At 37.0% G+C, this 72,089-nt stretch overlaps 2 protein-coding genes across 4 annotated transcripts in view; one reads left to right on the top strand and one right to left on the bottom strand.

The window, feature by feature from the left end:
• Positions 1 to 16,009: 16,009 nt before the first annotated feature.
• LOC129872401 (dihydroceramide fatty acyl 2-hydroxylase FAH1-like) lies at positions 16,010 to 45,498 on the bottom strand. 2 transcript variants are annotated; one of them, XM_055947390.1, is made up of 8 exons: positions 45,381 to 45,498; positions 41,821 to 41,913; positions 41,324 to 41,520; positions 41,100 to 41,205; positions 39,944 to 40,090; positions 30,018 to 30,071; positions 17,083 to 17,145; positions 16,010 to 16,289 (listed from the first exon to the last, which is right to left on the bottom strand). In XM_055947390.1, the coding sequence occupies exons 1-7, from the start codon at positions 45,411 to 45,413 to the stop codon at positions 17,140 to 17,142; spliced, it is 636 nt and encodes a 211-aa protein (XP_055803365.1). In that variant the 5' UTR covers positions 45,414 to 45,498; the 3' UTR covers positions 16,010 to 16,289; positions 17,083 to 17,139. The 2 variants fall into 2 exon arrangements, with proteins under 2 accessions (XP_055803365.1, XP_055803366.1); XM_055947391.1 differs by lacking the exons at positions 16,010 to 16,289; positions 17,083 to 17,145; positions 30,018 to 30,071 and adding an exon at positions 38,099 to 38,398 and having other exon boundaries at positions 45,381 to 45,496.
• Positions 45,499 to 70,671: 25,173 nt separating this feature from the next.
• Positions 70,672 to 72,089, top strand: part of LOC129872017 (uncharacterized) — a 12,354-nt gene continuing 10,936 nt past the window's right edge. For both annotated transcript variants that reach the window (XM_055946852.1, XM_055946851.1), the window contains exons 1-3: positions 70,672 to 70,991; positions 71,065 to 71,200; positions 71,780 to 72,089. The exon at positions 71,780 to 72,089 is cut by the window's right edge and continues 988 nt beyond it. In XM_055946852.1, coding sequence (XP_055802827.1) covers positions 70,920 to 70,991; positions 71,065 to 71,200; positions 71,780 to 72,089 — 518 coding nt within the window. In that variant the 5' untranslated portion in view covers positions 70,672 to 70,919. The remainder of the gene's footprint in view (positions 70,992 to 71,064; positions 71,201 to 71,779) is intronic.

The raw sequence follows: 72,089 nt of genomic DNA, 5'->3' as shown, positions 1-72,089 counted from the left end.
TGTTTGCATTACTATCCATCATGCATGATTTTCAGAGTTTTCAATAATTTAAAGTATTTTGCATTATCATCGAGACTGAGTTTAAATGGAACATAAATGGTTCCAAATGCATTATTTTGCAGTACTATTTCGAGAAGAGCATTGATAGTTTTCAAAAAGTAATTCAGTAAAGTAATGTAAAGCAAAGTTCAGTTCAAAGAAAGTATTTTGAGCAGAGGCTCTAAGTATCAGATTTTTAGATTTTTTATAAAGAGGGCTTTTTGAGTTGAGTATTGTCTCAACACAAATGTTATATGATCACTATTATTATTGCATTATTTTTTTCAGAGTAGTATTGAGCACCAATTTGGGTAAAAGTTTATATAACTCAAAGTCCTATAAACTACATAGCCAGCATAGGATAGGATCGTACCACAATTTGGGCGACTCGTCACTTGCCTCTGAGAAGGCCTATTAGATGGATCCATAAGTTAAAGTTGTTGCTCTATGCCCTAGAAAGGTATAGGATGGCTCTGCCAATGTGTGCATGATGTTGTATCATCACTGGTCTCATCAGTGATGATTTTCGATTAGAGAAACTCCCCAATAAAGTAAAGTATATTATTTAATATTTTGCTTTCATTGCATATTTTATTGTCGAGAGTAAATAATTTTTACTTCATGTCTATGCCTTATTTTAGTTGATTTATGTTTAGTCTTTCAGTTCAGGTATTTGTTCCATTTAGCTTGATTACATATTGTCACACCCCAAGCAAGACCTTAGAAGTGACACGATAATCGAGAATCCGAAGGATTCAAACCAAGCCTCTTAGCATTACATTGCATTCCAAAGGTCAAGTAAAACATAATGAAACAAGACAAAGAACAATCTCAATCATAGAAGTCTAGAGATGAAAATGAGAAATTAAATCATATGTCCAAGATCGGACTACATCAACTCTATGTCTAAGCATGCCTCTATTTAACTAGACGGAAGCTTAGGACAAGCTCCTATCTCACCTTAAAATGAAGACAGTCAAAAGTGACAACTACAAGAAAAGTATAGTCCTCGATGAATGAGGACTCACCCAAACACTCTAGAGGTAGCAGTAAGCTCTAGCCACGAATAAGATGCATAGCGTAATCATCCGTCCCTACATTATGATACAATGTAGGAAAAATATGTGTTAGTACATAGAAGGTACTACGTATGTGAGATATCCATGAACAATGAAGTAAATCATGCGCAATATGGACATAGCATGGATGACCATTGTAATGAAAGCATAGACAAGACTTAAAAGCATTGGAAATCATATTGAAAGCTTGTGGTCAATGCATCGTAAACATCATAGTAAAACTTAAATAATTTCATATTAATTGTGTAGGATAAGACCTTTAACTGACATCTAAGACCATGCGACTATAATATGGAATCCAATGTAACTCCCACATCGAGAAGAGAGAGGCTAGTTGCCAAGTAGACTCCGTGAGAGAATATTTAATATCACGAGCTATATGTAAATCCACTAGCTAGGCCATAAAGGCAACCTATGGGGGCAACGCAGTTTGGAACTTTAGGTTGCTACACGGATTTCCATAGGTAACAAAACTTTGGTAACCGGATTGAAACCCGCCTAAAATTCATACCGCTGCTTAGTCAATATTCCAACGGAATTCATTAAAACATTAATACTTTATCAATAACATCATCATGAAAAATAATCATAAGAGTAGCTCATTAACTTAGTGATTCATAAGAATCCATGAATTTAGTGAGAATTGCCCTTATCACCTCTTTACCATGAATTTAGTGAAAATTGTCCTTATCACACTATAAGAAACTTCTTGAACATCATTGAAACATCAGCTATAACTTTCATCCACCATTTATAAGTCTTAAACACTATTCATAAAGCCTTCATTAAAAATCCTTGAAAATTGATCATAGTTCATGGAAATCATCATTGAAAATAGCATTATGCATGAGCACTTGTAAAACACATTAAAATCGTGTGTTTTATGCCTAATATAATTATTGAAGACAAGTAAAAACATAATTGAAATAGCCCAATACAATATCATCAATCTAGGGTTAATTAACAATTGAAATTAAGGAAAGTTTTGAGGAAAACTTTGGAACTCCATGGGTGAAAGGAACCCATGGATTAAATCCCACATACCTTAATGAATTCTAATCTGGAATTGAATAGAAGACTTGTGTTTTTTAAACCCTAGCTTGACTTGTAGAAGAAGACTTTGAGAGAAACTTCCTTGAATGCCTTAGAAAAATTTAGGGGATGAATAGGAATAGGAGAAAATTTAAAGGGTTGGGGTATTTATAGGTTCTGAACTTTCCCCCAAAAGTGTCTAGATTTATTGAACATAAAACGTGAATGGAAAAAATTACCCTTCATTAAATTTACCCGGAAGACCCTGTTACTGGACCTTATGAGTCATAGAGGACTTCACGAGTCGTCAACATGAGTCGTAGAACTCAAGTTCCAAAAATAGTTGTCACGACCCAATCCCGTGGGCTGCGACTGGGGTCTGACCTAGGCCCCCATATACATATTTGTCAACTGTAGTCAAATTGAACTATGAGCAAGCGACACTACTCACAATAACCCCAATGAGATAAAACTTTTTTGTGTACTTGTGGCCTCTTTCATTCATATCGTATCATGAAAGAGAATGTAAGCCGACAAGGCTGCCATAACGTAAAAACATTTACAACGTGTCGTATAGGCACAGCCGAAATAAACTCATGAACAACCCACACATACATGTCTACAGACCTTTAAGAATAGGAACAACAATATATGGCGGGACAGGGCCCCCTCCTTACCCCTGCATAAACAAATATATACATCGCAGGACCAGTACCCAAAAGCTAGGCCCCGAAATAGTGGAGCACTTCCAACATAGCTGAGCGGAAATCCTGCACTGGCGGATCACCGAAATGAACATCTGTACCTGCGGGCATGAAACGCAGCCCCCCAAAGAAAGGGGGGTCAGTACGATACATGTACTGAGTATATAAGCATAACATAACTGAGATAACAATTGAAACAGGGATGCAGGAAATCAAGTATAACATTTAATAGGGTACTGTACCTGCACCTTACAAAATAAAGTCATGTACACCACTCTCACATACCGTATCCGGCCCGCTCGGGGACTCGGTGTTACAAACACATCATCTATCATGGTAGGTATATATATGCCATTAACGTTGTGGAACATACAGTCCGATCCCTGTATATAAAAAGTACATACCGAGGAATGACGGCCCGATCCATGTATCATATAATAATGCCGAGGAACGACGGCCCAATCCGTATATCGTATAACAATGCCGAGGTACGACGGCCCGATCCATATAATGCATAATAATTCCGAGGTATGACGGCCCAATCCGTATAATGCATAATATTGCCGAGGTACGATGGCCTGATCCGTATAATGCATAATCTGTCGTGGAACGTACGACCCAATCCTTACATAGCAAAACGTGTTGAGGTACGTTCGACCCGATCCATATATAGAAAAATGTGTCGAGGTACGTTCGACCCGATCCATATATATATCATAATGCATATACATGTACGCAAAACTCTATAACATATCAAACATCCCTTAGATATCACCATACAGCATGTTCAAGAGCCCCTAGGTATAGGAGCTTACACATTCCAATATTATTCAACCTATAGAAGGCTTAAGGGTCGTAGTTCAACTACTTCAAGGTCCTTATCATTCAAAAGTGGGTACAAGTCACGAGTTACATCCAGAGTTTATAAATGGGGCTATATCCAAATCCATGTCCTATAGTACCTTTAGTCTAGTCTTTCTAGAAGTAGGAAAAGACAAGCTTTACATGTACTACCTTTTTATCAATTCAGTAGGTAGTGGACAAAACTCTTAACTCATACTCAGATTTTTAGAATGGAACAGTTACCAATTTCACATACATAATTCTTACTTCTAAGACATGTCAAAAAGAAGAAAGGGTAGCTTCACATACCTTGTATGGACTTCTCTTAATCACGTCCACATCATTGTCCTCGAAACTTATTTAACATGGAAGTAATGTAAGTATTAATAACCTTGGACTTTTCAGCAACTTAGACTACCCACGAGTATTCATAACATTCATCCCTTTGCTCGCCTTCTCGACTAGTTCCTTAACTAGTTAAGATGTTAACAAAAATCGGGCAGCACCTCCCCTATAATGTGCCCTATCCGAATTCCCAACCATGTCCTTAGCACCTGCAGCCAACCAACAATGCAACCAGAAGCCCATACATATACATATTACGACCAAAATTACACAATATAAACCCCCGACAATTAACTCGAAACTAAGATACCAAAACTAGAGTTTTTAATCTTTCTTTCGCGAATTCTTTAATTGCAAAGCGGAGGGTCATGTGGCTGCAACCAGAAGCTCCCACACCTCTTTTAGAGAACTTTTAGACCCTGCAACACGCCACAACACAACCAGCAGCAGCCCCCACGCGCACAACACCTTATTTCGACAACAACCTAACTATAGCGATTCCAAATTCGTTAATTTCGAACGCCGAACTTTTCAACCCTTTTCCCTAACTTCCAGCAGCCCCTAAGGTGTGTAATACACCCTAATTTAACATCATAAACTTCAAATTAGAGGGGAAGAACTTACCTTTCCCGAAATTGGCTAGAACTCGCCAAAACCGCGCCTCGGAAGTTTTTTTCAGCGTGCTGTAACGTCGTGGCAGCTTGCTGTCCGTTTTGTGCTGCACCAAACTCTAATTTTATACTACTAATACTTCCATATCATCGTGGTATACGCTAATTAATTAATTTACGGAACGAAAACAGGACTTACCTATTTTTCTCCCAAAGCCGTCGCAATTTTCTCTCCTTAGCTTTAGGGTTTTTTTTTGTTCACATTGCTGCTGGAAATTTTGATGAACAAGCTGAAGTTTGAGATATATATCATTCATATGGGTGGTCCCAAGGGATGACACGTGTCGGCCCCTAAGGATGACACGTGTCAAGCCATGATTGGCCACCGTGTCATGCTGCCAATTAGGGGCTGCCACATGGCAGCGGGGTCCACCTCCCCCAAGCAGCTGCATCACCTACTTGACCCTAAGTAGGTGCATCACCTGCTTGCTTGAGGTGCTGCCACGTGTCGCTCCTCCATTGGCTGCCACGCGTCGTCTTTTTCCCTTCCTCGTGGGTTCGTAATCTCATCTTACTTTAAGAGCTCATGTAATCCGCACTACGTAAGCTTGGTATATCCTTAAGAAACTTAAGTGTATAATACTCTTAACTTAGTGGCTTACGTAGGTAAATCGAGTACTACGACTCATTTCTTAGCCTCCAACTCTTTCCGGATTCTTATGACTCTATCTCCAACCTCCCTTCTTGCGAGGTATCACAATCTTCTTTCCTTAGAGTTGTTTGATAGTGTCGTAGCTTATCCGGCTCACATGATAGTGTCTAAGGAACTTAAGAATACGTTCCGAGCTCAAGAGTGCGGGGTGTAACAATAGTAGTCATTGGAATATGACCATCGGCCCTACGACTCAAGTCTACGAGTCGTCAAAATATCTATGGGCCGTAGGACCCATTCGTCCTGTAACTATGAAAACCTTGCAAAATCCTGAGTCTCTGAAGTTTCTCTACAAGTATTTCCTATGACTCATAAACTTTTCTACAACTCGTCATGTTGAGTCATAGAAAAAGTCTTAAGGCTTGTATTTTTAGAAGTTAGACACTACCCCTACGACTCATTTCTCATAGATTTTCTTATGGGTCATAAACCCAGTTCTAAACTTAATTAAATTCCTTGCCTCAATATCATTCTTACAAGTCTCTTCTATGACTCATAAAGGTGCCTATGACTCATAGGTCGATTCATAAACTATGAAAAAGTCAAATTTTCTTGAAATTTCCATCTATTTCGACTCTGCAATTTTCGAGGTATTACAATATATCCCTCTTGGGATCATTCATCCTTGAATGAGATTCAACTAGCATATAAGGATAGAGAAAGAGGACTAGCAATCCAACATAAATGCAATGATACATCAAAAATAAATAAACTATGAGAGTTTCAAACTTAGCGTAAAACATGACTTTAAAAATCTACTTCATGAATCATGCATGCATATGAAAGACATGAGAAAATATGAAACAAAGGAATTTAGGCGATTTCAGCAAGAGAAACCTAATACCTTAAGCTTGGGAGGAAGGAAAGAGATATAGATATCGCTTCATCATATCCGCTTCCTCTTTCCATGTAGCACTCTCTGCTTGTTGATTCCTCCATAATACCTTGACGGACGCAACCTCTTTTTTTCTTAACCTCTATACTTGCCGGTCTAGAATTTCCACCAGAACCTCCTCATAAGTCAAGTTTTCATCAACACTCATACACTTCCTCAACATCGACACATAGAACATTAGATGAACCATAGCCAACTCCATTGGCAAGTCTAACTCATATGCCACCTTGCCAATACGTTTCAAGATTTTATAGGGCCCCACATACCTAGAGCTCAATTTCCCCTTTTTACAAAAATGCATTACACCCTTCATGGGTGAAACCTTCAAATAGACCCAATCATCCACATCAAATTCAAGGTCTTTTTTTCTAATGTCCAAAGAGGAATTTTGGCGACTTTGAGCCATCTTGAACCTCTCTCTTATGAGCCTCACCTTCTCCATAGTATCCAACACTAAATCGGGACCAATCAATGACATCTCACCTATTTCAAACCATCCCATTGAAGACCTACACCTTCTCCCATACAAAACTTCAAAAAGAGCCATTTGGATGCTAGAATGATAACTATTGCTGTAGGGAAACTCAATCAATGGTAGATGCTCTTCCCAACTTCCTTTGAAATCAATGACACATTCCCTCAACATATCCTCCAATGTTTGAATCGTTCTTTCACCTTGACTATCGATTTGAGTGTGAAAAGTGGTACTTAACTTGACTCTTATACTAAGACCCTTTTGAAACGACTTCTAAAACTGTGAGGTGAATTGAGTACTTCAATTCGATATAATAGACAAGGGGACACCATGAAGCGCTACCAACTCACGAATATACAACTTAGCATAATCTTAGGAACTATAAGAAGTCTTAATTGGTAGAAAATGTTCCAACTTAGTCATTCAATCCACAATAACCAAAATAGAATCATGTTGTCTCTTAGTATGAGGCAAACCTGTAAGAAAGACCATATTCACATCTTCCCACTTCTAAGTAGGAATCTCAATGTCTTAAGCTAAACCTCCCAATTTTTTATGCCCAACTTTCAGTTGTTGACAATTAGGACACCTTGCCACAAATTCTGCTATGGCCTTCTTCAAGCCTCTCCACCAATACACTTCCCTCAAGTTGTGATACATCTTGGTAGATCCTAGATAAATAGAATACTGAGAATTATGAGCCTCATACAAGATCAATTCCCTTAGACCATCAACATTAGGTACACATAACTGACCTTGATAACGAAGCACACTATTTCCCCCTTAGGAGAAAGCCTCAATGGCATTTTCAGCAATCGACGTCTTTAATTCAAACAACACCAGATCATTACCTTGGTTAGCCTTAACATCTGCCACAAGAGATGATTCCGAAATGTTTTGAACAAGAACATCACCATCATTAGAATCCACCAAATGAACACCTAAACAGGACAATATATGCACATCCTTAACCAACTCTTTCTTACCTTCTTCAACATGGGCAATACTATTCATGAAAAACCTAATAAGTGCATCGGCAACCATATTAGCTTTGCCCGAATGGTACAATACACTTATATCATAATTTTTCAAGAATTCAAGTCATCTCCTTTGTCGAAAGTTCAAGTCTTTTTCTTAAACACATATTGCAAGCTCTTATGATCGGTAAACACATCCATATAGACACCATAAAGATAGTGTCTTCAAATCTTCAAAGTGAACACAACCGCCGCTAACTCCAAGTAGTGAGTCGGCACGTAACATATCCTTAATTTACAAACCCAACACACATGCACATAATATATCCTTAATTATCTGAATAGTACACTCTGTTTGTCCATCAGTTTGTGGATGAAAAGTAGTGCTTAGATTTACTTGAGTGCCTATACCCTTTTGAAAAGATCTCTAAAAATCTATTGTAAATTGAGCCCCTCGATAATAGATATTGGAACTCCACAAAGGGGCATAATATCTCGACTGTAGATCTTGGCATAATCCGCGGCTGAATATGTCATCTTGAGTGGGAAGAAATCAATAGATTTTGTCAGCCTATCAATAACTACCCAAATAGAATCATACCTTTGTGGTGTGCGATGCAAACCAGTGATGAAGTCCATATTTATCATGTCCCATTTCCATAATGGTAGCTCAATATACTGATTTAGGCCTTCAAGCATTCGATGTTTAGCTTTAACTTGCTGACAGTTGGGACATTGGGCTATACGATATCTTTTTTCATGTTATTCCACCAATAGATCTGTCGAAGGTCCCAGAACATCTTCGTCGCTCAAGGGTGAGCTGCATATCTAGAATAATGGGCCTCTAAAAGAATCTTAGCGTGGAGCTATATGACTGTTGGTACACATGAATGACCCTGGTATCTAAGTACTCCATCTTCAGTTAGCTCAAATAAAGGTTGTCACTACTATGGAATACTTTCCCTCAGTTTCATAAGCTTACGATCCTCGTGTTATCGCTCTTTCACTTTAGTAACAAAGGAGGATTTTTTTGTATTTTGAACGACAATACATCCACCCTCTACATCTACCAATCTCACTTGCAACTTAGCTAGCTGGCATAGATCTTTGGTTATTTTGACCTTATCATCTTCAACATGGCTTAGACTGCCCATGGATTTTTGGCTAACTGCATCAGCAACCACATTAGCAATGCTGGGATGATATAAAATGTCAACATCATAGTCCTTTAGTAATTCTAGAAACCTTCTTTGTCGTAGTTCATCTCCCTCTGTTTAAATCTATACTTAAGACTTTGGTGGTCAGTGAAAACATCAATATGCACTCCGTATAGATAATGCCACCAAATATTTAAGGCAAAGACAATTGCGGCTAACTTAAGATCAAGCATAGGATAGTTATATTCATGTTTTCGCAATTGTTTTGAGGCGTATGCAATAACCTTACTATGTTGCATAGGAACATAACCTAGACTGATTATTGAGGCATCACAATATACAGTATAACCTCGGTGCCATCCGGAGGAGTCAAAATAGGTATCATGGTAAGCCGTTACTTTAGTTCCTGAAAACTATGTTCGCATGCCTCAGTCTCCATAAACTTTCAATAATACCCTGCCAAGCCTAAAAGCTAGGAACCTCCATCGGATTCAAAGGCCTCGACCAAGTTATCATAGCTTCAATCTTTTGGCCATCAACCTTGATACCATTGTTGGTAGTAAAATGACTAAGAAAAGCTATAGAAGTTAGCAAAAATTCACATTTAGAGAATTTAGCATATAACTCGTAGTCATGGAGAGTCTGTAATACATCTCGCAAGTGGTCCGCATGCTCTTCTTTCGACCATGAATATATTCGGATGTCGTCAATAAACATAATCACAAATTCATCTAAGAATGGTTTGAATACCCAATTTATAAGGCTGTTCGGGTATTTATAAGCCTGAAAGACATAACGAGGAATTCAAAATGGCCATACCTCACCCTAAATATTGCTTTTTAGATATCAATATCCCTGACCGACAGCTGGTGATAACCAGATCGCAAGTCAATCTTTGAAAAACATTTGGCACCATGCAACTGGTCAAACAAGTCATCAATCCATGGAAGAGGATATTTATTATTAATAGTGACTTTATTTAGTCTCCTGTAGTCAATATATATCCGCAAGGAAAAATCTTTCTTTTGAATAAAGAGCACCGGAGCACACCATGGGGATGTGCTTGGACTGATGAAACCTTTATCAAGAAAGTCCTTTAGTTGCTCCTTAAATTCCCTTAGCTCAAGAGGAGTCATTATATAAGGAAGAATAGATATAAGATGCGTATCAAGAAGCAAATCTATAGCAAAATCAATTTCCCTTTGAGGGGGAATTCATGGAAGCTTTTCAGGGAATACCATTGGGAATTCATACATAATATGAACTGACAGAATAGTCGTTGTCTCCTTATCTATATCCCTGACATAAACCAGATGGTATATACAACCTTTAGCAATAAACTTCTAGGCCCTAAGGTATGAAATAAACTTACCCTTGGGTGTGGCTGTATTACCTTTCTATTCAAGGATAGGCTTGCATGGAAAATAAAATCAAATTAGCTTTGCATGACAATCAATATAAGCATAACAAGCTTCCAACCAATCCATACCCATAATGACATCGAAGTGTAGCATAATCAATTCAACTAAATCAACGGAGGTTGGAGAGTCATTAATTAACACCGTATAACCTCGATAGACATGACTAGCTATAATATAGTCGCCAACCGGCATAAGCGTACCAACTAACTATGGAAATAATACAGATCTATCAATGCACAAACAATATGAAAATATATCATCAATATACCTGTGACAACATCTTGGGATACCTCTGAATCCTATCGGCCTGCGAGTGTATAAAAGTGGTTTTGGCCACCACTAGAACCTGAGGTGTCTCCTCCATCTCTCCCCCTATCACGACCCTGAGTAGACTGTGGACCTAGTTTGGGAGCATGGATTGAGGGTGAAGAGGCTGTTATGGATCCTGAAGACTAAGCTGGTACACCTCTCGTAACCTTGGGGACTGGCTAATAAAATGTCCTATTTTCCCATAATGATAACATACATCTGAACCCTTTCTACATTGAATAATGTGAGGCTTATCGCACTGTGTACATAGAGGAGTAGATTGTTTGATTTGTGTGAAATACTCCTACCGACGTCCCTCAGGTTGGCCTAAGCTCTTCCCCAGTCTAGAATGACTATAAAGATCAAACCATTGACCCTGCATCTGTGGCTAGACACTACCTGCCGATCGAGGTGGATATCAATGTGGTGGGGATATAAAATCACCTCATGGCTCCCTATAAGACCCTATAGTACGGGGCCCTCTTAGTCTACTTCCTGTCCTTGTGGGTATCACTAATTCGGTGAGAAATATCCTCTGTATTCTATGTGAAAGCCTGTATGCTGGAAATATCTACATCATCTAATAGAGATGCTACCCTACACTCTCTGATCATATAATCCCCTAAACCATCAATATAACAATGAACTTTGTCCCTAATAATACGTATCATATATGGTGCATACCTCGCGAAAAAATTAAACCTATGGATATAATCCCTCACAGTCATATCCCCCTTCTTCAGGATAAGAAATTGGTCAAGACGGGCCTCACAAACCTCCCGTGGAAAATAATGGGTTAGAAAGGCCTCAGAGAAGTCCTCCCACTCTGCTGGAGGGAGAATTAGGTCCTCTGAATCTCTCCCATGCCTCATACCATAAGACGACTATATCATGTAGCTGAAAAGAAGCCATCCACAGCCTCAGTGATGGATATATGTGTCACCCTTAATACTCTATAAAAATGGTCTATAAGTCCTGGGGATCCACAGTGTAACTGTATCCCGTAAATAATAGAGGGACCAGATGAAGAAACTCTTGAACCTTCGAGCTTTCTTTCCGATCTCTCTAAGCATCTTCTCCTGACTCTAACTGTCTCTTATGCATACATCCTAGTCAGCAACTAAAATTCCTCCTCATGCCCTGTAGCCAGTCTCTAGTGGGCGAACAATTGGTGCTACAGTTCATGTGTCTCTAGCTGCCTTAGGTACCTATGGAACTGGTGAGGCTGGGGGTACTACATCTCCCCGGGGTTTAATAAGTACTAGGGAAGCTGGTACTAGAGGTAGTGGAGACTCACGGTGTGCTTCCAAGGGAAATATATCCCTTTGACTTGGTGGAGAATGACTGGTACCTTCCCTTGGATCCATACCTGTCTCTCGATGTATCATCTCCTAAGTGTAGGTATCCTATTAGATAAAATACATAAATCACAATTTAGATTTAAAATGTTCTTATAGCTTCGCTCTATAGTACAATCTATTAATTAAAAAAAATGTAACCATTCCTAACTGACTCATAGCCTTCTGATTATAAATGTGGTTCACAATACACCCATAAGCATGACTCTACTAGACACATCTTGTGGACTCCCTAGGATATGACTTGCTATGATATCAAGTTTGTCACACCCTAAAATAGGGGAGGTGTGACTAGCACTAGATACCATATTCGATTAAGTTAGCCACTGAACATACTAGCTAACTAAAATGGGGGCCTAAAATATCGGGCAGCACACAATCTGAAATATTAAGCCTGCATTGTTAAGGTCATGATCTGAATAACAATAAATTATATAAACAAAGGTAGATAAGCCAAAATAATAAAGTACTAGCTAGACGACAAGGCTGCAACTTAAGATATACATGCATACACACACATATATATATACATGTCAAGACTATGGGCTGGAGACTGAAACCTGCAAAAAGGAAACCCATAATACTATGTCCACAATAGCCTCTAAGAGTGTCAAAAATACTATCAGGACAAGGCCCTGGCTATACCCTGACTGTACAACAAAAGTAAACATCCTATGAAAGCTCCAGGAAGAGGTGGATCTTACCAACTCACAGCTGAACCCTGAATCCTAGTAGAGGGGTCGATCTGAATCCCTACCTTGACCTATATGCACAAAATAAAAATGCAGCATCAGTAAGCAATAGGACCTCAGTACAAGTAAAAATATATTGGTATGTAAGGCAGAAAGTAGATTCATAAATAGTTGATGTAAAGAGGGTAATAGAGATACCACCTGAAACTAAAACTCAAATAACCTCCATGGACGACATTTGACATATATGTATATATATATATATGTATATATATATATATATATATGCATGACATATCCAACCAAATGATAGCAATGGCGGTCTTTTAGTAGCTAACCGGCATCATATTGCCAACCTGTGGCCATCTGTACAATATATAGTCTTCTAGGCAAATGTGCATGCATAATATGCCATTTATGATATGAAAATTGAATGCACATATAAGGTCATAACAACAACTTAGCCAATCTTGTCTCATTAGTAGTCTTATTCTCATAATCTCATAATCACTTTCGAATCACATACAAATGTCTCGAGGAACTTATATGTTTTTCAAATAAGCTTGAAAAATTAACTCAACTTTTTAGCAAGATAACTTAACCTTGAAGATGTTCATAAGGATATTAAGGTGCTTCACTTAGTTCTTATGCCTGATTCATTGATAATTAGTAAAAGAAAGTATTTTAAAAAATCAAGTGATTTAATAGTTTAAACATAAAAGTTATATTTGAGATTTTTGAAAATTGACATCTTACTTTGAAGTTTCTAAGATACACTTTAACAAGGAAGAAGGACAGATTGCAAATAATAAATTCCTTTCATAATATTTTAAAGTCACACCACCCAAAGATGAATAAAAATTCATACATATGGACATATGGTCAAGAAACTGACAAAATGACATATATAGATGTTGAATATCCTATTTAACCGAACGAGTGAAATATCAACCTAATAGCATCATGAAAATACTTCAGTTGCGATCCCAATTCCTTTCACAGAAATTGTTTCTTCTAATAGAATAGTAAAATATCACATTTGGCATTTTAGGAATTTCCTAGAATTTGTGCTAAAATGAAGGAAGAAGCTTAGCCTTAAATACCTTTCCAAAGAACATTCGAATGCCCGTAGTTCCTCACGAAAGTTGTTCCTTATGTCCTAAGCTCTAGATATATATGAACCTATAAATAGTTTATAATTGAGCTTAAATCAGCAGATTTTCCATAGGATTATAACTTGGAGAAACGTCTGTAGAACTTCGTAAAAACAATCATAAAAGAGTCCTGAGATGATTAACGTAGCAAAATAAGTGCAAATATTATAAAAACACCAAAAACTAAAAAGTTCTATCTTCAAAAAATAGTTCCAAACTCAGCTAATGGAAGGGGAAAATGATTTCCACGAGTAGAGATCGCGTTTCTAGGCATGGGGGCAAACTTTAACGGTCAAAATTATTAAAAACACACATTAATCACTCAAAGAACACCATGGAACCTTCTCTTCTGCTTGCTCACTATTTTTGAGCTGAAATAAAATATTTTGATGACTTAAAACTTTCAAATGCCGACTTAACCAAATTTTGACCTGACCCAATTCACGATCCAGTTTCAGCTCAAATAGTCTACGGTAAAACTGTCATAATATTTTACTCCAATATCGGTTTGACATGCCCTTTTTTTAGTTGCAAACTAGACTCGTTGATCTTCGATTTGATAGGTTGTAGGCCCAATAAATATTAATATATTGGAAGAAATAATTTGAGACATTTGACCCAAAGTTTAAAAAAATAATAAGAGAACAATAACTTTTGCCGACCTTTATTTTGAAACTAACATCACTTCAAAACATAACATACGACCATTGTGATCGTATAATACCTCATAGATAATTATTATTTGCATGATAAATACGCTTAGTCTTATCCCAAAGGTACAAGTTAATTTATCCCTTCCGGACGGATGAGGAGCTACCCATACCATTTCTCTAACCCCAAACCATTGTTTAAGAGATTCCTTTGACCTAAAACTTTAGTTTCTTGACATTACAACACATTTGTAGTTTCATTATCCCGATGTACTATACCAAGTCATATACACCTTATATAACCATGCTACGCTATGTATATTATGCAAGAAAAAAATATGGGGTTTCACACTATCTATAAGAGCAATTTGGGGCTTTGAAATAATTGCTACATAATCTCAACACTTTATTACAAATACATGTCTCTGCACTATTATGTGCATTCATGGTTTATAAAATTCCAAACTTTAGGCAAAATGAGAAAAACTAATTGTCTTTCTTTTCTCACTTGTACTAACCATTAGCGGTGAGAAAAACTTTCATAATACCATACTATGAATTCTAATACAATCCCTCAATTTATGTTTACCTTTGTCAAATAGAATAGCTGATTAACCATGCTTATTTCTATGAATCTCCTCATATTCCTATTGTTTGGCACATTCTATTTTAAATTACTGCCGTAGTGTAAAATCCTAATATATCATGTATACAACAAACATTGTAGGCATCGTATGAAGACTATTACACCTGACTTGTATATTGGAGGAATAATATAAAATGGCACAACAAGAATGACAGATTGGTCAAGCATCTCCCACCATCTTAAATTTAGCATATATTAGTAATTAATTACTGTATGCTAGAAAGAAAAACTATTAAAGTAAATAGAGTTACAATCATAATTAGTTTATGAGCTTTACGCACATCCAACCTTTCGGGTGTTCAAAATGTCGGCAAAATAACCTATCATATTTGGTCATGCATCCACGTTTGACCCTTCATAATTTATCACTAATAGGATTCCTTTGATGAATTCAACATATCAAGAACATAGAAAACTAATCCTGCAGATCAAATGACTAGGTACATATTTCACCAATATTTTTAAGAATTAAACGACTTTGTGGTTTACCCCCTTAATTTTGTTTGTCGATTTTCAAACAGTCATTAAACAACCAGCAGAACCTAGAGATTGGACGCACACAGACATCTACCAACTGAGGATTCAATTTATGAAGAAAAGATAGGAACAAAAGAGATTCGAAATTCATACAGGAGCAATGCAAGATCCACAATATGGATAATGAATGCCATTGTGCAAATATATTGATTTATGCATTAATATTATGCTATAATGTGTATGACATTTGGATTACAATTTCCCCCTTTGTAATTGTCACTCCCTGATCCTACACCCTAGAGGTGGCCGACACTCGAAAACCATTATTTGTCTCAAGCGAATCACTTGGCCTGGCTAACTAACTCAGTGGAAGACTTTAATTCATAAATACACTCTAAGCACAATGAATAATGCAACTTAATACTCTTTAACATAATCATGAAAATCAAATATATAAAATGTATGAGACTTATCTCAATGTTTCAAAACATACTCAGGGAATTAAATTAAACACTATTTACTAGTCTATGAAGCCTCTAGAATACTAACTCTGAAATAGGTATCAGGACAGATCCACGTCTATCTCAAACTAATAATTAATAACAAAAGAGTAAAGACTCAAGAGTTCCTCTGAATGCTAAGAGGTCTCACCAAAAGTTGGGTAGAAACTGATGTTCAACGGTGCACTAGTTGAGGATCTCGATCACCTGTATCTACAACATAAAATGATGCAGGTCAAATGACGGCAGTACATGGAATGTAAGAGTATGTAAAATGGCAAAATAAAACTTACTCAAGATACTCAACTCAAGAAATCAACTGTGAAAATAGCTCAACTCAAATAAGCATGAATATAATAAGAGATGATGCTTTAAAAGATAGTAGTGTAGTTCAATGTACAAAATATAATAACTTTCTTCTTGGAGAGTTTCTTTAATCTACAACCATCACTTATAAGATATGTAATGATATAATGAACTACTATCGTTGCCACAACCGTCCAATACCATTTCATAGTAAGGGACGCAAACTTATCTCTGGATCTAATAAAAGTCCACTTTTAGAACAATGAGGAGTCGCCCGAATAAATGATACGATCCTATCCTACGCTATCTACATAGCTAATTTTCACACCTCGAGAGGGTATTCTAGGAGTGGACAGCATTAGAGACTATTGCTAGTCCCCAAGCGAACCACTTGGCATATTCACACATTCATTCAATCAACATTTTATCAGTGGAAGACTGAACTCATCAAGATGATTAAATAGATAACTTATAGAATAAGTCCAAAGGTCAACAATCTGTGTAATCCAATCAACAAGACCCATATGAATGAAACTAATCAAAAGACAATACCTAATCAACAATCTAATCTATGAAGCCTCTATCAATTGTCTAAGTGGTGCCAAGTTCATGGCTACCTTAACCAAAATAAAAGTAAAAGTCTAAACCCTAAAGCTAGATGACAAAAGAGTGGTATCCTTTGAAAGCATGGAGGACTCACCAATCAGCTAGAGTGTGAACAGATCCTCAACGGTGCGCCTGTTATGATTTTTAGAACCTATCTCTGCAGCATAAAATGATGCAGGCCCAAATAGACGTCAGTATATGGAATATACGAGTATGTAATATGGCATAATGAAACATGCATCAAGGTAGAATAGTACCAATTCACATATCTCAAATAAGAAAGATGAGAAAGTCAATCGGGATGTCATAAGTCTAAAGCAAGATTAAGATTTAGACAGAGACCAATCATATATAATCCAAATCAATCCAATCCAATTAGAGTACTATCAAGACCTATATGAGAGTTTCTCTTATCCGACAACAGTCACTTATGAGCCAGTGATAGTACAACAAGATCGTTGTTGTTCCACAACCGTCTAATACTTTGCTAGGGTTAAGGACGAATCAACCAATCGGGGATCCAACAATCAATCAAGTCCTATTTTTTCAAGACAATAAAATAGAGACATATCTGACTTAACGGTCAATCCTCACCTATGTTTGGCGACGTAGTTATTGAGTTCGAGTTATTACTTACTTTTACCCAATTTGATACTCCTCCCAAGACTCAATGCTCATAAGACAATCAACCCCAATCACACCAATCAACAAGTCTCATATGGACTTCTATTAGTTCATCAGTTCTATCCAATCACTCTTTTCAACCAATCAATTATCCAATCATTCCCATTTATGACAACATTCAGTTGAGACCATTCAATTGATTTCAATTATGAAGATATAAAGGAATATCAAGTTTCATCAAGACTATCATCATGCTCACATCCTAATCATAATTATGCATTCACAAGTTCAAGGCTCTAGACTCAATTCTTAGTCATATACATCCAATATTAGTCAAAATACTATTAGAGTTTATGAAATAAGTAGTTTAAATCATTTGATCAAGAAACAAGCTCATGAAAAATATCAATTACGCGAAATTATGTAAAATATATTAAATTTAAAGCAATTCTCAAGAAATACAATCATGGGGACTCAATGCATTCATAAATCAATCTATCAAAATCATAGGACACATGTAAGAACAATGTCCATGCTTTAGTTTATCCTTACATACCTAAAAATCGAAGGAACGGTCAAGACTTTGAAGGAATGGCTTTAAAACCTTAAACCTTAGCTTTCTTTCTTCTCTTCAATTCTCTTCTCTCAACATTCGAAGTGTTAAATGGGAGAAAATACCCTTAGGGTATTTATAAGGGATGAATTTTACTCCCAAAACACTTGGGTTAAGTTTGGGAAAGGTGGGAAAAGTTCGGAATGCCCTTCAATAAGAAAAATCTGACAAATAGGGCTGGAGCACTACCCTAGGCCCTAAACTGCTGAGGCTTGTTTCGGGTGCACTACTAGCGCACCACTCAGGCCCTAAACTGTTGTAGTCAGTTTTGGGCGAATTGGTGGCGCGCTGCTCCAGGACCTAAACTACTGCAACACTAGTTTTTAGTAAAACGGTCATAACGTTTTACTCCAAACTCGAAATGAGGAAAACTTGGTGGCATTAGAAAGAAACCTCAAAGAAATTTAATTTTATAGATCATGGGCCACCTAACTCGTAATATTCTAAAAGTTATGGTCATTTTAAGTTGGCCCTTAAATAATCTTATATGAAAACTCAATTGGTAAGGGATCTTTGAACTCGACTTAGTACTACAGGTTCTTCATGACCCTAATTCACCTCTAATATACTTCAAATACTTATGAATTAATCCTAAAACATATATACAATTAGAAGTCATCGGGCTCGGGCCTTATACGTGTAAGAAGAATTATTCAGGTCTTAGCTAAAAAAAATTATGTATAATATTTATGGGGTTCGAGTTTTTCTATACTCATACCCAAATCAGTGCTCATACAACTCCCAAAATATAAATTACTATGATCATAACTCAAATGAATGTATTTACTCAATTAGTTCATTTAGTCTTTTTTGGACTTAGCTCAAAACTTAACTCTTCTCAACTCATCTCTTATCTTTAAAATAGACATAAACTCAACTCAATTAATGCATTTAAAAGAAACATTTGACTTCTCAACTCAGAGCCCGTTTGGATGGGCTTAAAAAAGTAACTTTTATGTATTAAGTGCTTTTAGAATTTTGAAGTGCTGAAAGTTATTTTCATAAATAAGCAGTTGAGTGTTTGGATAAAAGTGTTTATGTTGAAAATAAGTGTTTGATGGTCAAACAAAATGGCTTAAAAAGGATAGTTTGGGAATTTAGTTAAAATATAAGGAATATAAAAGTAATTTTCATGGTCAAACAAAATGGCTTTAAGCACTTAGAAAAAAGTTAGAAATCCTAACTTTTCATTTTTGACTGACTTTAAGAATTTTATGGCTTAAAGTTAGCATTAGACAAACACGTTCAAAAGCTAAAAGAGGGCTTATAAGTTGGTTTGACCAACTTAAAGCCCATCCAAATGGGCTCTCAATCTCAGAATGGTGTTTAAAAAGGCTCACATCTTTTATATTCAATAATTCTCATGCTCAAAATAGTGATTTAGAGACTTCTTAACTCATTCTCAAAATGATACATAAAATACTTCTCAATCTCAAACTAATAAATGAAAGGCTTCTCAATTTCAACTCATGCTCAAGCTCAAGCTATTTGTCAATCAAATGATGAAAGTAATTAATCATTCTTTAAATCAAACAGTTATAAAATAATCAATGCAAAATTCAAATAGGGTTCATGTGAGTGAAACCATGAATCTCAAATCTCAATACTAATTAGATTCAGCTAAAAAATGCTCCCAACGGTAACCAAATATTTCATACACACTATTCATCATCTTAGGTCTACCGAAATGGCCGCATCACCGCCGATGGAGCTCTGCAGGCCACCAGATCGTAAAAGGAATATAGCATATCAAGCACTATCCTCTAATCCAACTAATAGTACTTTGAATCTGCAAAAAAAATACTGAAAATGCAGTAGCAATTTCAAGTGAATCTGGATTACCTCAAATACAGTCAACCAGGCAAGACTCCATTGGATTGATTCAATTGAAACGAAATGAAGGAGCCGAATCAGCATCGCAAGGACTACATATGATCCAAAAATCATAGCATTTGAGTGCTCAAATTGAGAGCAATCATCAGGCGATTTCTGCGAGAAGCGCCTCAGAATCGCCTGAGATGCGTCTCCAACTCAAGCAACTTCCATCAAGATTCCTTAAATGGAAACCCCTGGATATTGTTCTCTAGGTCAAGATGAATCGATGGGTGTATTTTCAGCCAATTCCATCAGAGGAATCATCGGTGGCAAAGAAGTCGATGGCGGCGCAGGAACTCCAACGACCCAAATTGAACAATATTTACACCAAAATGTTCATCACTTGGATGAGCTTCTCCCACACTATGAGTGCCACTTAGAATCACCTTCAATGGATTCGAATATCCACTGGACCTCTGAGAACTGTAACAACTAAGAACCTACAGGTTCAGCAGCAAAAGATTTGAATTTGCAGGACCAAGTAGAGCAACAAATGCATGGAATACAAGTAAGGGATCGACATGATTAGGATTCAATTCAAATTCGAAGCATTCAAGGGAATGATAAGTAATGTAACAGTAAGTCGTCAATGGAAACTCGAAGTTATAAAGCTGTGGAGTATGCTGATATGAAAGATCAAACTTTGTATGATTCAAATTGCCAAGGTCATTTACACCAACAAAGTGATGAAATACAAGTAATTAATTGTGCTAAGGAGAATGATCATGGATCAAAGGCTATTAAAACTTGTATTGGAACTGATCAGCAATGTAACAATCTAGTTGTTGAAGAACCCCTAGTTGAACCAAATGTTGTGAATGTTATTTCCACAAGTCTGCAAATTGGTAATGTTCCTACTACTAGAACTAATAACCTGCAACTAGATGTGATTAATAAAAATAAAAAAGTCCAGGTTGGTGGTGATCATGTTGAATTAGTAGCTAATCAAAAAGATCAGGGGAACAGTCAATCTCATAGGGATGTGCAGAATAACAACAGAATAAATCAACAACCTGCTCATCGGTTTAAGGGGTCCAATGTATTCCAACAACCTGCATAAAAGCCTTATATTCCTAATAGCAACCCTATGAAAATGTCCAGTAATTTTGAGACATTCACTCTCACCAATCTAGCTACCTCTGTGGATAATAGAAATAATGCAACCTCCAAACATCCAAACCAAAATCGAGCTCCTAATCCAAATATTCCTAATCCTCCAAATCCTATAGTGCCCCATGCTCTAGTGATTGGATTAAGAGCTCAAGAGGCTGTGCAAAATGCTCCAAGTGATATACCCCCCCCCCTCCAAGATCACTACTAAGCAAGGCTACCCTACTGTAGCTTCCAAAAAAAAGACTTTATGATTAAATTGGCTGCTAGACGTAAATACACTCTCATTGGGAAATTTACCAATACTATACCTCAAAAATAGAGGTTATAAGGAAGGAATTTATACTGCAAACTGAACTGAGAAGAGGGGTGAAGCTTACTCATTTCAACTCTAGACACTTATATATTGATCTTGACAATGAGTTTGATCACTCAATAGTATGGTCAAAAGGGAAAATGTTCATAGCAGGTCAACTTATGAGAATACAGATTTGGACTCCGATATTCAAACCTGAAGTGGAAACTCATTTGGCCCCTATATGGGCCATTCTACCTGAATTACCTTGGTATTGTTATTGTATGGAAGTGGTAACCCCTTTACTACCTCCTATTGGTAAGGTTTTATTCTTAGATTTGGCTACTAGTAAGAAAATAAGGGGTAGTGTAGCTAAAGTCGTGATTCAAATTGATCTCACCAAGGAAAGACCTCAGCATGTTTGGATGAGATTTGATGAAGATGAGAATGATAAAGGCAGGTGGCAACCTATTCAGTATGAAGGAGTGCCAGAGTACTATGAATATTGCAAACATCAGGTCCATCTCTCTAGAGTCTGTACTGTGAAGAGAAGAGATGAGGAGAACAGAACAAGAAAAGAACAGGAGAAAGTTGAGAAGACCAAAAACAAAGCAAACAATGATAGGAACAAAGAGTTACAAATTCAAGAAGTTGCAAGTAACACAGATCAACCAAGTGTTCTCCACACTGATGGTAAGGATAAGGGTTAAGACCATGAGGAATGGCAAGTAAAAAGGAATGGAAAGAAGATCATTCAACAAGACAATGCACAAAAGAAACAACCATAGGAAATGCAACAAGGAGAGTACCCAAGCTTCAGTCAGCCACCTGCAACAAGACACTAGTCAGGGCAACAACTTCAGCAAACAAGTATAAATACCAACTTTCAGGAAAATGCTCCCTATGAATGTAATGTTGATTCTAGAGTCCAAAATCAGCACCCCCATCCCAATTTGAATGTAAGTCCCAATCCTTCGAGCCCCTTAAAACAGTTAATCACTTTGAAGATTAGGAGGACCCTGGTCAGAAGGAACAAACTCATGATGACGATGAGCAAACTAGTGCCCATCTATTGAAGGCATTTGGTTCTACCATAGATACTACACTTCAGGATAAAGTGCTGCAGGTTTCTGACAAGAATGGTTTATCACCTAAGGATGAACAGGAAAAGAAGAAAAGGAGGAAACAAGAAATTGCCACCAGTTCAGATAATGCTATTTGTAAGAGTAGCATCAACACAAGGTCTAAATCCCAGAAATCTTGATGATTAGCACAATATGCTAGAATGCAAGGAGTATTGATACTCAACCTGCCTTGGAAAGACTCTAAAAACTGAAGGATTACCACAACCTTTCTATGTTGGCAATTCTTGAACCCTTCTCTAATCAATCTCAGGTCAACTATTACAGAAATTAGCTTAGAATGGATAGTGCAAGTCATAATTCTAATAACAAGATTTGGTTTTTCTGGAATCAAGATGTGGATTGCTCTATTATAGATCAAGATGAACAATAGATTACTTGTGAAATCAAACATGTGTCTAGTCCTATTGCTCACATTATTACATTTGTTTATGCCAAGTATAAAGATTACATGAGAAGAAGTCTATGGGAGAAGATGCTGCAATTTACTGGTATAGACAAGCCTTAGTGCACTATTGGAGACTTTAATGTGATCACTGATGTTGAGGAAAAGCTAGTAGGGATACCTTACAATATAAACAAAAGTTTTGAGTTCATAAGTGTAATTGAAGCATGTGGCCTCACTGATTTGGGCTTTCATGGTCAAAACTTTGCATGGTGTAACAACAGGGACAAGGATGTTAAAATATGGAAGAAGCTGGACAGGGTCATGGTGAATGATAGGTGGTTAGAGATAATGCTTGTGACTACTGTGTCTCATCTTGCTTCTACAGGTTTAGATCATCGCCCCCTTTTACTTGAATGTAAAGATATTCACAGTAACACCATCAAATATTTCAAGTTCCTTCATTGCTGGGTGGAGAATAAAACTTTCCTAGACACTGTTAAAGCTTGCTAGGAAAGACCTATGGAAGGTAATCCTATGAGAATATTTCATCTAAAGCTTAAGAGGGTGTCTAACACTCTTAGCAGGTGGTCAAGACAACAATATGGTGACATATATGAAACAATCAAAGAATTAGAAGAATAGGTAAAGCAAGCAGAAGATGTTATCATTCATGACAATTCTGAGGGTAATAGGACCAAGCTTAATCAAGTGAATGCTCAGTATATCATATACTTGAAGACAGAGCAGTCCATCCTTAAAAAAACTCAACTTCAGTGGTTTAAGTATGGAGATGCCAACTCCAAATGCTTTCATGCTATCATCAGAGTAAGGAGAAAAAGATTATGTATCCATAAAGTCACTGATGACCAAAGCAATACCATTCAGGGTGATCAGAATATTGCCACTGTTGCTTGTGATCATTTTGAGAAGATCTTCACTAGGAAAAAAGAGTTGATCAATGAAGATATCCTAAATTGTATCCCCAACACAATCACAGATCAACAAAACAGACTCTTAATTTTATGCCTACAAAGGAGGAGCTGAAAGAAGCTGTTTTTTCAATGAGTTATGTTTTTGTTGTAGGTCTTGATGGAATTAATGGAAAGTTCTTTCATACTTGCTGGGATATCATTAGTGGAGACTTATTAAACTTAGTGAAATACTTTGTCTGTGGGCATTCTATTCCCAAGTCCATCTCTCATGCTTGTTTGGTCCTACTCCCAAAAGTAGACCATTCTAATAAGTTGTCAGATTCCAGGCCCATATCTCTCAGTAACTTTACCAATAAAGTCATTTATAAGGTATTATGCCTCAGACTAGCTCCCATTCTTCCTCATTTAATCTCTGAAAACCAGTCAGGATTTGTCAAAGAAAGAAGTATATCAGAAAATATCATGTTGGCACAAGAAATCATTCATAGCATCAAAAAACCCAAGCTGGGAGATAATGTTGTTGTCAAACTAGACATGGCCAAAGCCTATGACAGGGTGTCTTGGTCATTCATATGTCTAGTGATGAGAAGAATGAGGTTTGGAGAATTATTTATTAATATGGTTTGGAGGTTAATGGCCAATAACTGGTACTCAGTTATTGTGAATGATAGTAGCTATGGTTTCTTCCATTCTACAAAAGGTCTCAAACAGGGAGATCCATTGTCTCCTGCTCTCTTTATAATAGGTGTTGAGGTGCTTTCCAGGTTGCTCAACAATCTTCATCAATACTACCTGTACAGAGGTTTATACATGGAGAAGAAGGGCCCCTTGATTAATCATCTGAGTTTTGCTGATGATATAATTATATTCACTTCAACCTGCAAATATTCTCTCAAGTTGATCATGAAGACACTGCAGGTGTATGAACAAACCTCAGGCAAGCTTATTAACACAGAAAAAAGTCAGTGCATGATCCCTTTGAATACTAATCTTGAGATTATTGCAAGGGTCACTACCACCACTGGCTTCAAGTCAACTCATGGTCCTATTACCTATTTGGGATGTCCTCTATACATTGGGCGTCAAAGGATTATCTACTTTACTAATATGGTGTCCAAAGTGATCTCTAGAATTAAAGGGTGGCAAACTAAGATCTTAAGTTATGGGGGAAGAGCTACTCTAGTCAAATCTGTGCTGCAGTCTCTTCCAATTCATCTTCTTTCTGTTATCATCCCTACTTGTACTACTCTCAAACAAATTAAATCCTTTATGGCAGACTTCTTTTGGGGATGGGACAAAGAAAAGAGAAAATACCACTGGGCATCTTTGAAGACTCTCAGCTATCCTGTTGAAGAAGGGGGTATTGGTATGAAAAATCTACATGATGTGTGCTTAGCCTTGCAGTACAAACAGTGGTGGATCTTCAGGTCCAAGAAGACAATATGGGGAGACTTTCTTAAGGCCAAGTACTACCAAAGGGCACAACCAGTGATCAAGAAATGGAATAAAGGTCAATCACTTATGTGGAAGTATATGATGACAAATAAAACTAATATTGAGCCTCATATACAATGGCACATCAACTCATGTACCTACAGCTTCTGGTGGGATGATTGGATAGGAATTGGACCCTTAGCTAATCACAATACATATCTTCCTAAGCTTAATAATATTATAATGTCTAAATTCTTGACTAATGGTGTATGGAATGAAGAAAAGGTGAGACAGCATGCCTCTTAGCACCTGGTACAGAAGATCCTCAATAGCTCCTTCAAATATCAACCTAGCATCCCAGATATAGCATGCTGGAAGCTAAACTCACATGGGAACTTCACTTGTGCATCAGCTTAGAACCAGGTCAGGCAAAATAGAAACAAAACCATGACTGACACCACTATATGGAACAATAATATACCTTTCAAGGTATCCTTTCTGGTCTAGAGGTCCATCAAAAACAAATTACCTACAAATGAGAGTATTGTCTCCTTTGGTCATGAACCTGTCAAGTGCTCTTGTTGTTACAGACCAGGGTAGGACAATATAGATCACAATTTATCTCAGTCCACTTTGCTAGGCACATTTGGAGGTATTTTACACAGTGCTGGGGTATGAAACATACCAGCAGATCCATGAGAAGTGTGTTGATGAAATGGTGGTTGTCCAAAACAAACAATGAGGTGCACAAACCCATGCTTCATGCTACTCCTATATTTATTTGTTGGCATCTTTGGAAGAATAAATGTACTAGTAAGTATGGAGGAAAGAAATCTAATAGCACTAGAGTTAAATTTTCAACTATTAAGGATCTCTACATGCTGATCATTAAAGCTTTTCCTTATATCAATTGGACTAATGACTGGAAGGAGTTACCATCCCTGGTTGAAAGTTGCAGTCATGTTATGAAGATTATTCAAGTCAAATGGCATAAACCCCCTGCACTATAGTGAAATTAAACACTGATGGGAGTGCATTAGATAACCCAAGAAGAATAGGGGTTGGGGGTATCTTAAGGGATCACAAAGGGAAGCTCATCTATGTTTTTGCTGCACCACTTGGCTTTGGTTCTAACAACCAAGCTGAGGTGCAACCTGTAGTATTAGGGATCACATGGTGCATTCAACATGGATATAGAAGGATTCTGCTGGAAGTAGACTCCCAGCTGCTAATTAAATGGCTAAGACAAGAGGCCAAAACACCCTAGACTATTAGAGATAACTTTGCTGAACCATTTCCAATGCAATCACATTTTCAGGGAAGCAAACTTTGTTGCAAACACTCTTTCTAAGCATAGTCACAAGGTGGATAGAACACACCGCATCTTGAATTCTCAACAGCTACCTAAGGAGACAAGAGGGTACTACATATCAGACAAACTAGACATGCGAAACTTCAAAAGACAAAAGCTGAAAAGGATTAAAGAACACCATAGATGGTTGGAAGGAGCTATTCTTTTAGGACAGGTTCCCTCTTGTTCTTTTTTTGTGATATTCTTCTTCCTTTAAGCTATATTCATTATGTACAGCTTCTAGGAAGGAGTTTGTTTTAGTTTACATAGACTCTTTCTTTATATTATGTAAGGGGGGAGTCTCCCTTATTTACGCTTTTTTAGATTTAAATGTATCGAGAGGAGTCCTCTCTTAGGTGCTTATTTCTAAGTCTGTCTTATAGTAAATGGGGATGAGTTAACCGGCTTTAATAAGCTAGTCAACTCATGTGCCAACATAGGATTGGAGGTAAGGTCTATGTCCCCCTCTATGTACTTTTGCTATTTTATATATATGTTAAGGCTTAGGGTGAAAAAACAATCTCAATACTCAACTCAATAAACTCATCAAGATACATTTAATATACACAAGAACACAATGAAATTTATATAGAAAACTCAGGAATTCGCATTATTGGAATTAAAAAAATCAATCTTGAAACTCAACTTGACTATATAGAGATGTAAGGCATGAGGAAGAACTTAGTCCAACGTTATGATGGTCTTACATACCTAGAATAAAGATAGCTTAAGCAAAAATTGAAGATTAATTTTGAAATCCTTGAACCCTAGCTTCTCCTCTTGTTTTTAGTTCTTGCCCTCACAAGTTTTGGGTGTTTAATGAGGGAAAAACCCATTTGGGTACGGATAAGGAGAAATTTTTTTCCCAAAACGTAGTGGATTAAGTTTGGGTAAGGTGGAGAAAAGACAAGTTTGTCCCTCATTAAAAATGGTGATGGGCAAAATTTATCTCCTAGGTCCGCAATACGGACCTAGTCCCTAAATTCAATTTAAAATTTTATTTTCCTCTGCGATGTAGACACATCGTGGACTCTACTATCACAAAATTTATTCGAAGCAAAAATACCTTTTCAGGTCTGCGACGTGGTCCTGGTCCCCAATTTCATTTTTCACAAAAAAAATTCTCTTAGACAAAGACCTGGTCCCCAGATTCATTCTTTTCTTAATTTTCCTCTTGGTTCTCGGAATAATCTAACTTAGAATAGTATGGGTGATACGATATCTCCCCCTTGAGATCATTTGTACTTGAATGATGAGCTTGCTTAAAATATACTCAAGGTGCAAATAAAATGCAAGAAGTTTAAAACATCAACTCAAGAATAACCCACGCAATTTCATCAAACTCAAGAAGGTAATAACTCATAGGTGGGAATAGAAATATTACCTTCAACATCGACACTAGGAGGAACGAATAAATGTGGGTACTTGGCTTTCATATCCCCTTCGACTTCCCATGTAGCCTTCTAAATAAATTGATTTTGCCATAAAACTTTCACTGAAGAAACCTCTTTGGCCCTCAATTTATGTACTTGATGCTTTATCTGGATAAGAATCTCCTCATAGGACAAGCTACCTTTCACTCTAATATTTTTTGTACGAATAATGAGTGAAGGATCTCCCAAGTATTTCTTAAGCATGGATATATGGAACACAGGATGAACAGCATCTAAGTCTGAAGGAAGCTCTAATGCATAAGCGATGTTGGCCACTCTCTTATAATCTTGTAGGGACCAATGTAATGCGGACTCAACTTCCCTTTCTTTCCAAACCTCATAACTCCCTTCATGGGCAAAATTTTCAAATACACCCAATAATTTACCTCACTCTAAGTCACTTCTTGTCACAATCTGAATCCGGGTGTATGGCACTTATCTTTTCTCACCGGATAAGTCAACCAAAAATCCAATATTTGTGGAATATAAAGAGGAAACAGTTTAAATAGATAGATAAACATTCAGAAATAGAAGTCTTTGTCAACAAAAATACCCCCAAAGGACTGATTGTCACATGTACAAGCCTTTAATACAAGAAAATAAAAGTAAGTATAAGTCTCAATGTCTTTGTTTCTCAAAAAAAATAAAACATAAATAAAAGGAATAAGGAAGATCGTCGGCATCAAACAACTACCTCTCAAGTCTCCTCTAAAACCCTCAGATGAAGGAAATGAAAGCAAAATTGTCTGAGCTCACGATCTACACAAGTGTATATAGCAAGGAATGAGTACCAAACAACATGGTACTCAGCAAGCCAACTAAAAAAACCAGGTAAATCTAACACTAGAACTCCTTTCCTCTCAACCAAACCTCCTCAACAACAACTTGCACAGAAATCAGCCAAGTCTACTCTACAATATTCAAATAGCACAAAGATCAATAGTAGCTCAACAATATCACTGAATAAGTCATAGCAGTCTGAAATAGATTAATCTCAAAACATAAAGGGCATATACACAATTTCACAATGATAGATAAGATGCAATGCAATGTGATGTGATGTCACGTAGGATGATGTATGTTTGTCCTAATGATATACATCCACTGTATAACAGACCAAAACCCATGAGAGTTGCACAAGGACCATGTATCCTCCATGGACGTATGGCCTAATCCCATCTTTCTCATCAATAACTTCGCCACGGATGTGTGGCCCGATCCCTATTTTCCACTCAATAAGAATTCACAGGAACCATTTCCCATCGGCATATGTATTAGTCCAATGGAACCATTTCCCATAGGTATAAGTATCAAACGAGTCTCATCACAGTGTTCCAGAACCAATACAAATAATCATGTTCACATAAATAAGGAGAGTATGATAGTGTTTATGGTCACAATGCAAATCATATCAATTTGAATCACGTCATACTATCATTAATATAACAAGATCAACAAGTATATCATATACATCATATAAGTCATTATGTCTCCATTTCATTTCCCCTTTTATCACATTTAGCATCAAATGGTGATCAAGTATGTCCAAGTCAATTCTCTTAATTAGTGATGAGCAAATGACAAATTCATTAATTTCATAGTCACATTTAGTCTATCATAACATTTCATCTAGTTCACATCAAGTTCAAGTCAAAGAGATCGCACTTCCGATCAAATCATAGCACACATAGTCTTTTTTACTACCCCAATATTTCATTAGGCACAAATCATATGATTATATCCTAAACCTTATTCCCAATTCACACCAACACATATTCGAAAGCAAGTTCAAGTCATCTACAAGATTTATGGGGTTTTAGAAGTTCACTTACCTTAACCAATATCCAGTCAATCAAGTATTTGAGCCTCTTCCTTCCAAATCGAATCTGAAACACCACATTCTTTCCAAGCAGTGATTCATAATCAAATTACGAAGCTAACAACAAAAAAATTATGAAATTTGGGTAAAAGGATCAAAATGGCTCAAAAAACGAATTTTGAAAATAGAGTTTAAATCCGGGAATATTTGGATGAAAATGATCCTGACAGCATTTGGAATCAATTAGAGAAACCATTTCAAAAATAAATTTCAAAACAGTCTATAGTCACTATTTTAAGAAATTCAAAGTTCTTAAAGAAATCCTCAAATTTGGGGTCCAAAATCCTTAATTTGAAGTTAAAATCATATTATAATGGATGGGTAATGTAGATTTTAGGTTAAAAACACTTACTCAATCAATTAACCTCGAAAAATCACTTCACAAATTACCTAATCGAGTTTCCCAAGTTTGAAAATGGAGAATGAGGCTAAAACCCCGACTATAAACCCCTCAAGTGTCGCAATCGCGACCCTCGTGAAAGTTATACCTGGTCGTGAAAATGACTCCCACAAAAAGAGCGGGCTTCGCGAAAATGAAGGGCTCATCCCAAAAAAGACCCCGCTATCCCGATCGCGATGCCTGCACTATATATCAGCAACTAAAAAATTCCCACTTTTCAAACTACCAAATAGACCCTCGGGATCAATTTGGAATCCCATTTACACAAATCATATATGCTACCATACTAAATTCGATGTTCTTAACTCAATGGAACCATCAAAATTTGAATGCAAGGCCTCCTTGAACGGAAATTCAATAAGTCGCAACCAAGCTAACTCTAAGCCTCAAAGAGACCAAAATGCCCTTAAAACTTCCGAAAAATACACAGAAACTCTTCCTAGACCTAAAGTCATCCCCCGAATCCAACGAAGTTATCAGAATTCAATTTTGAGCATCCGAACTCTGAATGTTAATAAAAATTAACACTAGGCTCAAAAACTCAATCATGTCCAACTTAGGACCTAAAATCCTCAATATGACCCAAAACTGATTTGGTCAACTCTCCTAATCATGTCCAACTTAGGACCTAAAATCCTCAATATGACCCGAAACTGATTTGGTCAACTCTCCTACACCAATTCCACATTCTAGAGTTGATGAAATCAATGAAATTCCATTCTGTGACTCAAAACTCCAAATGACACCGAAAATCACTATTTCTTAAATAAAGCCTTCAAAACTCAAATCTTTCCAAGAACCTTAAATTTTAATAGAATTTCAAAAAACCAACTCTGAATACTGACCAAACATGAATCGGGGCAACTACCGCGAAGGGTAAGATGGTCATTTTGCAAAAATTATCAAAAATGACCCTTAGGGTCATTACATCATCCACCACTAAAAATCATGTTCGACCACAAACTTAAAGTAAAAAAAGTACCTAAAACCTCAAAAAGACGGGGATATCAGGCACGCATGTCATCCTCCAACTCCCAAGTCACTTCTCTAACTGAACGAGGCTTCCACTATACCTTACTAAAGAAATCTCCTTGGCCTTAAGTGTAAATGGCTAGGGGCTCCTCCTCAAATGTCAAATCTGGACCCAACTCTACCGAATCAAGGGAGATCACATGGGACTCATCCGGAACATACTTTTGGAGCATGAAAACATGAAAAAATAGAAACCGGATGTACCGTTGATAATCTAGGTGGAAAGGTCAATCTATAAGCCACCTCTCCCACTCGCCCCAAAATCTCAAATGGGCCAATAAACCAAGTGTTAAGCTCGCCCTTTTTCCCTAATCGCATCATGCCCTTCATAAGCGACACTCAGAACTAAAGATGATCACCCTCCATGAACTCCAAAGGTCAAACTCTCCTATCTACATAGCTCTTCTGCCTACTCTGGGCTGTCAAGAGTCTTCACTAAATCATGGGAGCATGCTCTATGGCATCTCTAAGTAAGTCTGTGTCTAAAGAGTCCATCTCAGCTAAATCAAACCACCTAATAGAAGATCTACACCATCAACCATACAACGCCTCGAATAGGGCCATCAAAATAATAGAGTGATAACTGTTGTTGTAGGCAAACTCTGCTAAGGGAAAATGTTGATCCCACCTGGAACCAAAATCAATAATAAAGGCTAGAAGCATATCCTCAAACACCTGAATCATCCGCATGTACTGTCCATCGGTCTGTGGGTAAAAATTTGTACTCATATCAAGCCTAGTACCCAAACCATGTTGTAATACCCTTCAGAAGTGCAATGGGACATGAAGCCCAGTCAAAAACAATAGATACATGCAACCCACGAAGCCGAATAATCTGATTGATATACAATTGGGCCAGCTTCCCTTTCTTATAATTCACCCAAACTGCAATGAAATGGGTAGACTTAGTCAGTTTTTCAACAACTACCCAAATGAAATCATAACCACCCATGGTGGTAGGCAAGCTCACCAAAAAGTCCATAGTTATCTGCTCCCACTTCCAAGTAGGAATTGGCATCCTCTGAGTCAAACCTCCAAGCCGTTGTTGACATGTCAAACACTTAGACAAACTCTGAGATGTCCCTCTTCATCTCACATCGCCAGTAGTGCCAGCTAAGGTCATGATACATCTTTGCCGCACCTAAATGAATAGAATATCAAGAACAATGAGCCTTCTCTAGAATCAATCTGATCAAGTCACCCACCATGGGCACACAAATTGTCCTTAATCCTCAAAACACCATCGGAATCAAGTCTAGCCTCCTTGGCTTCACCTCTCAACACCTTATGTCGAATGAGACATAACTTCTCATCATCAATCTATTGCTCCCGAATTTGCTCAACTAATGAAAAGCGAGCCTTAATAAAAGTAACTAAACCTCCACTCTCCTCAAAAACTCGCAATCGAACGAAGTTATTAGCTAACCTCTAAACATTTATAGCTAAGGGCCTCCTGTCAACACTAATCGCTGCGAGACTCCCCATACTAGGGGCCTTCCTGCATAAAGCATAGACCATCACATTGGTCTTCCATGGATGATACAAGATAGTCATGTCATAGTCCTTCAATAGCTCAAGCCATCTACACTACCTCAAGTTCAGATCCCTGTGACTGAAGATGAACTGAAGACTCTAGTGATCAGTGAATACCTCACAATGCATATCACATAAGTAATGACAACATAGCTTCAACACAAACACCACCACCGCTACCTCCAAGTCATGGGTAGGGTAGTTTCTCTCATGAGCCTCCAACCATCTAGAAGCATAAGAGACCATCTTCCCTTTCTATATCAAAACTCCACCTAAACCAACTCTAAAAGCATCACAATACATGGTGAAGTCCACACCCACCTCGGGTAAAGTCAAAATAGGAGTTGTAGTTAATAAAACCTTGAGCTTTTGGAAGCTCGCTTCACACTCATCAAACCAATAAAAGACTACTATCTTCTGAGTCTGTATAGTCAATAGAGCCATAATAGTAGAGAATCATTGCATGAAGCGTTTGTAATAAATAGTCAAACCCTATCAGGATTGAGAGGAATGCACCAGATATCAACAACTCAAATATTTCCACTTTTCAAACTTTTGAATAGACCCTTGAAATTCATTCGGAATCTCATGCACACAAACCATAAATGCTACTATACTAAATTTTACATTTCTGACTCAATAGAACTGTCGAAATTCAAATTCAAAGACTTGGAATCCAACAAGTCCCAACCAAATTAACTCTAAGCCTCAAAAAGACAAAAATTCCCTCAGAGCTTCCGAAAGATACACAAGAACTCTCCCTAGGCCTAAAATCATTTCTCAAATTGAACGGAGTTGTCGGAATTCAATTTCGAGCATTCAAACTCTAAATGTTGACCAAAGTCAACTCTAAGCTCAAAAACTTAATCATTTCCAACTTAGGACCTCAAATCCTTGATATGACCCCAAAACTAAGTCCGTAAACTTTTCTAGAAAAAATTCCACATTTTGGAGCGATGGAATCAACAAAATTTATTTTCAAGACTCGAATACTACTATTTCTCAACTTAAGCCTTCAAAACTCAAATCTTTCCAAAAACCTTAACTTTTCACAAAATTTCATAAGACCAACTCTGAATACTGATCAAACATGACTTAGGACAACTATCGGAAGGGGTAAAATTGTCATTTTGTAAAAATTATAAAAAATGACCTATGGGGTCATTACACTTCTCCTAACATCAGTGTAGGATTTCTGACGACTTTGCATAGTTTTCAACCTTTCTTGAATAATCTTGAATAATCTTGACTTTCTCCATAGCTTGATAAGCTAAGTTTGTTCCAATCAACTCAGTCTGACCAACCTCAAACCAACCAATTGGCGATCTACATCTCCTCCCATAAAGAGTCTCATATGAAGCCATTTGAATGCTCGAATGAAAGTTGTTATGGTAAGAAAACTCAATAAGCGGTAAGTGGTCATCCCAATTACCCTTGAAATTGATAACACAGGCTCTCAGCATATCCTCAAGAGTCTAGATAGTACGCTCTGCCTGACCATCTATTTGTGGGTGGAAAGCAGTGCTAATATTCACCTTCGAACTCAAACCTTTCTAGAAGGACTTTCAAAATTGAGCAGTAAATTGAATACCTCCATTTGAGATGATGAACAAGGAAACTCCATGCAGTCTGACTATCTCTCAAATGTACAACCTTGCATAATTCTCTACTGAATCTGTAGCCTTCAAGGGCAAGAAGTAGGCTGATGTAATCATCCTATCTATAATTATCCAAATCAAATCATGTTATCTACGAGATCGCAGTAAGTCTATAATGAAATCCATGTTGATCATCTCCCATTTCCATTCTAGCAACTCTATATTCTGAACTACGCCACAAGGCCTTTGATGCTCAACTTTGACATGTAGGCAGTTCAGGTAATTGGATACAAACTCCGCTATGTCTCCCTTCATACCATTCCACCTATAGACCTCTCTCAAGTTGTGGTATATCTTTGTAGAACCTGGATGGATGGAATACCTGTAATTATGGGCCTCTACCATTATTCTGTCTCAGATACCGTTAACATTTGAAACACATAACCTGCCTTGATATCTCAACACTTTATCTCCCTCTTTGGAGAAAGCCATTACTTTCTGCTTATGAACATAGTCTTTCAAATGGAGGAGAATAGGATCTTGATCTTGCTTTTCTTTTACCTCAACAACTAATGAAAAAACAACCCCATTTTAGATAATAACACCTCCCTCATAAGAATCTACAAGACGAACTTCCAACCGTGCAAGTCTATGCACATCCTTGGCTAACCCTTTCTTCTCCTCCTCAACAAGAGTGTTACTCTCCATGGACAACCTGCTAAGAGCATCGACAACAACATTAGCTTTACCTGGATGGTAGAGGATACTTATGTCATAGTCCTTGAGCAACTCAAGTCATCTTATTTGCCTCAGGTTGAGCTCTTTCTGACTGAATAAATATTGTAGGCTTTTTTGATCCGCAAACACATCTACATGCATGGCATAAAGATGGTGACCTCGATCTTGAGTGCAAATACTACTGCTGCCAACTCCAAATTATGAGTCGGATAATTCCTCTTGTGAACCTTAAGTTGTCTGGAAGAATATACAATAACCTTGTCTTTCTACATTAGAACACAACCCTTTGGGTCCCAAAAGATCTAAATCCTTCAAGTTCTATTTCACCCAATTCAATTAGGATTTAAGTCAAATATACATGGGTCCTTTTTATTATGATTTAATTGATGTTATTCTACTTTACTATGCATGATTTGAAAAAAGTACATGATTTATAATTAATTTCATATCGACCCATGCATTATGCTTTAAACTTCATTTATGAACTATGATCATGAATTTGATGAAGGATTTCTGCATGTTTTATGAAAATAATGAAATATGTTTAAAGGATATTTTTGAGTAAGTATCAATGATTTGGGAAAGTTTTTCTCACAATATTAAAAAAATCATGATGTAGATGCTTAGAAAGGCACATGTCTATATGAATTACTTTATGAATCATAGTTTGAAAGGAGCTACTCTTATACGATTTTATGATGAGAATTGGTAAATGATTATTGCATTTTCTAATGTTATGTTTTGATAATTGACTTTATCTCTTCCGTTGGGATTTGACTTAGCACCGAAAGGGCTTGAGATGGAAGCTTGGTAAGGGAGTCTCTAGTAGCAACCCTAGTCCCAAACTATGTGCCCCATAGGTTGTCCTAAATGACTTAGCTAGTGGATCTGCAATAGTATTGATGAAATGATACGGAGCCTACCTTGACAAATAGCCTCTCCTTTTTTGGTGTAGGAGTTACACCGAATTTTGTATGTTATAGCTCACATGGTCTTAATTCGGTTAATGTTAATATCCCACAAAATGAACTATATTTTTCCTTATATGTCTTTTAATGATGTATTGACCTTATCTCATGATTTATGATTTATTTTCAAGCTCGTAAAGGATTCTTGGTCATGCATTCATGTTCATGCCTACTATTATATCATATTTTACATTATGCATATTTCTCACATACTTAATACATTTCGTGTACTAATGCATACTTGTGCCTACATTGTCTCATAACGTAGGGTCCGACGTTACTCATTACTCTCGTGGCTAGTACAGGTTGTCATTGACACTACAATTCTTCATGAGTCCTCGTGTTTTGAGGACGCAACCATGATGATTTTCTTATGTCTTTCTTTTAATGACTATAGACTTAGATTGTTGAGTGAGCTAGGGCTTGTCCTATGCCCCCATCTATGATTAGTAGAGGCGATGTCAGACATAGCATATTTTCATATTCACAAATGTTAAATTAGATTTCTTTTATGTTAAGATTGTTAGATTTGAGATTTATCTTCCGCTTTCAATTTTATTAGTCATGTGTTATTTATTCTTAAGTCATGCTTATGCTAAGAGACTTGTTTAGGATCTTTTCGAATTCTATTCGTTGGGTCACGTTTAGAGTCTAGCTTGGATCATGACAATTTAGTACTATGTGAATAATTTATAACCTGTTTGACAAAAGTTTTGGAGGTCGAAACACTTATTTTGAAAAAGTTAGGTGGGGAGAAACAAAAACTACTTTTCAGAAGTTAAAAAAATAGTTTGTTCTTTTTAAAAAAATCACTTTTGAGGGGAAAAAATTTAGATAACACGTTTAAAAGTTTGGTCAAATATTAATTAATGCTTAACACTATCTTTTAAAATTTATTGACCAAAAACAAATCATTTCTCACAAATATATATACATACTATATATATATATATATATATATATATATATATATATATATATATATATATATATATATATATATATATATATATATATTATACTAAATAAATTGATTTTAGAAGTTTGGTCAAACAACTTATTAAAAAGACATTTCGGGACTTTTGTGTATCGACTTCACTGAAACTAGGGGTGTACAAGTCAAACCATCAAGTCAAACCGTCAAGTCATATCAGAAAAAAATCGACTTGTGATTTGATTACCACTTTTGATTTGGTTTGATATTAAGAGATAAAAAGTCAAACCAAGCCTAAATCAAACCGACATAAAAAATTATATAATTTTTTATACATCAAGATTTATTAATTATTTTCTACTTTGTTAATATGTCTTAAATTAATAATTTTCAATGTTTAGATATATAATTTCAATTTTGGGCTTGTAAAATTTGAAAATATTGTATTTCGTATTCAGTTTGATTGCAACCGTTAATCTTATAAATTTAACGCATTGAACGTTGATATTCAGTGAAAGTATTTTGCACTCATGTAAATTTTTATGTCTTTTTGAAGATTTCTAATCATTTGACGCTTCAAGTTCTAGCCTATCATGTATGTGAAAATATATTTGATCTCTTTTAATCACTGCATAATTATAATAAAACCGAAAAATCGTCTAAAATTGAAATTAAAAAAAACAAACTTTTTATTGATTTGATTTGATATATAGATTTAATAAACCAATATAATTGATTTAATTAATTTTTAATAAAAACTCAAACCAAATCAACGTATGTACACCCCTCATTGAAAGTAGATACAATCTAGATGGACTGATGCACACAATGTTTTGCAAGTAGGTTATGTAACCCTTTGAGACACATTGCTGAAATGCCAACTTTGTCAATAAAAATGTAGAAGAAATGTGACAGCAGATGACAGAACGTAAGGATTAAAGGCAGATTTTTAACCTTTCTACTAAATAATAATAATAAAATGCTTTCAAATGTCATTCTCCTCTCTGAAAGGAATTATCTGCTCATGGCTGATTTAAATTGTGGTAGCGTTTCAAACACATTGTCCTAGAAAGAGGAAGTGATACCAAAACCTTTGATCTGAATGCGAAAATGATGATTCAAATGATGTTACTGGCAAAAACACGGTAAAAGATCTTAGGGTTAACATCATTAATCTTTAAAAGTATTTCCTACAAACTAAAAGATGAAACTTTAGTGCTGAAGCACTATCACACAATTTGCAACACAATTGAACTTCGATATAGAAGCCAACACAGATCTAAAATTGAGGTAAGCCTTTTGTTAGACAGATACCTCATGATGCCAGCAGATATCTAAAAACTACACACATAATCAGATAAAATCATTAGGTTGACCTGATTAAGCTAGTGTTATACCAAAAGGGATGGCAAATGGGCGGCTTTGGCCAGATCAACAAGGACTGAGTTAATTGATGGATTAATGGGGTCATTCGCACAATGCCCCTATTTTGGGATGATCTTTAATTTTTGCCCTTCATCACTTTAAGTAATAAAATAAGTGGACAAAATACTCCTGACATCAAAATGACAAACAACTTTTTCACAGGCATAAGTTTATATTTTCATATCATAATATTATGATATCCCACAAATTGCCGTAGCAACATAGATTTGTGCCACAAAAAAAAGACATAAGTTGTGTAGTATTATCAGAATTTTTTGTAGTGTTCACTAACTGTAGTTATGTTTTTTGGGGGGCATATGCTCTTTATCCTTTTTAGAGAAAAAATACATGAATGAACATAAATTGCATGACTGCCCCAAAAATGGACTGATCTTTTGCCCTTTTAGCAACTGAGCTTATGCCTGGCTAGGCATAAGTCTATAGAAATCGAAGTCATGTGGGGCATAACTTAGGATACTTATGCCTTGCAAAAAAAACAGGTACTTTCGTCCACAAATGACTTTAAATAGCCCAATTAGCCACTTCAGACCTATCCTGCCGGTGCTCTTCCAAAACTCCACCGATATCTCATCTGGACCGGTAGCTTTTACCCTACTAATCCTATGAATAGCACTCTTAACCTCCTCAATCTTAATTCTTCTTGTAATTGAAGGAAGACTCAAGTATTCTTAACAGAACATTTACTGTCTTTTGAAATACCTGTGTCCTCACTCTTTTGCGTTGGGACAATTCTTACCTTCAATTTTGATTTTAGGAAAAGAAAGTATATTTGGATTTTACTCTATTTTAAAATTTTAAACCAAAAGAATGTAATAAAGTTATTGTACAGTTATTAACTCTTTCTTTAGACAATTGATATATTATTTTATTCACTTTTTTCTTTCAAAGAGGGCATTAATATTTTAAACACAATGATAAACTTCATATACCCCAGCTCGCTCGCTTACTAATTAAGCAATATTGTTCATGTCTTCATGATACAGCAATTGTTAAATTCTTCATGGGTTGCATTTGGGCTCCTTCATGGTTGTATTTGGCCGAGCTTAATTCATGGGTTGAAATGGGCTATGCCCAAAATCAGCCCAACAGAAAATTATGTTATGCCCATACAGTGAAATGTTGGCCAGGTTAAATGGGTATGGACCATTTTTGCCACCCTATATATGGGCTAGGCTCATCAGAATATTACTGAGATAACATTAGAGGGGTGCCTCATGTATCGACACTTACTTTGAGATTTCTTGGCACTGCACCTGTTGGTTGTCCATGATGTAAGTAGTAGTGGGTTACATCATACATGACATAGCCCAGTAAGCCTCCTCCAAATAAAGAAGGAGCAGTTGAGGGAGTCGAGATGAGTTTAATTAAATTCCAGAACTGTAATCACAAAGCACAGTGTCAAAAGCTCTGGGAAATGCTAATAGTTATAGCTACTCAGCAAATAAACAAATAGTGTGATCAATTTGTATGTTTACCACAGTTATATGAATGTTCTTCAAGATAATATATCACAGCAATACACATATTTTCAACTTGGCTCTCTTTTGTTCTCCCTCCATCTCAAAATAAAATTACCTACTTTGACTAGTGTAGATATTAAGAACACGGTTCAAATGAGTTATTATATTAGTGTCAAATTGGAAAGTGTTCAATACATGAATAACAAAATTCATGTAGTGTGCCTAAGCGTTTCTGCTTGTGTGTATTTTTTGTATTTGAGTTTAATACAAAGTTGGGAGAAAGTTGTCCCACAAATATGCCTTGTCTTCAGATTGCTAATCACTGAAAATAATTCTGTCCCTAAAACGAAAAGAAAATGAGAAGATTGAGTCAATAGGAACGTTGGCTGCCATACAGTGATGTGAATGAAACTTCCCCTGTAGGACTATAATGCAATATACTTCCCCATCAAAAGAAACCTCAGGATTTTTAAGTGTCTGGTTTCATTTAGCTGTAATAGACAAGTGATTGAAAAACTCACATCATCAGGTTAGCAATAAGTCAGTTTCTACTTCAAAATAAATGACTAACCCAAACAAGGTGTCTATCTTATTCCTTTATAGGTTTTACAAACCAGCAAGAGATCACAGTGTCACTGGAAGGGTTCTCTTTTCACTAAATAGCTTAGTAACTTATTAAAACTGGAGATTTGTGGCTATTTGCGTATCGTTATAATTATATCCACATGTATTGTGAGGTAAATAATAGAGAACTTCTCATAATTTTTATTTTTATTTTGTATAATGTTTTCCTAAGATGAATTTAAATGGAGAAACATGGTTAATGAGGATTTACATAACCAACCCCAACTTGTTTGGAATGAGGCATAATTCCACGAGTTATCAGCTAAATATTAACTAAGCCAGTGGTATGAAATCAACCATACCGGTACACAAAGAATAGTTGTCACAGCAGGAGGAAAAACAAGGCATAGACCATCCATGGGATGCTTGTGATGACAACCATGAAGGAGATAATAAGCTGTATTTCCCCTGTAACAAGTTTCAATGTTGCAATAGGTAAAAGGGATAGGGCCGAAAACTGACAGGACTCTATAAGTGCAAAATCCCCTCCCCCCGCTTGAGACAGAAGATGTACAAAGATACTTACCAATAGCTCTTCGTCTTTATATAGAAAAGGAATCGATGAAGAGTATATTCCATCAATGTCCATACAAAAATTCCAAAAACTACAATCAATGCCACCTCAGGAACAGAATGGCCCATCCGGATTGATACTGAGATACTATAGCATACAATTGGGAGCCAAATGACTGGAATTGCCCACCAAACTGTGCGAGTCAGAAACTGTTCCACAAATAAAACATCTCAATACACTATAGATGGAACTCCTGTCAAACGGAAGGTTATTACATAGACTCTGATATGAGTATGGGATTAATGTCTTTGACACAGCTACATTCCATGTCTAGTTTTCTACTTCACTTGAACAATTGTGACAAATGAAGGCAGTTGAGTATACCATATTTGTTTATGGGTGTGTGGCATGGCGATGGAGAGACTGAATAACAACAGCTCTAATAATACATGGGGAGTAAAAAGTGACCTTGTTGAGTTCCATGGCAACAAGGATTAAATAAGCAATACCTCCCAAAATTCACTTTCAAAAAATCGAGGTCCTTCCTTGTTAACTATAGGCTGGTGAACCCACTCTTGATAAGCTTCTCCAAGGTGACCAACCTGAGAACATACTCCAGAAGTCAAAAAGAAAAATGAGTAGATATTTTATTGGTATGAGTTAGCTGAAAAAAGTTATTTCTATTTAGTTGCCAGTGAGAAAATCAACAAGGGCTAGTGGCTAAAGAATTATGTTTGACATGACAAAGAGAAGTTGAAAATAATATGATCACTAGAATAGGTTTTTTATAAAAACAATGCCAGGAAAAGAATCCTTTTTATCTATGCACATCTTTAATTTATTTCTGCTATCATTTTTTTGGGGGGGCTCTTAGGCAAGTAAAACAAAAATATGGATTTTGACGCCAACAGATAGAATGATAGATATACTATAACAATTGGGAGGAGGTGTTTACCTTATGAACTCAAACAACAAAATGATCTTTTATTAGACAAATGCAACAAATTTAAACCATCGAAGCAGACGAGCATGAGGAGAAAGAAACTACAAGATTAACTTCAGGAAAGATACCCTAATAGCAGCGTTGATTATGGTTTACTTGACAGATCTGCTGAAATAGAAATACATAGAGTTGCAGTTTCTATCAGGAAGACAAGAGCTTTATCTAGATCTACTGTGAAGCCTTGTGCAACCATCGTGGGACTTTGTAGCTAGTTGATAGGATACAACAAAGGATACAGAAAGTAATTGATGTTAGGGAGGATTCAAGAGAAGATGTACTGCAAAGAGACTATGAGAAGTTCCACCTAAAGTTGAGTGCAACAATTTAAAGTTACTTTTTTGATTGAGAGAGTATAGGGTAAAATAGAAACTATTCCAAATAAGAAAAGAAAACACAAGGGATAAGGCATAAAACCACACCTAAACTATGGAGAAATTGCCAACTTCACACCTAAACTATGTGGGGGCCCTAAGACCCCCCGAACTTATTGTTACTGTATTATTACCCCCTCACTAATTACCTAGTAAAGAAAAAAAGTTAAAACACAACATGTGTAAACACGCGCTTATTCAAAACTAAAAAAGAGATGTCTTTTTTCATTTGATTCTTTCAAATTCAAACGACCGGGTCCTCATCCTCTCTTAAATCCTTTGTCCTCCTTCTTTCACTGTTTCAACAAAATTACAATTGCAAATAAATAATTAAGCTTGAGTACACACAAAAGGGCAATGAAGAACGGCAATTTATCAAGTTATTTGGAAACGAAAAAAGAATTAAAAGAAGAGATGGAGATTGTAACAATGCTGACAGAGGGTTTGAAGAGACGATGAAGGTCCGCTCATTTGGGCCTGAAAGAATCAAATAAAAAATACTAAGACCTCCATTTATAGTTTTGAATAAGGGCTTGTTTGCTGTGTTTTAACATTTTTCACTTTTAGGTAAAGAGTTAAGGGGGGTAAATAATATAAAAATAAAGTTCAGGGGGTCATAGAACCCCGCATAGTTTAGGTGTCTAGTTGGCAATTTTGCTATAGTTTAGGTGTGTTTCTATGCCTTATCCCAAAACAAAAATCAGTCATCTGACATATATTTTCCTTCTGATCAACTTTGTGTTAAACTAGTATTTCCACTCCAAGGAAATTATTGTCTTTCATTAACTAATCATGTCATTGAGTTCCTATATTCATCAACAGATCAATTACCTTGAAGGATTTGTGAGCAAATAAACTTCACCCAAAATTAAATTATGGCATGTTCCATGCAAAACATCGTTTTCACAACCTACTTGTTTCACAATATACTCATGAAAATTAGAGAAGACATAATTGTTCTTTCCCAAAGCTCCATCCAAGCACAATTTATAGCCATGATGATCCCATCTTGAGAGGGATAATGTTAAAAATTTCTTCTTTTGTTTCATCAAAAAGCTGAGTCCTAGTTAAGTTCGGGCATAAATATTAAGGTAAGAATTTAGACTATATTGAATCTAAACACATATTGGCCCAAAAATAAAGTTCAAAATAATTCTTGAAATTTTAGTAAAATAAAATTGATAATAGCAGAAAACAAGGATATTCTGGTAATTGAGGAATATAGTAACAAGTGCCAGAATGGTGTCCATGGGCTTGTCCATCAATAACTTATCTAAATGTCTTTCATCACAGTTGTTTGATGAAGTAGTCATCTTCTATCATGTCAGATTGTCATCTACCAGTTTAAAGGAAACAATGACAAGAGCTCTGATGAAGCATTGTTAATTTTAGTATGTTATGTATCCATTTTAAGGAAAAAGTGACAAGAGCTTGAGGAGATTAATTATATTTTAGATAAATTCAATAGAAAAAGAGAATACTACAAAACGTAGTATAGCATTTGGATATTTTAAGATCTCATCTTGTAGCAGACAATCATAATATCATTTATCTTAAAGCATAATACTTCTTTTGCCTCATAGATGATAGCACATGCTACTAAGTTAGATATGTCTTAGCACGATCATCAATTGTTGGAATAAAAGTCAGTGGAACAATAACTTTTTCAAAATATCGAATGAGTTGGAAGTGCACCAAGGTGTGGCCTAATGGTAATGAAGTGGGAGAAGAACCACAAGGTGTCAGGTTCATATCCCAGCAGAGGCAAAGAAATCTGCCTAAACCTTGGTGGATAGAGTTACCCAACACCTATGCTGGTGAGAGATAGGCATCCGGTGAAATAGTTGAGGTGTACGCAAGCTGGTCTGAAGACTACCATCATCAAAAACAATAATGAAATGGTAGTAATGCAAATCTTGATTGAAGCAGAATGGTTGTTTTTCTGTATCGTTATAATAGTAGTATAATGGCAGAGTAAACACGACTGAAAAGAAAAAAAAAAGTAATTTATTTGTGCTTGCATGTAGCCTATTTGACAGCTACAACCACAATGTTACCCCTGGTTTGAATCATTAAACTTGTTTATAAATTACAGACTGCCTAATGCTTCAAAAGTAAAAAGGAGTCAACATGGAGGTATTGAAAAAGTGTTTTGCTGATTATTGAAGTGCTCAATGCACAGGAAACTATTATCAGCTAAAGCTTTTGTATGACCACATATAAAACTAAAACTTTGATATGATTTGCAGAAAAAAAAAATTGAATCAATAATCCGCCTAATGCAACACAGACCAACAGTATAAAAATTGTAGAGACACAACCACAGAAGATTGCCAACAAAAGCAGAAGAAACTGGAGAAGTTTTCCTCACAATATCATTAGGGAAACGAAATGACAATCAAATAGAAGCTGAAGTATTTCAGATATGGCAATTTAGGTAGGATGTCCACCTGTGAAATGTGTGTGACAAACATTTTCAACAAAATCTGAACTTTGCTCCAAAAGCACCTTTCACCTAAAGTTAATCATCTTTTCAAAAAATATAATACAAAATTGCCAACCAAATCCACAATGTATATTCATCGCAAGAAATCCACACGGGCTTTGACACAGATCTACTTCACAAACAAGTCTAACTCAACCGAACTAAAATCCAAAGAGAAGAGTGACAGGAAATAGCAAAGAGAAAACTTACTGTTTGTGAAATTTTCAGATTCCTTAGCAACATAGTTTCCGTACAAAAGCAAATAGTCAAGCACAAATTGGGTGCTACTGCTGGCTATATAACCACATATTTTTAATTTTATTATTGGGCATAGAATATACCTTTTTTTACCCAACTGAAGATGATCCAGATCTCGCTGAGATTCTCACGTGAAGGTTGCCACTCTGGCAGTCATGCATACAACTCAACATCGCCCAAATTTGAATTTCCGGAAAACCATGGATTTCAAACTCTCCCTTTTCTTTTCTTTTCTTTTCTTTTCTTATCTGGTCTGTTGGATTTAAAGAGAAGTAATTGGGGTTTTTTTCAAATATAGAAAATATAATGCAATTACAATATTAATTAAAAAAAATAATTTTATTCATTAAGATTGCGAGTACAAATTTTTTTATTCTTTTTTTTTTCTCTTAAGATCTCTCCGTGATTCTAAGACCGATAGTGGTGTATTTCTAGAACTAAGTATGATTTAAACTTCCTTGATCTCTTTATGAAGACCCAAGCATTAGTGGGATATTCGAGATTTTGATTTTTATAAATATTTCATGAATTTATGGATTTTTAGGATTAGATGAAAAGAGGGCAAACTACATTCCTTGAACTTGTGAATATTTGTTTGCGGTCTTTCATCATCTTTGGATGCTAACCAAGAAGTATCTTTTAGAAAGTGGATAAAATTCTAGTGAAAGAAATCTCTAAGGTATTGTAATGACCCTCGCGGTCATTTGCTTGCTTTTGTGTGATATTATTGTTTTGCCCTTTTTCGTAGCCTTTGTGTTGTATATTTGACGTGTTGGATTGGGTGGCAGCTTCTTGAGCCCAGCATGTTATTTTGGTGACGTAACATAGTTCGTTTGCGTGCAAGGGGTTTCAAATGAATCTCGAGCCCCTTCGGGACATTTTCTCAACTTCAAGATGTGCTGATGTTGTTATTGTTGGTGCCATAAACATTGTTCAGTGCGTTCGCGTGCTTGGAGCCATGTTCGAGATGACTAGTGAAAATGGTCTTCGCAACTGCGAGCTTGGCACTGCGATCGTGAAGACCAACCTTACATACGTGAGACCTATGATTCTGATACTCTAATACCATTTTGTCACAACCCGAATACGGGTGTAATGGCACTCGTATTAACCCACCAAGACAAGTCAGCCTAAAATCCAATAAAAAGTAAATGTGGAAGTAAATGAAGTCAACTGAAATTGAACTTAATCGAAAACAGGTAAATAATCTCAAATATCCTCCAAGATTGATTGTCATGTGTACAAGCCTCTAAACAATACATAAAATGCAGGAAAAAATACAAGTTTCAATGTCTTTGTCTCAAACATGACTAAAAACATAAAGTAAGAGTAGAGATGGCTGCCAAAGTGATGTAACAACTACCTCAGTCACTCTAGATAGTAGCCTCGGAGATGAATGGAAAGAGGGAGATGTCACACTGATTCGGGCTCACAACCTACACAAGTGTAAAAGCAAGGAGTGAGTACCAACAACACGGTACCCAATAAGTGCACAACTAAACATAAGAAAAGCTATATAGAATTCAAATACTCAGTCACACCAACTGAACCTCCATAACTACAACATGCACGCAAATAAGCCCAATCTAGTAATTTATATTATAAGTAGCACATAGGTTTTACAGTTCTCAATATCTCAATTGACTCAGTTAAATGTCAAGATATATCATCCACAAGGGTATCACAAAGGTAAATATGAATCCACATATAATATGATGAGGTGCAATACAATGCAATGTTGTGACAGATAATATGATGCATGTTTGTCCTATGATACACATCCACTGAATCTCAGTTCGGAACCCACGAGGAACATATCTATCCATGTATTCTTCCACGAAGCGTGTGGCCTGACCCCTCATATGATACCTTCCACGGAGCCTGTGGTCCGACCCCTATATATCATAATCACTGCCACGGAGCGTGTGGCTTGTCCCATATTTCTCATTGTTATCATAAGTGTTTCATTTCAATTGTGCCATAGAACAAGTACAATATATGCATGATCACACATATAGCAATGTACAATGATAATCATATCAACTCATGAGTCATATCAATATAGTCAAGGTACGCTATCTCAAATAAGTCAATATCATCAATTGTATCGCTCATAACGTTAGAATTCAATCAAATTTCCTTTTTATTACCCCCATCGTTATCCTTAATTCATTCCAATTTCACGAATGATTCTCGAATTCGAGTCCCCATTATTCCCCACTACACATAGCAAGAAGTATAGAATTTTACAAGTTTAAAGAAGGTTTAGAAATCCACTTGCTTAGAATTCAATCAAAACTAGTTTGAAACTTGCGCCTTGCCCTTATGTCACCGCTCCTAATCAAACAAAATCTAATTAAATATGAATTTCCAATAAGAATACAAATCTAACGACATTCAAATCATAATTTTAGAAGTATCGGCCAAAATCAATGCAAAAACCCGATTCTGAAAATAAAGGTTAAATCTAAAAAAAAATTGGATAAAAAAGTTCTCTATAACATAAGGAATCTATTAGCAAAAACCGTTTCGAATTTGGAGTTAAAAATAGTTCGGAATCATCAATTTAAGAAACTTTTTGATGTTTTTAAAAACCCCAATTTCTTCAATTGAAAACCTCAAATTCAAGTTACAATCGACAACTAATCAATGGGTACTGATGAATTCGAGTTAAATTGACTTACTCAATAAAATTCCATGAAAATATCCCTGCAAAATTGCTTCTATCGAGCTTGTCTAACTCAAAAATGGTGAAAAATGGCTAAAATTTGACTTTTGGGGATTAAACACTGTTTAGGTAAATTTTGACCTTCCCGAATGTGGCCCACTTAGCCCACGAAGAGTAACCCCTCAACTCTCCGCGATCATGATAGGACCCACGCGAACACAGAGACGCCCACAACTTACTCTCTACAAATGTGACACCACATCCGTGAATGAAGATGTTAACTAAGTGATCCCTTGCAACTGTGGGCAAAGTGCCGCGAACGCTAAAATAGCCTCACCAATTGAAGATATCGATCAACACACAAGCAAGAAATCATGGATTGGACCTTTGGGATTCGTTCGGAATCTCATGCACATAAACCTTATATTTTATCCTACTATATTCGATGTTTCTAACTCAATGAAACCATTGGAATTTGAATTTGAGGTATCCTTGACTCAAAACCCAAAAAGTCACAACTAAACTAATTTCAAGCCTCAAACTATCAAAACGAGCTCGGGACCTCTAAAAATTCAACCAAGACCACCCGTAGATCTTAAAATCATCCACCAAATCCAATGAAGTCATCGGAATTTCATTCCAAGCATCGGATCTCTCAATGTTGACCAAAGTCAACTTTATAATCAAAATTTAAAGATTTTTCAACTTAGGACCTCAAATCTTCGTTACAACTCCAAATCTAATCCCCTCAACTCTCCTAGACCAAATTCCACAATCTGGAGTTGATGGAATTGACAGAATTCCATTCCCAGACTCATAGCTTCGGCTGATCCCAAATACCACTTTTGAATACTTTAGGCCTTTAGCGATCTCAAAACTTCTAAAACAACTTTTTCAAAGAATTTCCCAAAACTAACACCCAATACTGATCAAAAATGATTCGGGGCAACTATCTAAAGAGGTAAAATGGTAATTTTGCAAATATTTCCAAAATAACTTTCAGGTTCATTGCATGGATCCACATATAGCTTATGATGTTCTCATAGAGTCTACCTTGGAAAAGTAGTCTCTCCCTTCTCGATGTGGGAGTTATATCAGATTCTATGTTATAGCTCGCATGGTATTATATGTCGGTTAAAAGTCCTATCATACACTAAGGTATATGAAAATGTGTAAAGTTCTCATGATGATGTTTTGATGCATTGACCATATGATTATGATATTTTAAGGATTCCGAGGGTCTTTCAGAAACAGTCGTCCTACCTTGGTAGGAGTCAAGTCTGCGTACACTTTACCCTCCCTAGACCCCACGTTGTGGAATTTCACTAGGTTGTTATTGTTGTCGTTGTACTCATGTTTTAAGATACTGCTCATGAATCTTATGTTCATATTGATTATGTCCTATTTTCATTGTTCATGCGTACTTCTTACATACCTAGTGCACTTCATGTAGCGACCCTCCAGGGAGGATGCTACTACAAAAAAATGTATATTAAATTCATGACACAAAAACAAATAACTTTCCGTAAGGCCCATTTATATAATCTAAACAAAATAGTGAAAGGTGTAAGTTGTTCGCCAACTAAATTTTTTTCATCTCAATTAAATCAAATAAAAATTCCAATTTAGGACAGACGACTTCTAAAAATAGTTTTAAAAAAAATAACTTCCGAGACATTCATGTATTACGATAATTTATGCTTCATTCAAATATTCCAACTCCAAAGGGAAATTTAGTGCTTCATAAAACTTAGAAATGTACATACCCCAAAATTTACAAAACAAGCAACCATCCTTAAGTTACAACCCTCAGAAATATGTACATAAATACAAATATACAAGCAACCCATAAATCATATACACGTCCCAAAATACTGCAAAATATAGATGCCTATATGCAAATGTGATCTTCATTTAAGCTCCCAAAACTTCATCTCCAATGGCCAACCTCAAGCCTCTTCTCGGACATTTCCTACGATAGAAACAACTACCGCTAAGCACAAAGCTTAGTGGTGCAAAACTACAAGTTTGAAGCCTTTGGGTTTCTACCATAATCTTTTCAAGTCATGAGCCACACCAATGTACAATAATAATTAAAACAAGGCAACAACTATATCACGAGTATCAAGTTCTAAATATAAAAGCTTAAGTGTAAATAATTCATAGAAGTACATTTACAAGATTTAGCACCAAGTTTCACCCAATATGTACGTCATGCCGTCACACTAACATGATCAAGTATCAAGAAGGATCGGAGCCCTGTATCAAGAAGGGTAAAGACCCAATAATCAAGAGAACCAAGAACCATATTAAAAATGGCTTCCTAATTCGTACTTAAAATGGACAACTTCCATACTTAATACGAACTAAAAATCCATAATCAAGATGGCAAAGGGTCCGAAACAAGAGGCATGCCAATAGTGACAAAGTCACAGCCACAAGAAGGACAAGGTCCACAAGAATGTCAAGTGATTGAGCAATCCGTACAAGTGGGCGAGTTAAGCAAGTGTCTTGCAAATTTCCCAAGATACCAACATGACAAGACATATTTCAAGACAATAGCAACCATACCAAGATAGGCTTTCAATATATTAGTAGGTAACAAGAGTTTATACACAAACCTCAGCCTTTTAGCATACAATAATCCAACACGACTTCAAAAGTTCAAACCGTAGGCCATCAAATGTCTCAAGTTTCTCAACTTGCACACGATATAAACAACCTTGAAAATACCATTAAATGACTTATTTAACTTTCCAGAATATCCATAATATTGACATAAAACAAAATTTATTATTGCAAATAAGCCTAGAATGTTTCGACCCGAATTATCTTACTAAAACAGTAAATTCGGAAAGTCAAGTACCACAGCTTGAATCTAAATTTTGAAACTCAAAATAGCAAAACTGGACTTTATCCCCTTCATGAAACTTTTATATATACTTCTTAAGTTTGAAACCCAAAAGAAATTAACTCAAAATTCATTTTGTACAAAAAGATATCATCCAAATACTAACAGCTACTTAAAAACGAGAATCTGGACAGCCACACTTATCCGATTGTATCTAAGTTTGCAACCTGAAAATGGCAAAACTAAACTTTATTCCCTTTACAAAACATTTAGATATATGTCTTAAGTTTCCAATCCAAAAGAAATCAACACAAAACTCATTTTGTACAAAAAGATATCATCAATGTATTAACAACAGTACCATCTCAAAAACGGATTTGCAAACAAAGTTTAGTCCCCCAATTTCGACAACAACAACTTATCTACAACATCAACAACATTATCAACAATTATTCTACATCATAACTTAACTAATTCTACCCATTTAATCCAACCAAAACAGCCCCAAATCCATAAGTCTCAACAGAGCAAACAACAAGTTTACAACGCTTACTTCCTCCGTTTTAAACCGTTAAATCTCTAAACAAGCTTGTTAACAAGAAAAAGAACATCAATCTTACCTTAGGTGTGCAGCAATATGATAACACACTCCTTACTAACTGATTTTTAGCTCAAAGTGAAGACAACGTAACGTGCAATGCCTTTTTCTTCACGAGTTTCGGAATTCAGGACTCGGATTTGGGTCAAAAATAGTTTCTTAGCCTAGAAGATCTCTCTTTCTCTCTTTCTCTATGATGTTCTAGAAACTTATGGTCTAAAATTGGAAGAGATAAGCTGAACTTATCCTTTAAAAGTCAAAGAAAATAGGTCTGACCCGACTTGGATTCGGGTTGGGCCCAAAATCATCACCCTGCTTGACCCTTCTATGTTAAAATATCCATAACTTTTTATTCCGATGTCGCCTATAAGCTCACGACCTATGGTTGGAAAGGTATTTCAATTATATACAACTTTTATTTTATAATCTTTCCCAAATTTCTAAATTATAAAGGGTTTATGGCCTCCCTAAGTTTGATCACCCGAAAATGTAGCTAAACAAAAGCATTTGTTTTCCCCGTAACAAAATTCGAGTCAGTAGTAGTTGATCATATCATCAAGAAATAACCACTTTAATGTGAAAAATAGCTTAAATAATTAGGGGCATTACACTTTATGTACTAACACATACTTTTGCCTATATTGTATTATAATGTAGGGTCTGACGATCACGTTCATCCTCCCGTTTTGTGGCTAGAGCTTATTAATATTCTCATTTGTGGTGAGTCTTCACATTTCAAGGACGTGACAGTTTACTCTTTCTTATGTTCTTATGACTTTCTTACATATTGTGGTTAGCTAGGAGCTTATCTTACGCCTCCATCTAGACTAGTAGAGGCATGTTGGACGTCATGGACTTTATGTTGTCTTTTCATTCTGAGTTGAGACTTATTCTCTTTTATTTAGACTATTCTTGTTGAAACTTTATTTCCGCATCTATGTTTTACTCTTATGACTTTACTTACTTTATGTATGCTCATGTATAATATGCTAAGAGACTTGGTTGGGGTCCTTTGGGTTTCTAATTGCCATGTCACACCTAGGGTCTAGTTTGGAATGTGACACCTCTAAACTAAAAGTTTAATAAGCTTTTCAACCTCCTCATTACATTTGAAAATCCTAAAATAAAATTATACAATTAACTAATCTTGTATATCTACTCAAAGTAACACAACGGGCGTCATTCACGGCTCCCCTAATGCATCACGATGTCCTTGATTAGTTGCAACTCCTATCAAAAGTTACAAGTTCAAGTATTGCCATCAGTTCCTTTGGCCACTTTAAAAACAAATCTCGCGATACCAATTGTAAGACCCCGTAAGTCGAAAAGTTGGAACTAAGGAAAAAAGTCTCAAAATTTCAAACTCATCTATGTGAACGAGCCTCTCTGCAGCTCGTAGGTCCTTCTACGGCTCATAAGGTTGGGTCATAAAGCGACCCTTTGAGAAGAAAATTGAAGTTCCCCTTAGGAGAGGTTCTACGACCTTTCAAGATGAGTCTTTCTTGAGAAGATGGGTCGTAGGAACCCCTCGTAGGACAAGTTTCAAGGACCCCTCAAGGCCAAGTCTACGAGCCTTGAGAATGGACCATTCCTAGGAAGATGGTTCGTATACACGAGTCGTTCATAATATTCAAAGACTTGAATTTTGCAAGTATTGGGGACCTGCAGGACGAGCCCAAAAATGAGTCGTTTCCTTAAGAATGGGTCATATACAATGGTCATTCGTAAAATTCAGAGACTACATTTTTAGGCTCTTTTCTCAATCCTGCAAGACGGGTCATTTGCACGAATCGTCGTTTCGACGACAATAGGGGTCCCATAGGGCCAATTTTCTAGATTTAATGAAAGGCAATTGTGTTTTTTTCCAAAGTTTGGTTCAATGAACCTAGACACTTTTATGGCCAAGTTCAATGTCTAAAAACACTCTTCTCTTCAAGACCCCCCTCCTATCCAAGTCTTCTCTCAAAACTTCCTAGGCAAGAACTCATAAAGTTTCTCAAGGTTTCTCTCCAAATTCAAGCTAGGGTTTCCAACTTCTTCAAGGTTCTTCTTTAATTACTAGTGAATTCAAGCGAGGTATATGGGTTTTCATCCATGGGTCCTTCCACCCATGGAGACTAAATATTTTCTCAATCTAGTATTTCTATTCAAAATGATGAAATCTTATGGGCTTTTACATGATGACTTTAAATGCATAGATTATGATATATTTGAAGTTTCTTTACATATATTGATGGATATTGACTCTTGGTTTCATGAAGTTATGATGTTATTAAAGTGCCTATATGAAGGCTTGAAAAGAGTTTTTAAGACATATATGGTGGGTTGCTTTAAGAATGCGTATTTTATGCATTTCCATTACTCTCATGCATGCAAGAATTCTTTAAAGGCATTGGAAGGTTTTTACAAAATGAACCCACCTAGTTTCTTATGATGAAGTAAAGTTGAAATGAAGTTTGACTCCAATGAATGTTATGAAGTAAATGCTTATGAAATGGGAGTCTTTATGAAATGATTGATTGATAAAAAGGGTTTCTTAGCCAAAGTAAGGTTTCAATGTGAAAGAAAAATCCTCACGTTGAATTAAATAAAATGTTTAAGGTTATGATATGACATGTATGACATCTCTCTATGCCGTCAACTCTTTTGAACATTTTTCAAAAAAAAGGCAGGTTCGATTAGCATGGTACCCCGAATACCATCACTGATTGTAGACCTAATTTTCTTATAAATCAAGGTTCATTAGTAGGATGGTAAATAGGGTGTGACAGCCATGATGATATTATAAACCAAAGGTTTTAATGAGCTATTCTACCGAATGTGATGTTTGAATTCTCAAGTTATATGATATGACTATTTTTGAAGTATTATACTATTCCGTGGGATTTGACTTAGCATCGAATGTAGCATGTAGATGGGAACTCGACCGAAGGTGTCCTTAAGTAAAGTCTTATATTGCATTAACTATGTGCCACCATATGAGCCTTTGTCGGCTAGGCATTTGTAGCCACCAAATGTTAAATAATTGAATGTAAACTTAATGGAGTTCTATCCGGCAAGTAGTCTCCCCGTGACAATGTAGGGGTTATGTTGGATTCCATGTAATAGCTCACATGGTCTAAAATGTTGGTTATAGTCATTTTCCCACATATGTATGATTAAATGCTATGTACTTGATTACTCATACATACATTCACTCAAGTATTTTACCTTATGAATGTCTTAATGTTTTATTATGTTGCATGTCTACATACTTAGTATATTCAAAGTACTAATGCATACTTTTTTGCCTACATGATATCACCATGTAGGGACCGGTGTTCCTCCTCCTCCACGTGGTTAGTTCGGATCGATTGAAGGCTATTTTGGTGAGTTCCCATTATTTTGGGAACAATACTTCTCTCCTTTCTAGCATATGTTATGTTGAGGCATTAAAACACCTATTTTGGTACTTCATTGTTAGTTTATTTGAGGGTGATCTAAGGACATGTCTTAGCCTTCGCCAAGTCTATTAGTAGAGGTATGTTTGGACATAAATGTATGATGATATAAGGTTGATGTTGACTCTTATTTTATGATGTTCTCCCTTAGTCCCTATATCCCTTATGTTTCTGCTTAATTTGTTAATCATTACCAATGAAATGCTTAATGAATGCTAAGAGGCTTGGGTGAGGTACCCCCGGTGCCTCATTCACCGTGCATTCTCTAGGCCCTAGGCTTGGGTCGTGACACCAATGGGACATCTAACTAATACTACTCGAAACACTTGAACATTTCATTACTTTCTTGATGCTAATTCAGAATACTTGTGACATCACAAATTTGGAGTTTCACCCACTACTGAGTTGAATTTAGATTGCCAACCATACACCTTGACGTTTTGCAACAATCTATTGGCCTCACAGATGAATGATCGTCTGTTTTACTGTAAGACCCTGGAAACATGAAAAGTCCTAAACAAAGGATCAAAGGAGGAATTCTCAAAAGTTGCAGAAAACTGGCACCAGAAGCTGACTACGGAAGCCTTCACAGACCGTGGTAAGCACCACGGACTGTGGTGTGCAACCGTGGTGGAGATTCAGAAGCTTAGTCTGTCACACTACGAGAGGGTACCGTAGGCGTTACCGGCATTCAAAAACCATCTCTAGCCTCCAAAGAACCACTTGGTCTCATCACTCATTCGTTCATCAGCGAAAGACTTAAGTGAAAATAAGAATACTTATGTGGGCTCGCCATCATCAACATCAAAGAAAAGAAATAATTCTTAGAAAAAATAGTTTCGAAGGAGAACTACTCCAATTACATCATCAAACTCTGTCTATGAAGCCTCTAACACTATCAGATGGTGCCAATGACATGTCCATGACTACCTCAAAAGAAACATAATACTCAACAATAATAAAAGGATAAAAGTTCCTCCGAATACAAAAAGGACTCACCAAATAGCTGAAAAGTAATGATCTTCAATGATACGCTTGGTGAGGATCTCTAACACCTGTAGCTCCATCATAAAATAATGCAGGTCGAATGACGTCAGTACATGAAATTATGAGTATGTAAAATGGCAGGAAAGTAAGGACATATATCAAGAAACTCATCTTAGGAAGACTCAGCTCAGAATTCAACATCATCTTAACATCAATATGTAATGGAAGTTTAAAAATAATAATAAGCAATGTTTACTCAGTTGGGAGTTTCTCTAACCGACAACCATCACTTATGAGCTAGTGATGATACAATGAAGCGATGTCGTTGCCACATCCATCCAATACCTTGCCAGGGTAAAGGAGATCACCATCTTGGATCCAATCATCAAAGTCCTTTTTAGGGGACTTAAGAGGCATAGCCTCCATCCTACGCCGGCTACGTAGTTCTGGGGTTTGAGCCAATTAAATTCTTACCTAACTCGGTGCTCAATACTACTCCCAAAATATGTGCTCATATTAAACTCATCGTCTAGTCTTATTGGACTTTTATTTAAAACATCAAACGCATCTCATTACCTCTTCATCAATCATTAGACTTCAAAACATCATTTACATCTCATCAAAACATCTTACTCAAAACATCGTTTAATCCAAAGAATCAAATTTATTTAAACTCAATTCTTTTGCTCGTTCAAAACTTAATAAAATACATATATATTATTAATTCAAAACACTCTTTTTGTCAATAAATATTAAAATCCAACATATTTACTCAAAACAAGCGTAAAAATATTCATGAACATCCAATCAATTAAGGTTCATGGAAAAGTAACCACGAACAATAATTCTAATAATATGATAGATAATAATAATAATCTCAATGCATAAATATATCTAACTCAATAGAAGAAGAATTAACTCATTTAGAATTCAAAAATTAGGGTAAAACTCAACTATAACTCAATTATGATAAATTTAAATATTTGGCGCATGGACGAACTCAATCCAATGCTATGAATAGCCTTACATACCTAGAATTTAAAGCTTTACTCTGAATTGAAGAACTCAATGAACACTCTTGAACCCCTAGCCTTTTTCTCCTCATCGGAGTGTTTTGTGTACTACCCGGATATTAGAATTACCGAAATAGTATTTCTACACTACTAAAAACTAAAACTATATTTGAGAATGAGTAAAGAAGTGTATACAGAGAAAGTTTGATAAATAAAATGAGAAAATAAGGTGAGTATTTATAGGTGAGGAGGAGGACCCAATAATAAATAAAAATAATTACAAAGGATGATCTTGAAAATTCAACAGAGGATTGTGATGTCATGGGTATGGATCTAGATTTTTCCATGGTTGGTGAGATGAATCTTCTTTTAACGGAATAATTATTTTTGGAGCTGCATTTGAACAAGATAACTTTCTCATTAAGATTTGGTGTCTCATATGAATTGTAGCTCTAGAATTCTACTTTCATGTCATTCAAGAATCAACTGATTTAGAGCATCTACCGTGAGATATGATTTTTTTTCTACAAATACCTCATTTCGTCACAACACTATGTCTTGCAAAAATTAATTTATTTAACCTACATATCCTTCGAATCTTAAAATAGGGTCTTTACAAAAGTTTTAGGTAATGAAGTTGGGGTTATTCAAAAAGTGAATCACCTAATGTGGATGATCCTATGAAAAATTATTCCCAAAATACAGAAGCAGTATTATTTTCGTCGATAATTGAAACACCACATCCAACGTTTTAGGGGGTGTTACATAATCTACAGAGGATGGACCACAATGGAAGACCACGGACCATGGTGAGAACCACGAGCCATGAAGCCCTATGTAGTGAGACCTCCCTAAAGTCCTCAGAAATTTCCCAAAGGCAGGGTGCACAGACGACTATCATGGGCCATGGTGTGTTTCACGGAGCGTTAAGGTGTCTGTGAAGAAACTTCAGAGACTACCCTACTAGTCCCTTTTTATGAATTTCTCTAAGTTTCTTATCACGGGACCCCACCACGGATCGTGAAGGGTCCTCGTGAAGTCTCTTCCAGCCAGATCTTTAAAGGGACATTTTGGTTTTTTCCTGCATTATAACCCAAGGTGGTGTCATTTTGAGGGCAAAATTCACCTATCTAAAGACCCTAGACCCTTCAAAGCCCTTATTTATTTCACGCTAACTTCTCCAACACAAATCCTCTCCTCTCAAGTTCTTCCAAGGGCTTCAAGGCAAGGCTAGGGTTTCCCAATTCAAGGCATTCAAGTCTCCTTTCTTCCTCAAGTGTTCTTAGGGATTTCGTTTCCCCAAGGTATGTGGGTTTTCATCCATGGGTCCTTCCATCCATGGAGCCCAAATATTTTCTCAACCTAGCATTTCAATTCAAAATGATGAAATCTTATGGGCTTTACATGATGACTTTAAATGCATAGATTATGATATATTTGAAGTTTCTTTACATATATTGATGGATATTGACTCTTAATTTCATGAAGTTATAACGTTATTAAAGAGCCTATATGAAGGCTTGAAAAGACTTTTAAGACATATGTGGCGGGTTGTTTTAAGAATGTATATTTTATGCATTTTCATTACTCTCACACATGCAAAAATTATTTAAAGGCATTTAAAGGTTTTTACGAAATGAACCCACCTAGTTTCTTATGATAAAGTAAAGTTGAAATAAAGTTTGACTCCAAATGAATGTTATGAAGTACATGCATATGAAAGGGAGTTTTTATGAAATGATTGATGAAAAGGGTTTCTTAGCCAAAGTAAGGTTTCAATGTGAAAAGACAATTCTCGCATTGAATCAAATGAAAGGTTTTAATGAGCTATTCCACCAATTGATGTTTTAATGTTAAAGTTATATAATGCTTATGTTATATTAATGTTTAAATGTTATTCTGTGGGACTTGACCTAGAATCGAATGTAGCATGTAGATGAGGGCTCGACCGAAGGGGTCCTTAAGTAAAGTTTCATGTTATATTAACTATGTACCACCATAGGGGCCCTTGTCGGCTATTTTAGGCTAGTGGGTCCACGGTTAGCCATTAAAGTTAAAGTTAAAGAATGTTTAAAGTTGATCAAAGTTCTACCTGGCAAGTAGACTCCCCGTGCCAATGTAAGGGATAGCTTGCATGGTCTTAAATGTCAGTTATGGTCGCTTCCCCACAAAATGAATATTTTAAGAATTCACATGATGATTTCTCATGCATGCATTCACTTATGCATATTGCCTATACATGTCTCTCTCTTATGTTCTTCATTTTTTAGAATTCTCACATACTTAGTACATTCAAAATACTGACGCATACTTTTTCCTACATGATATCACCATGTAGGGACCGGCGTCGCTCCACACTCTCCTCCCCATGGCTAAGTTGAACATTGAAGGCTACCACTTTGGTGAGTTTCCATGTTCCAAGAACGACATTCCTATCTTATCTAGTTTATGTTATGTTTAGACATTTAAATTAAGTTTGGTATTTTTGACTTAATCTTGAGGATGAGCTAGGGACATGTCTTAGCCCCCGCCAAGTCTTAATATAGAAGGTATCGTTGGACATAGTAAAGGATGTTATGTTGTCTTTGACTCCTATATCCCTTATGTTTCCTTTGATTTGTTTATCATTACCAATGAAATGCTTAATGAATTTTAAGAGGCTTGGGTGAGGTACCTCCGGGTGTCTCATTCGTCATGTCACGTCTGGGCCCTAGACTTGGGTCGTGCCATCTACTAACAAGATCTGTCCTCTCTGTTTGGATTTAAGATTTGCCACAAAATTTAGGCTCCGAAGAAGGTAAATTGTAAGTCACACTTAATTCAAATACCACATTCACGAAGATTCAGATAACTCTCGCTCTGCGTACTTTTACTAATAATGCTTGCATCATTATGTGTGACTTGGAAATAAACTAGAAAAAACAAACAAAACAGTTTCTTGGCCTATGGAGGCAAACAAAAATAGACCCTGGTTCTAAGATTTGTTTGTGTTACCTGTGGTGGCAGAAAAAAATACATTTGTATCCTAAGTACACATCTTATAGAGAGATACTCCAAAGTAAGCCAAAACAAGAATATGACAATCATGATTTGCGGAGCGTAAATCAATCAGAAACTACACCGTGTCTCTATGATCCCCAACGATAGTCAAAACCGTCTGGAAAAACAACCCATATGTTTGCAAGCAAGCTATTAAGCACTACTACTATTTGCTGTCAAGTATTAGGTGAATACAATTGATAAGATTTTGAAAGTCATGAAATTAGAAAAAAAATTACACTAAAGGAAGCTAATAAAAATTACATCGGTTGTATTCATACACTACTATAAATAAGCTATTTTCCGACTATAACTGTCAACTACAAATGTGTGATCGGAAGTCTGAATTTTTTTTTAACTACAGTAATCGGTACATTAAAATTTATATTATTGTCATTTATTCAAATTTTATCCGACTATATTTTTGACAACTGAAGTCGTAAGTTTTGTGAAATAAAGTCAACAAAATAATTAACCCGTTATCCGATTACTGTAGTCGAAAATGTATTAAAATAATTAAAAAATAATTTTAAATAGCTACCGCTGTAGTCGGCCATGATATAATATTTTTTAATTAAAAAATAATTTAAATTTTTCGATTACTGTAGTCGGGGAAAGTAATATTATATTAAATTCTAATACAATTAAATCACTCAACTCCCTCAATTCTCTCGCTGCGTCCCTCTCCCTACCCTCTCTCTAAATTAAATCTTTTCATTTACTTTAATATTCAGTTCCCTCAGCTCACTAACATGTTCCCATCGCTAAATTCATTTCCCATCTAAATTTCATCAAAATTTCACAGAGTTCTCATCGCTTAGAGGAGATTTGGATTTTTCAACTTTAGGGTTTCAATTTTGTTGAGGTAATGTCAACTCTTCTCCTTTTTAGGGTTTCAATTTTGTAGAGGTAATGTAAACAATGAACTCTAATTTTATTCAAAATGGTTGTTGCCTTGGTATTTCTCTGTTTCTGAGTAAAAGAGTAATGCTAGTCTATTGTGTTCGATTTGTATTATATCATGGAAAAAAACTAGCTAAAGAAGTTTTTTATTGAGTTTGTTAATCATATTATTGAGTTTGTTAGTGAACTCCCTGTGTATGTACGTGCTCTTTTCGTTATCTCTATCACAAGAAATACTAGTTATATCAGATATTAATGATGGTAATACATCCATATTTTAGTTCTTTTGAGGGAATTATCTAGTAGATTAGAACCTTACTGGAAAGGCAGTGGTGACGTCAAGCTGGAGGGATCTAACTGGTTTATAGGCTTGAGTCTTAGTTAGCAACTTACTGCATCCTTAGTTGTGGCTAGTTCTATAAAGTCTCCAATTTATTTACCGTATAAAAGAGAGTAATTGTACGTTGAAAGAAGAATAAGTTTGCATCTCGTTAAAGAGAGGGAGATATCCGTGTCTCACAAAGAAAATAGGTCCTCAAATAGCTCTAGAATAGTGTCCTCTATAGAGAAAGAAAGAATGTGGAGTAGCTCAAAATTCCGTTAAGAGCAAGGCTCTCTTCAGACTTTTCAATGAAAATTGGCAAATTCATGCTTTAAAGCCTTCAATATCTACAAATTTTGGTTGTCCAGGAGAATCAATTGGGTATGTTTGGAATTTGGTACAAATCAATGGTCATGTCTGTGAAGCATATGTACATTATTATAGTAACTCTTGGTGTTCTGTCATTTATATTTGGGGTTTGTTGCTGAGAACAAAAAAATTAGTTAAGTTGATCATACTAATTTTGGTTTAGCCATTTACTTACCCTTGTACAACATTGATTACAATCTGAAAGTGAGGTTTCTTTTTTCTTTCTCATTTTTATTTATAAACTTGGTTCCGGACCAACTTGCACTTATTTCACGGGGCATCTGCTAAGTTAAAAAATAAATTGTTTGAGTCCTCTACCATACCTTTTCAGCAAAAATATAAAGTTTGTTTGAGTCCTATCCTTGACAAACCAATCTGCCCCTGTTGTGGTCTCTCCAAAGATGTTGTCACACATGTATTGGATCCTCTAAAAATGCATTATGTTTGGAGGAGCCAGCACATACTCAATGAGATGTGTGATATGTTGACAAACCAATTTTGGTTGTTGCTGCTTGTTGGGATTTTGGTTTCTCGTTATTTTCTTTTGGTTCAGATGAATTATTTTCTGCTTTAATAATAAAAGGGCTATAATTAATTCTACTTTTTCTTATTTGTGAGAAAGATGAAGAATATATGAAGGAGGTGTGTGAAAATGCTGCAGAGAAAGCCATCTTAGTTGATTTTTTTTCTCTTTTTTGTGAGATCTAACTAGTTTTAGTTGTGGCCAATATAAGTGGAGTAAGTTGTACATTGCAAGCAAAGTTCAAAAATTTTAAATGTAAAAGAGCAGACATTATGTTGTATTGTTTCCTTACAAAACAATGAAGATAGAATTAAGTAGACAAGTCTATACCAACTTGAGATGAGTAAATGTTTTTGTATTTGCAAGATCACTCTGTCCCCTCTCACTTGTTTATACTCTTCTCCTTGATAAGTCTTCTTATTGTTTTTCCAGAAGTAGATTTCGGAATCTAGCCACGAACTGGACCACTCTCACTCGTTTATACTGTGCAACGGTGGATGCGCTTGGAGCCCAATTTCTTACATTTTCTTTTGATACGAGTTAGGTAAGCAAATATGAAGAATTTTATGTATTTATACTTTTTTATATACCTATTGAGTTATCTAATCTCCGTTATAGCAATTACCTAATATTGCATTTAGTTTAATTAAGTTGTATGCACTCAATATGTTACCAAATCATCTAAAAGATAATTATAGAAAACAACACATAATAGGTGAAGTTAATAACTCATAAAAGAAGGCATGCTACCTGTTATAAGAAGTTAAAATAAACTGCCATTGTAAAAAATAAATTGCAAAATTATATATTAGTTAGGCTGTATTGCAATTAATCTAATGCTATTAAAATATTATTATAGTATAAATTTACAAAACTTAAGCACCTTTTCCTTATTATTCCTCAAAAGTTGTCTTTTTTAACTTTTATGTTCCAAGATTTTGATTTTACTAATAAGCAATAAACAAGAACAGACTCAATTGCAAGCTCATGGCTTTCTTTTGCTTTTGAGTTCAATAATACCCATGCCGTTGGTATCTCTCCTGCTTCTTCATCTAGCAGCCTAGAGTTACTAGTTCACAAGTACAGACTAAGTTCCGTACTCTGCTGGTAGCATCCTAGTATCTTTATCGGAGATACTTTGCAATTTCGGAGAAACTTCAGCCCTGTTCCACAGGTTGTCTGATCTAGTGATCTTTTTATCCTCCTTATCAGAAATAAGAGTCCTCAATACAATCTTGGTCTCAAATTCCCTCCTTTTATAGGTAAGAGATCCCTCAAAGATCATATTCCTAGAACCAAATGACTTCAAAATTTTTGACTTTCTAATAATTTGGTCATTGAAATTCCTGGGCTGTAATGCATTTCTCATATCATCGCTTCTTAAACTTAACGTTCTCACCAAATATGAATCAACCCGACTATCAAAATCCTCGAAATTGGCAAACAGACTAGAAAATGTTATTCCCATCTTCCCTGCAAAAAATTTACTAGGATATTATTGCCTCAGAAATATGAACATCTGCAAAATCAAAACAAAGGTATATGTTATTAATTTATTTAACAAACTTAATTCTTTGTTATGATGATTGAAGCTAATTGTGGAATTAGCTTTTTCTAAATTCAATTTGTATGTTACAGTTGAATAAGAGACGAGATGACCAGCACCATGCAATTTTCTAAGAAAACGCTACTATTGTATAGACTTGGTTATTGATAATTAGGATACAAGTGATTGGGTATTATTGAGATGTAACATGTACTTCTTGACGACATAAATTTGAGCCACAAATGATGATTCGAGCTAATTTAGTAACTTACAGGTTGTCTAATGCTTCAACGCCTAGATCTCGGTGGCACTAATAAAAAACTTTGAAAAAGACACTTGGATAATATTTCAAGGTTATATGAGTCTCATGACTAGGCATGCACATGCGGTGAATCTAATATTATTGTAAAATCATAAATATAAATATTGATTGACTAAAATATCCTTTAAATAACATTTAAATATTGAAACACTTTTATGTCCTTGAAAATTTAAGTCATAGTAAAATTGTAAAAAACAAAAAAAAATGGTAATAGAGTATCCTAATTTATTTTGGATAATGATTTATTTAATTTGTATAGAAAAAAAAATATGTATCGTCAATTTTAACTTATAAATGCAATCCACTAACCACCTTTTCCATTATTCTTGTTATTTCATATCTATAAAAGTAATATTCGAAATGTCACAAATTAACATATATACATGTTTAGAAATTACCATATAGTTTTAAAAAAAGAAGCAAAGGTTAATTAGTAAGTAACTAAAAGCATGAATCCTTAGAAATGTCGATGGACTTTTTACTTATTGTTTTTTTCAATTTGTTATTTATAATTTTTTTAAAAATAATTATAAGTTAATAAAAGTGTAAATATGTATAAATCCTAAAAAACTCTCTCTTCCAATTTCCACCCTTGTTTCTGGTTAGTAATTGGAGAATTTACTTTGTTTTCTATCTTTCATGATGATAGCTCCTCAGGCTTGTTTTTGAATACATTTGTAGTGGCCAACTAAGAGCCCGTTTGGATTGACTTATAAGTTTTTCAGTTTTTTTGAGTGTTTGACTGGTTAACTTAAAATTATTTTATGCTTAAAATAAGCTCCAAAAAATAATTATGTCTGTTTGACTTAACTTATTTAAATCAACTTATAAACCAAAAAAAATAAGTTGAATAAGTCAACTTATTTTTTTTAACTTATAAATTAATCTCAATTTATAAATTGTATTAAATAAACTAAGTCAAATCATAAGTGCTTTAGAGCATATTGTTATGGCCCGCCACTTGATCTTGAAGAAGGTAGAAGAATGTAGAGTCTTGGAGAGGTTAGTGGAAGACTCTAGATCCCTATAGAAGCTTGTAGAGAAGTCTTGAAAGACTTAGAATTCTCTAGAGTGTGTAGAAAATTCTAGAGATGGACTTCTTTGTAAATATGGAGGGACTTGTATAACAATTTTTATTTATACTTGAGCCTCTTAGGAGTAGTATAAATAGAGGGGGCATTCATTTGTAGCAAACCATCAAGCAATCAAGCATTCTTCCAAAGCAATACAAAAGCCTTCTTCATAAAAGCTCTCTTGTCTTTCTTGCAATCTAGTATTCCCTTAGCGATCTAGTCTTAAAGGCTTACTTGAGCTTACAAGATCGTGAAAGATTCGTGAGTAAGTTGTCAAGTGCCGCATGGAAGTCTTAGTGGAAGTCTAAGTCCGTGACAACGTGGTATCAGAGCAAGGTTCTACTAAAGGATATGGCAAGTGAGGGAGATATCAACGCCACTACCGCCACCAACGTCAAGCAAGATGTTGGAAGAAAGCACTGCAAGGGAAAGAAAAACTCTAAGAGAAATGAGGAGGTGCCGCTTGAGCCTACACCAAGCGAGGCCCTAACATCCTACTCACCCTCGGCCACTAAGGTGAGTGACGATGAGCGAGGCGAGGATCCCGTGGACGTCACGCCCGGCATGGAGTGGATTGCAAGGGTAGATGCTGCCCGGCAAGCTGTGGAGATATTAGGCAAGCGCTTGAACAAGGTCGACGGCAAGTTCAAGTCTCTAGAGGAGTTCACCCTTGAGGAGAACGACAATATCCGGAAGGAGTTGGAGGTGCACAAGGCTGCCGAGTACGAGGTGAAGGAGGTGATCACTTCCTTGGAGTGTCGGCTCATGGACGCGCTAAGCACGATGGAGACCATGAAGGCCGAGATAGCAGCACTCAAAGGAGATATAGATGCCGGGAGATGCATGACGTCCAGCGCGGACCGGGAGGCCAAGATTGAGGCTCCCAAGCCACCAATGTTCAAAGGTGCCTGTGATGCACAAGAGGTGGAGAACTTCCTTTGGCACTTGGAGAATTACTTCAAGTGTAACAAAGTGAAGAGCGATGAGACGAGGATCAACACGGCCGTGCTATACCTCTCGGAGATGGCTATGTTATGGTAGAAGCGCAAGGAGTCCGAGATCGGGAAGGGTCTATGCACCATCAACACCTGGGAGCAATTCCGGGACGAGTTCAAGAAGACCTTCTTCCCCAACAATGTCATCTATGAGGCCAAACGCAAGTTCTGGGAGCTGAAGCATACGGGTAGCATACGGGCCTATGTGAAAGAGTTCACTACCCTTACGCTTCAAATCCCCAACCTTACAAATGAAGATATGCTCTTCCACTTCATGGATGGGCTGCAGAGTTGGGCCAAGATGGAGTTGGAGCGCCGTCAAGTCAGCACCATCGATGAGGCCATCACCCAAGCCGAAGCCTTGACGGACTTTAAGCATGACAGGTATGACAGAGGCAAGGGCAAAGAAATAAGGAGTAGTCATGCCAAAGGTGGGGGAGATCGTGGCAAAGGCAAAGAGCAACATCCTCCACCCAAGAGCCATGATTCCAACAAGTCCGACGGTAGGAAGTTCGGGCGACAGGGCGACGCCGAGAGAAAAGAGCAGACCACGAAGGGCAGCGGATGCTACATATGTGGAGGTCCTCACGGCTATGCTAGGTGTCCGGAGATGAAGAACCTTGGTGCCATACTGCGGGAGCGAAAGGACAAGGAAGTAGACCAAGGGCAGGGCTCAGACACAACTCAGCTAGGCATGATCGGGCTATGTGGAGCCATTGCAAAGCAAGCTGAGAAGGCGGGGGACTACTCTACCCAATATGTTGACATATCCATCAACGGACGACCAGCTCGTGCCATGGTGGATTCTGGATCAGAAGCCAATGTTATGACCAAGACGGCGGCAACAAGGTTGGGGCTAAGTTATGGGCCAAGCAACACCCGCCTGAAGACGGTCAACGCACCATTGACTCCCGTGTGCGGAGTCGCTCATGGAGTGGACATCACGTTGGGCAAGTGGCAAGGTAATACAAGCTTCACTATCGCCCCCTTAGATATCTTTGATATCATCCTTGGATAGGAGTTCTTCCAACGGTACCACACGATGATCGATCCCTACCTCCAACAACTCTTAGTGATGGAGCGAGAGGGACCCTGCATGGTACCTCTAGTCAAGATGCCAAAGAAGGAAGGACAAGCCCACCTGTCGGCCATGCAGCTTGTGATGGGCCTAAAGAAGGGGGAGCCGACGTTCGTAGCCACTATTGCGAGCTTGGATGAAGGCAATGGTGCTAAGAAGACATTACCACCTTGCATAGAGAAGGTGCTTGAAGAAAACAAAGACGTGATGCCCGAAGAGTTGCCAAGACACCTACCTCCAAGGCGCGAGGTAGACCATAGGATCGAGCTGGAGCCAGGAGCAAGGCCGCCCGCATACCCACCATACCGCATGGCTCCACCCGAGTTAGAGGAGCTGAGGAAGCAGTTGAAGGAGCTCCTCGAGGCCAGTCATATCCGTCCATCCAAGGCATCTTATGGCGCACCGGTGTTGTTTCAAAAGAAGAAGGATGGCTCGTTGCGCCTATGCATAGACTATCGGGCGCTCAATAAGGTGACCGTGAAGAACAAGTATCCCATCCCGCTCATTGCCGACTTGTTTGATAGACTTGGACAGGCCAAGTACTTCACCAAGGTGGATTTAAGGAAGGGCTACTACCAGGTACGCATAGCAGAGGGAGATGAACCAAAGACAACATGTGTGACGAGGTACGGAGCTTACGAGTGGTTGGTGATGCCCTTCGGCTTAACCAATGCACCTGCCACCTTTTGCACATTAATGAACAAAATCTTCCACCCCTACTTAGATCGGTTCGTGGTAGTCTACTTGGATGACATAGTCATCTATAGCAATACCTTGGATGAGCACGTAGAGCATCTAAAGAAAGTATTCCAAGTCTTGCGCGAGAATGAGCTTTTCATCAAGCGGGAGAAGTGCGAGTTCGCCCAACATGAAGTGCACTTCTTGGGACATGTTATCAGCCAGGGAGAGCTACGGATGGACGAAGTAAAAGTTCAGGCCATCAAAGAGTGGGAGGCGCCCACAAAGGTAACCGAACTTAGATCTTTTCTTGGACTTGCTAACTATTATCGCAGGTTCATAAGCGCCTACTCCGCCAAAGCCGCTCCACTTACTAAGCTATTGAAGAAGAATAAGCAGTGGGTTTGGGGCGAGGAATGCAAGGAGGCCTTTGAAGACCTCAAGGCTGCCGTGACAGAGGAGCCGGTCCTAGCATTGCCTGAATTCTCCAAGACATTCGAAGTGCATACGGATGCCTCCGACTATGCCATTGGGGGAGTATTGATGTAAGAGAGGCACCCCATCGCCTTCGAAAGCCGCAAGCTGAACGAGACAGAATGGCGGTACACCGTGTAGGAGAAGGAGATGACATCCATCGTCCATTGTCTACGCACGTGGAGACACTACTTACTTGGCTCCAAGTTCTTAGTCAAGACCGACAACGTGGCCACTAGCTACTTCCAGTCACAAAAGAAACTCACCCCGAAGCAAGCTAGGTGGCAAGACTTCTTGGCTGAGTTCGACTACGAGCTGGAGTACAAGCCGGGCAAAGGCAATGTTGTGGCCGATGCCCTTAGCAGGAAGTTCGAGCTAGCGGCCATCACCACAGCACATTGTGACATCCAGGATGCAATCAAGAATGGTCTGCAGCATGATCCAGAGGCAAAGAGGCTTATGGAGTCCGTTCAGGGCAAGACAAGGCGCTTCTGGGTAGAAGATGGACTCTTGCTTACCGCCGGGCGAAGGATCTATGTGCCGAAATTCGGAACTATCAGGCGACAAATCATGAAGGAAAGTCACGACACATTATGGGCCGGACATCCAGGGCAGCGTCGCTCGAGGGCATTGATTGAGGCAATTTACTACTGGCCACGCATGCGAGACGATATTGAATGCTATGTGCAGACTTATCTTGTGTGCCAGCAAGACAAAGTAGAGCAGCGTCAACCAGGAGGACTCTTGGAGCCCCTGCCCATAGCGGAGCGTCCATGGGAGAGCGTGACCATGGACTTCATCACATGCCTGCCGAAGTCCGATGGGTACGGGACAATTATGGTCGTGGTGGACAGGTTCTCCAAGTATGCCAGTTTCATGCCCGCCACGGCAGGTTGTACTGCTAAGGAGGCTGCCAGGCTATTCTTCAAGAACGTGGTGAAGTATTGGGGATTGCCAAGGCATATCATCAGTGACAGAGACCCACGCTTCACCGGAAACTTTTGGAGAGAATTGTTCGAGATTCTTGGCACGAAATTGCATTTCTCCACTAGTTTCCACCTGCAAACAGACGGCCAGACGGAGCGAGTCAATGCCTTACTGGAGTGCTACTTGAGGCACTTTGTGAGCTCCCATCAGAAAGATTGGGCAAGACTACTAGACGTAGCCCAATTCTCTTACAACCTACAGCGGAGTGAGGCCACAGGGCGGACACCATTCGAGCTAGCCACAGGCCAACAGCTACAAACTCCACACTCACTACCGGCCGCGTTCGAGGGCAAGAGTTTGGGGGCCTATCACATGGCCAAGGGCTTTGAGGAGCAGCTCGACACTGCCAAGTCTTATTTGGACAAGGCAGCGAAGAAGATGAAGAAGTTTGCCGACCACAAGCGTCGTCCCACGGATTACCAAGTTGGAGACATGGTCTTGGTCAAGTTCAACCCGAGGCAATTCAAGGCGTTGCGAGGCATGCATCAAAACTTGGTGCGAAAGTATGAGGGCCCATTCAGGATCGTTGCCAAGGTTGGCAAGATCTCTTATAGGTTGGAGCTACCACCGCATCTTAAGGTTCATCCAGTCTTCCATGCCAGTGTCCTCAAGCCGTACCATGAGGACAAGGATGATCCTAGCCGAGGAGAATCAAGTCGGGCGCCACTCACAATCACCGCCTCCCATGATCGAGACATCGAGGCCATTGTGGACTACCAAGCCAAGCGAAAACAGGGACAACAGGCCACTGCTATGTTCTTAGTCCATTGGAAGGGACAATCTCCGGAGGAGGCCACCTAGGAGAGATATGAAGACCTGTGGCAGTTCAAAGATAAGATCCGGGAGTTCTTACAGCAGCAGTGCGCCGCGGTCGTCGCCACATCAGGTGGGGGAGAGTGTTATGGCCCGCCACTTGATCTTGAAGAAGGTAGAAGAATGTAGAGTCTTGGAGAGGTTAGTGGAAGACTCTAGATCCCTATAGAAGCTTGTAGAGAAGTCTTGAAAGACTTAGAATTCTCTAGAGTGTGTAGAAAATTTTAGAGATGGACTTCTTTGTAAATATGGAGGGACTTGTATAACAATTTTTATTTATACTTGAGCCTCTTAGGAGTAGTATAAATAGAGGGGGTATTCATTTGTAGCAAACCATCAAGTAATCAAGCATTCTTCCAAAGCAATACAAAAGCCTTTTTCATAAAAGCTCTCTTATCTTTCTTGCAATCTAGTATTCCCTTAGCGATCTAGTCTTAAAGGCTTACTTGAGCTTACAAGATCGTGAAAGATTCGTGAGTAAGTTGTCAAGTGCCGCACGGAAGTCTTAGTGAAAGTCTAAATCCGTGACAATATGCTGTTTTTTTCCTTGGTTGATTGATAACCGTGCGAGTTGAGCAGCCCTCAGTGATAGCTCGGACCCGACCCGGCTTGATATCCGCTGGATGATAAAACCCGAACCGACTTGATATTCATATGCCTGTGTCCGTCCACTTCTCAAATAGGGTTTAGTGAAGGGGTTTTAAGTTAGCTGTAATGACGGTTGAGTGAACCTTCTCAATTCTAGGGTTTAGCCGAGGTAGTTTCCATGTGTAGGCATAAGTTTATCGAGATTATTGATTTTAAGCTAATATATGTATGAAGGAACATCAATGGCAGATGATGTAATGATTAAAGAAGACCTTACAAATCCCTGCTGCATTGCTGTAAGTATTCAGGTTTAACGTTTCTATTTGCTTCTTCTGTTGATTTTTGGCTGATTTTGGATTGTCTTTGCAGTGGAAAGACAAGTACAGCAAATTGAAAGACAGCTACACAAAGCTTGAAGATCGAAGAAATGCTCTTCGTAAAGGTCTCTCCATTTACGAGGAACAAGTTTCCAAAATCCAGGCAGAAAATTTGTCTCTGAGGAAAGGTATAGTTACTTTCACTTTAGATTCACGTCACCCTTAATTTTTGAATACGAGATTTTCGAGTATTAACTTAGAAGGAGAAGAATTGAGAAATTCGTAAAAAATTATAAAATAAAACACTGAATTTAATGTCTAGGAGGTTGGCCATACCAGCCTGCGTGGTGAATTAGTCCAGGTATGCAAGTTCGCTGGGACTTCTTTCAGGATAAAGAAATGCTACCAGTACTTTGACTATAAATGCTACCAATACTTTGACTATACACTGGCTGCCTGTTGAATTTTCAAGGTGCCTGGAAGGTGGCTCAGCCACCTCATTAAGAAAGTGCCTAGGAATTTAAACACGTCATCTTGATTGGTGTCATAGAAACTTGGTGCGTACCTACATACTAAACCCAGCGACAATACTGTATAGTTAGAAGCTTACATTCTTTGGTCTTGTTTAACTTTGGTAGTGAGATCTTGTTGATTGCATTGCCTTGTTTCTTTTCAGAGTCATACATTGATTTGACACTGTATTTTGTTTGATTTCTTGGAACTGACACACATTGGGTTGCTGCTATATTTTGTTTGATTCTTTCCAGATCTCGGGGATGAAAAAGTTAGGGCAAACAATGAAAAGGAGGAAAAGGTAAAGGAATCTGCTTTAAGAGTTTCTTTAGAGAGCGAAGTTGCTGGGTTGAAGAATGAGATTCTTTCCTTGAAGAAAAAACTGGTGGCTGATGATGGAGGTAGAGAAATTAGAGAGCTTAAGGAGAATCTCTCTGAGAGGGAAACAAAGGTAAATGAACTGAAGGAGCTTGTTGAGAAAGAACGAGTGAGAGCAGAGTCAGAGAAAAAGAAGGCTGATCTAGAGAGGAAAAAGGTGGACGATTTGAGGACAAAATTGAAGGG

The sequence above is a fragment of the Solanum dulcamara genome, chromosome 11, assembly GCF_947179165.1.
Source record: "Solanum dulcamara chromosome 11, daSolDulc1.2, whole genome shotgun sequence".
Lineage (NCBI taxonomy): Eukaryota > Viridiplantae > Streptophyta > Magnoliopsida > Solanales > Solanaceae > Solanum > Solanum dulcamara.
This window is presented reverse-complemented; position numbering and strand designations above follow the sequence as displayed.

What these genes read in the sequence shown, in the direction of transcription:
- LOC129872401 (XM_055947390.1), bottom strand. Translation starts at nt 45,413, where the DNA reads ATGTTGCTAAGGAATCTGAAAATTTCACAAACA. An exon ending in TTGAAAGTGAATTTTGGGAG is followed by an intron (nt 41,521 to 41,820) that starts GTATTGCTTATT and finishes TTTGTGGAACAG; the next exon opens with TTTCTGACTCGCACAGTTTG. An exon ending in ATAAAGACGAAGAGCTATTG is followed by an intron (nt 41,206 to 41,323) that starts GTAAGTATCTTT and finishes AACTTGTTACAG; the next exon opens with GGGAAATACAGCTTATTATC.